The sequence below is a fragment of the Hibiscus syriacus genome, unplaced genomic scaffold (genome assembly GCF_006381635.1).
Source record: "Hibiscus syriacus cultivar Baekdansim isolate YM2019G1 unplaced genomic scaffold, ASM638163v2 tig00008386_pilon, whole genome shotgun sequence".
Lineage (NCBI taxonomy): Eukaryota > Viridiplantae > Streptophyta > Magnoliopsida > Malvales > Malvaceae > Hibiscus > Hibiscus syriacus.
The window spans coordinates 324,804-396,227 of NW_024062163.1; the positions used below are offsets into that span (position 1 = coordinate 324,804).

A 71,424-nucleotide genomic window follows, 5' to 3' on the forward strand; every position below is an offset into this window, starting at 1 on the left:
TTCCTTGTTTATATTTTAGTCCTACTAATGTATATTATGTCATTTTTGTGGATACTTGACTTTGGTCCCAATGTTTATAATAGTTTCATTTTAGTCATTGATTTTATATGTTAGGTATTTTTGTTAATGTTCGAATTTATCCCTGACATTTGTGAATATTTTATTTTATTCATTTATGTATGATTTTATTGTACTTGTTATTCGGTTATTTGTATTATGTAAATAATGTTTTTAGTAATGTGAATATTTATTTTGTATTTCCAATTACATTTATTTTCATTATATTTTATCTATGTATGAAATATTCGATTATATTTTCAAGAACACGTATGCGTAGAATGGGCGTGGAAAGTACCACTTGATCGAAGTGGTGTGATCCGGTACGGCATTTTAACGACATAGAAACTTGAAATAAATCGAGTATATTTTGCTAATTAATTTGTTCAAACGATGCAATGTGTGTTATTTTAAGTGACAATTTATTTTATTTTATGTGAATGTAAATTTCAAATTTTTTAATTTGTATTCAATTCACGTTTTTAGTTAATCAATTTACTCGTATGTAAACATCGTTTTTAGTTATATTTGATTCGCAATTTTTTACATAATCAATGGTAGAATATTCTTTTACAAAAGAGAAATAGTTGAAATAGCTTTCCCGACGGAGGATTGCAAATTTCAAGATTTCTTATCGAGTTAAAGGATTTTCTTTAAATAGTTAACTCGAAGTAAATTAATTAAATTTCAATAAATGGATCGTAATTTAACTTTATATTCGATTTGTAATTTCCATCATCACGACGATATGTAAGCGATACAGTACCAATTTTGGGCGCTGTGGGGTGCTAATCCTTCCCCACGCGTAACCGACTCCCGAACCCGTCAAATCGATTTTCTGGTAAACGTAGACCCCTTTTGTCTTTAAAAATGATTTTTCTTAAAATTATTTTGAAAGACGTTTTTAGGTATTCGACCTGCCTAATCTAAAGGTCGATGGCGACTCCTTTTCCAATTTAATTCAGATTAATTTCAAATCACCAATTTTCTAAATTAAAGTCGTAATCGTTTTTAAAATAATATTTAATTGTTTTACAAAAAAAATGGTTATGACAGCTTGGCGACTCTGCTGGGGACCTTTTTTTAGAGAGTCAAGCTGTAGGTCGCTTACACATTGTCGTCTTAGTGGAAATTATAAGTTTGAGTACATAGTTAACTTATGATCCGTTTATTGAAATTTTTAATTGCTTCGTTTTTTGTCATACTAACATTTTATTTTTGGCTTTCAGCTTTATCAAGATTTTATCATTTTTTTCCTTGTTTTGTTTTCCTTTTGGGTCGAAGGTAGGTATGTTCCTCCTCACACACATCACTCGCATTAGCATAACATAAGCTCTAGAGACGAGCTTCGATCCAAATTAGTCGGGGTGAATGCTTTACTCTCGTAAGAATTTATTCTTCGTATGAGTTTTAGCAAATAACCCATGGGATACATACCTTATACCTTCGTAGGGATTTATTCCTCGTACGGGTATAAGGCAATGAATCCCCTCGAATTGAACTCGTTCCGTTTGAAACCTGTAATGGGTGAGGATCGAGGGTCTGGCAGCCCAAGGGGGCACCGACATCAAGGACAATTCGAGTCCCTTTTTTCCGTTAGAGCCGAAACCAAGCATATAGTGAACCGTCGAACGATCACCCTAGGTATAGTCATACCTAACCTTTGTCCGTCAGTAGGTACCCAAAATAGGTGTACACGAAAGAGGAACGATTCTAAACCTTAACCTTTTAAATTTGTAGAATATATTTTTTTTTTCCGAATAAAGCATGCGAACTAGATACCATGCGGTTAGGACCAATTTCTTGAAAATAGATCATTTTGGGTAGATAGCATGTCCGGGTAGGATTGTTATTTAATTGAAAGCATGTTTGGGTAGATATCATGACGGGGTAGGTGTTATATCCATCTCTGAATTACATTTTTATTTGTATCAATTATTTTACATGTACTAACTTATTTTTCTCTTTTGTTTGTGTATACTAACTTATTTCTTCTCTTTTGTTTGTGTCATTTTGTCATTTGCATTGCATTGCATCATCATAATGCAAAAGTGTTGATCCGTAAGGGGATATTCGAGAGAAAATTTTCACAAGAAGAGATAAAAGTTTTCAATCAAGCGATCGCATACACAGACATGCATCGAGGGCTAAAAAGAAGTCCAGAGTACAAGAATGAGATTTTCTCGAAGATCGTGCATCATTCGAGACTGATATGATAATCCACTGATCTAAGGAGTAATCCAGCAGTAGATTCTCACCCACAATTATTCCATCGTTAACCATCAGGGAGTGAAGCACAAACTTTAGCGTAGCCGAGGTATTAATGGAGTTAGTTTACAGAGCATAGAGGGGCATCGGTTCCAAGTACAAAGATCCGAGACGAAGCAGTGAGCTCGAAGATCGTGCATCATTCAATACTGAGATGATGATCCACTGATTCAAGGAGTAATCTAGCAGTGGAGTCTTATCTACAATCATTTCATCGCTAGTTATCAAAGAGCGACACACCGACCTCACTACCACCGAGGCATTAACAGAGTCAGATTACAGAGCGCTTGAGGGGCATCATTATTGAGGACGAGGATCTGATATGAAGCAGTGATCCATTCCAGGCTCACCATCTAAGCGAAGACATGTTTGTAAATTGGATTGTCTTGTAATGTGAAAACTTTTTATTTCTGGTGAAGACTATTCTATGATATTCATCGTTGGGGTCAACATTTTTCCATCTGCATTTGCATCTTTTATGTTGCATATATATTTTATTTTTAAGCATTTTCATATGTATCATTCATAAAAACATGAGATCAATTTGTGGAGAAGTCAGTGGAAGTAATCCTGATCACGTGACCATATTGAGAATATAAACACAAGAAGCTGAAATCAACACGATAGAAGCTTGTTCGATTGAGTCTTCCATGATGGTTCAAGAAAAGAGTCATCGTTCCCTGAGGACTACGATGTTGATCCAGTGCACAATTTCCACCTAAGGAGCTCCAGACATTCCACCGAGAACTGCAAGACACTAAAGCACAAAATCCATAATATGATTTATTCAGGGGTATCCTAATACTAAGCCAGAGAAGTCATTGCATCAACCACTTGCATCCATAGAGATTGTTTTGTTTGAACTCGTTTTTGTTCTTTCTTCAATATTTGCTTAAATATTTTTAATCTTTGATGACTGAAATGATGCTACCTTCTAAGGTTAAATAATTGAACAAATTTTAATCTTTAGTTCTTTGAATATCGAATGAATTACATATTCTTTTAATTCTTCAAGAATTATAGATTTTTGACATATGGCAAGATTAGACCTATTTTATCCTGTCTAAAACCCTAAAATAAAATCTCGATTTTTACCCGAAATAATTCCTGGTCACTACCAAGGAACCAAATTTTGACATTCTATCTCTTTGAGACCTTGAAATATTCTTTTCGACCTTGAAACATTCCCTCTCTTTGAGACCTTGAAATATTCTTTCCACCTTGAAACACTGTATTTATTTTTTTGAGACACAAAAGTCATACCCATACCTTTCTTTGAGCCAATAAAGTCACCATCGTCTTCTTAGACGTAAAACCAACATTTTCTACCAATAAAACCTACAGACATTGAGTACAAGATGTTCACTTGAACATAAACCTTCCTACAAAGAAGACACAGTGTGGGGCATCTCGCATCAATTTTCTGAAGACGAGCATGAGCAATTGAGACATGTTGAGAGCAAGAAGCGAAGAGAAAAATAGAATTCATTCAAAATAATTCTATCATGCATTAATTACTGTTTTCATTTAAATAAAAATTAATCCTGAAAATCTATCCCCTGGGGATACCTCTTCTGCAAGGACTTCTGTGTATGAGATGATGAACGGCTTTCTTTCTTTATCCCTTCAAAAGGAGAAAATATATCCCTTGTGTCCCCATTTGAGCCTGAATGATATTTTCTTCTGATTCAACCATAATCAAGGATCACCCTCCATATTGGGGGGCAAGTTAGAGGAAATCTGCTCGTATGAGTGAAGACCATTGATCCAGATAAGATACCGAAAGGTGAACCAAATACACAGTGCAAAGATCATATTAAAGCGAAAAAAAAACAAAGAACAAAAGAGGACAAAGAACACAGACAAAGAGTCTCCTGACTTAAATGACGCATTGAGCTTCAAACCGTGAGATTAATCAAACACAATCACTCTAGAATCACTTGACTCGAAGATCATAAAACATCAAGAGAAGGACATGCGAGTAGATTCAAATTGAGCAAAACAAGATCGAAGACATCAGAGTTAATTGATCCTTGGTTCAAATACCCTTAAAACACATGTTTGGGCCTTTTATCCCTTTCTTTCATAACCCTGAACCATGACCTACATTACGTGCCTTACAAGTCCCTTCTAATTATACATGGATTTCTAAGCGGAAGAGACTATCCTCATATTTCATCCCGCCTATCAGGATTAATATTTTACTTATAAAGATTTTCTAAAATCTTTAATGCATGATAGAGAAAAATAACAAAGGGGGGTTAAAGACGTAAAATTCTGAGTAACGTCTTGAAACCAAAGGAGGATTCGAGTTGAAAACCTGAAAGGGCGGCTCGAATATGAAGATTATTACATAGGAGACGATTGCTCAAATCCCTTGATGAGGCATCACACAACATGAATGAGAACATGAGAGTTGGGAGTCAGAGAACACTTCCAATAACTGAGTACAGAAGCTGCTCCATCAGATCAGAGAACATCAAATAAATGAGAACACTATACTTTTGACCAAAATTAACCACTTGAGACTTTTTATCCTTCCTTACTTAACCATCTCTCAAAGATAGCATTGATCTTGACACTTGTCAAATAGCTATAATTTATTGAAGGATTAAAAGAGTAATTAATTCTTTGATATCCAATGAACTCTTGTTTTATGATTTGTCAATTGTGAAACCTTGAAAGGAGCAATATTTTCAAAACTTTTGATTAAATATTTTTCAAAACTATTGATATTTTCAGACTTTTGAAAATAAAAGAAGAAGAAAAACATTTTCAAACAAGATAATCTCTCTGGATGCGTATCTTGGAATTCAAAAAAAAAATATCTATCTGAAGCTCAAGATCGAAGCTGGGGCAAGAGAAAGCCAAATTGTTGGGGCAAAATTTGATGGGCAAGGAAAACAAATTGTCTCAGGTCTAAGTTTGCAAGAGTACACCCTAGTGGAAATGCAGACAAGCTGAATCAATGATAGAGTGAAGAATACTCTCGCAACTATTCTCCTTCCAGATCGAGAAAACATACATACATACATACATATATACACATACATACATACATAATACATAAAATTTGCATCAAACATTTATCATCATATATATTAAAGACATGTTTCTCCTCACTTGGGGACAAATTGGACAAAAAATCAAATAAATTTCATCTTGACATCCATCATAACATCCAATATAGTCAGTCAAAAATGCATCATTTTGATCTCTCAGGAAATCAAAGCTCGGAAATGACCAGATGTCTAACTTGCAGAAACAATGATTTGGGCTTCCTGAAGTCAACAATCAAGACATTTCCTCAACGTGCATGAACAAACAGACTTTTTATCGCCTTTGAGGGTGTTTTTCTTAAAAACAAATTATGTCTCGCTTGAGACATTTTTCCACAAATTTTGAGAATTTTAAAACAAATTGCGTCTCACTTGAGACATTTTTCCTTTGAGATACAAATTTTGAATTTGATTCACTTAAAACAAAATTAATCTCACCTTAGATTGTTGTTTCTTTCAAAACAAATTTCGTCTCGCTTGAGACCTTTTCCCTTTGAGATCCAAATTTCGAATTTGTTTCACATTAAACAAAGTTGATCTCACTTGAGATCGTTTCCTCAAAAACAAACTTTGTCTCGCTTGAGACAATTTCTCTAAAAACAAATTTTGTCTCATTTGAGACTATATCTTAAAGCAAATTTCGTCTCGCTTGAGACATCATTTTCTCTCATAATACAAATTTCAAGGTTGTTGTACTTAAAGCAAAATTAATATCACTTGAGATTTTCAAAGCTGATTTGTCTCGCACGAGACATTTCCCCTCTTAACAAATCCTGAAATTGTTTCATTTGAAACAAAATAAACACTTTTGAAAACACCTTTGAGATTATTTCCATATAAACAAAATCGACAATATTTGAATCTTTTAAAACGATTTTTTATCTCTTAAAGACAATTTCTTTTGAAAAAATCTTTGAGTTTGTTCCTCTTGAAAAAATCTTTGAGTTTGTTCCTTTTGAATAAAAATCTTGGAGTTTGTTCCTTTTGAATAAAAATCTTTGAGTTGTTTCGTTTGAAAAAATCTTTGAGTCTATTTATTTTGAAACAAAGTTTTGTCTCTCTTGAGACAATTTTGTGAAAAAAATCTTTGAGATTGTTTCTTTTGAAACAAAAATCTTTGAGTCTATTTCTTTTGAAACAAAGTTTTGTCTCTCTTAAGACAATTTCGTGAAGAATATTTGAGTCTGAAACAAAGTTTTGTCTCCCTTGAGACAATTTTGTGAAAAAAAAATCTTTGAGATTGTTTCTTTTGAAACAAAAATCTTTGAGTCTGTTTCTTTGGAAACAAAATTTTGTCTCTCTTAAGATATTTTCTTTTAAAAAAAAAAATCTTTGGAATCTGTTTCTCTTAAAATGAATTATGTTATCTCTTGAGACAGTTTCTCTTGAAGTAAATCTTTGAATATGTTCATTTTGAAAATCTTTGAGTTTGTTTCTCTTAACAAAATCATCTTTGAGTCTATTTGTTTAAAAACATATGTTATATCTCTTGAGACAGTTTCTAATGAAAAACTAACTTTTGAGATTGTTTCATTTGAAACAAATTTGGTCTTACTTAAGATGTAATCCATCTTTGAGTCTGTTTCTTTTGAAATGAAATTTTATCTCTTAATGACAATTTCTTTTGAGAAAAAAATCTTTGAGTTTGTTTCCTTTGAAACAAACTTTTGTCTCTCGAGACAATTTCTTTTGAAAATACACACCTTCGAGATCGTTTCTATTAAAACAAATTTTGTCCCCCTTTAGGCAGTTTCTCTAAAAATACAAAGTCTTTAAGTTTGTTTATCTTGAAATAAAACTATCTTTGAGTCGTTTCCCTTGAAACAAATTTTGTCCCTTGAAACATTTTCCCTTAAAACAAGAACATCTGTGAGTTTGTTTCTCTGGAAACAAGGTTTTCTCCCTTAACATAATTTCTTTTGAAGAAAAATCTTTGAGCCTGTTTCTTTGGAAACAAAATTTTGTCTCACTAAGATACAATTTTCTGAAAAACAAAGTTTTGTCTCTTATGACAATGTCTTTTCAAAAAAATCTTTGAATTGAATCTCTTTCTTTGGAAACAAAATTTTGTTTCTCTCTAGACAGTTTATTTGAGAAAAATCTTTGAGTTTGTTTCTTTGGAAACAAAATTTACCATCTTTGAATCTGTTTCCCTTGAAACAAAACAAACATCTTTGAGATCGTTTCCCTTGAAATGAATTTTGTCTCATTTGAGACAATTTCCCATGAAACGCCGATCTTTGAGAACGTTTCCCTTAAAAACAAATTTTGTCTCGCTTGAGACAATTCCCTTTAAATGCCATCTTTGGGTTGTTTCCTTTGAAACGAATCTTGTCTCTTTCGAGATAGTTGCTTTGGAAAAACTTATCTTTGAGTTTATTTCACTTGAAACAAAGCAAATATCTTTGAGATCGTTTCTCTTGAAACGAATTTTGTCTCCCTTGAGACAATTTTTATCAAAATCCAATCTTTGAGTTTGTTTCTATTGAAACACATCTTTGAGTTGGTCTCCCTTGAAACCATTATCCCTAGAGATAACCAGCCGTCCTCATCACGTAGGAACCGTGTTATCACCTTTAGATGGCCATAACTCTTCATCACGTATGAGCCGTGTCATTCCCCGACCAGATCTCTTCATCACGTATGAGCCGTGTCACCCTAGATAACCAGCCGTCCTCATCACGTAGGAACCGTGTTATCACCTTTAGATGGCCAGAACTCTTCATCACGTATGAGCCGTGTCATTCCCGACCAGATCTCTTCATCACGTATGAATCGTGTCACCCTAGATAACCAGCCGTCCTCATCACGTAGGAGCCGTGTCACCCTTAGATGACCAGACCTCTTCATTGCGTATGAGCAGTGTCGTCCCCACCAACAAAACTATCCATTTTTTCAAACCAAAAGAGGAGAACCAGACAAAAACGTGTTTTCTTGTCGTCTTTGCCCTATTCTTGTTAACACAAGAATGTGCAAAGAGGGGCAGCTGTAGACACCCGTTTTTGTCCGGGTTTTTTTTTCGTTATTTTATTATTATTATTATTATTATTATTATTATCGTTATCTTATTATTTTATTATTATTACAAATTTTTGCAGGCTCAAACCCGAAGCCCATCAGATACCAAACCCGACCCAAAATTACAAGACTTGGAGCCCAGACCCTGTTCAGGCCCAATACCCGAACCAGGCCTGGATCTGGCCCAAGTAATTAGGGTTTTAAACCCTAAACATATCATCATCCAGCCGCCGCCGCCAGTAGCAAATGAGCAGCCGCGCCACCGTCACTGTTCCGGCCCGTCTCGCTCCACTCCGACTGCTCCCACCTGCACCAACAGTAACCCCATCAGTTCCAAATCAAACCAATCAAAGGAAATAGTAAACAAATCAAACCCTAAATTAAAAAAATACCTAAATCCCGATAAATCGAGAAATTTGTCCCTACCAAGATCAGAGACCCTTACCCCTACGCTAGCATCATCATCATCTCACCAAACGAAGCAAAATCAACCATAAATCAAGCAAAGATATCAGAGGAAAAGGGGGGACATTCGGTTGGGGATAAAAAAAAACAGAGAATAAAAAAAGAGAGATTCGAGACAGAAAAAAAAAAGAAAATCAGAGAGGAGAGAAAAAAAAAATAAAAACATAAAAAGAAAGGAAATAGAAAAAATACAGGGAGTGTAGAGGAACCAAGGAGAGAAACCCTTACCTCGTTCCCTCGTTGAAATCTAAGGTCACCGGAGTCGAAGAATCCTAAGGGTTCTTCATAGATTCACAGCGTTTGAGCCTATTTTCGGGGAAACTAACCCCGGATTCATGACCAGGGCGTTGAGGCGTTTCAGTTGGTGCCCTCCTTTCTCTTTTCTGGCGGCGGCGTACGGCGGTGATCGCCGACCAACGGCGGCCGGCACGGCGAAGCCTCCTCAGATTCTGGGCTTCGGTTGAAGCTCCAGAGAGCTTCCTCTCTTTCCCTCTTTCTATGAAATGGAAGGGGAGAGGAATGAAGAGAGACGAATTTTCAAACATATAAAGGGGGTATTTAAACGGGTTTCAAAATGACGCCGTTTCAAGGGTCTGGGCACCCGTGTTTTGCAAGCATGGGGTAACTACACTTTAGGTCCCTTCTCCTTTGTAATGCTTTATTTAAGTCATTTAATGAAATTATTATTGTTTTATTTCGAGCCTTTTAGTATTTAATGATTGCATTTCAGTCATTAATTTATATATTATGTTTGCTGATATTATAATTTGGTTGTGATATTTATATTTATTTCGTTTTAGTCACTGTTTCAGTTTATTGTGCATTTTCCTTTGATATTCGGATTTGGTCATGAAATTTGCAAATGTTATATATTAGTCACTGTTCATGTTTTATATCATATTTGTCTATATTTGATTCTGGATTTAATATTTTCAAATATTTCAATTTAATCACTGATCCCATGCATTTTATTATCTTTACTGTTATTTGAATTTGGTCACCATATTCGTATATATTCTATTTTAGTCATTGTTTGATGTTGGTTTAATTACTTTGTGATCTTTTATGTTTCTGTTTATTTCATTTTAGTCCTTACTCTTTATATTACTACTTTCGTGAATGTTGGAATCTGATCTCGTATTGTGTAATTATTTTATTTTAATCACTTAATATAACTTTGCATTTTTAATTTTTGGCTTCAAGTTCTAATTGCTTTTATTTTAGTCATTTTCTGTTTTTTAAATATATTGGTTTAATGTCTATTTTATTTTCTTTTGTTTTGGGCATCTATGTTTCCTTGTTTATATTTTAGTCCTACTAATGTATATTATGTCATTTTTGTGGATACTTGACTTTGGTCCCAATGTTTATAATAGTTTCATTTTAGTCATTGATTTTATATGTTAGGTATTTTTGTTAATGTTCGAATTTATCCCTGACATTTGTGAATATTTTATTTTATTCATTTATGTATGATTTTATTGTACTTGTTATTCGGTTATTTGTATTATGTAAATAATGTTTTTAGTAATGTGAATATTTTATTTTGTATTTCCAATTACATTTATTTTCATTATATTTTTATCTATGTATGAAATATTCGATTATATTTTCAAGAACACGTATGCGTAGAATGGGCGTGGAAAGTACCACTTGATCGAAGTGGTGTGATCCGGTACGGCATTTTAACGACATAGAAACTTGAAATAAGTCGAGTATATTTTGCTAATTAATTTGTTCAAACGATGCAATGTGTGTTATTTTAAGTGACAATTTATTTTATTTTATGTGAATGTAAATTTCAAATTTTTTAATTTGTATTCAATTCACGTTTTTAGTTAATCAATTTACTCGTATGTAAACATCGTTTTTAGTTATATTTGATTCGCAATTTTTTTACATAATCAATGGTAGAATATTCTTTTACAAAAGAGAAATAGTTGAAATAGATTTCCCGACGGAGGATTGCAAATTTCAAGATTTCTTATCGAGTTAAAGGATTTTCTTTAAATAGTTAACTCGAAGTAAATTAATTAAATTTCAATAAATGGATCGTAATTTAACTTTATATTCGATTTGTAATTTACATCATCACGACGATATGTAAGCGATACAGTACCAATTTTGGGCGCTGTGGGGGTGCTAATCCTTCCCCACGCGTAACCGACTCCCGAACCCGTCAAATCGATTTTCTGGTAAACGTAGACCCCTTTTGTCTTTAAAAATGATTTTTCTTAAAATTATTTTGAAAGACGTTTTTAGGTATTCGACCTGCCTAATCTAAAGGTTGATGGCGACTCCTTTTCCAATTTAATTCAGATTAATTTCAAATCACCAATTTTCTAAATTAAAGTCGTAATCGTTTTTAAAATAATATTTAATTGTTTTACAAAAAAAAAATGGTTATGACAAAACAGATTAACTAAAAAAAAAAGTGAAGCTATGTCATCCGACACTTGGAACCTATTCTAAGTTACCACATTTTGCACCAATCAATGGGTTGAGAAAATGAAATGAGACAGGAACTGCCACTTCCAATTTTAGATTTTCCCATGAGATCAACAATAGTCGTTGCACTAAGGGAGAAAATACAAACTTAACAATGATATTAACTGAATAAGTTGGAACTTATACACCAGCAAGGAAAAATATTCCACATTATCAAGGCAACAAATTTAACACATTGGGGCATCATAAGTAATTGAAACCCTGAAATTTTAAACATATAATTGTTAGCAGTACAGCCAAAAGGCAATAAGCCTTCTATCCATCAAAGTTCCACAAAATAATTTCAACAATGGTGTGGTTTATATCCCAAGGAGAAGTAAAAATAACTTCAACTATGTTAAAGGCTACAAAAATATGAAGAATTAGCTTGTTTTGCAAATAAAGCAAAAGTTAGCTAACCTGATTTCTCCAGTGAAAGCTCCACCTTTTCCAATCCAAGAATTCTGAGAAGATACCTCAATCCGATCAGTTAATGAAGAGATCACCATATCAAGATAGACAAAGGGCGTGACACAACAACATCTGTTAGACAAGCATGAATATCAGCGATCTTTATAACATTAAACATGATATCAGTTAACATAATGAATATAAAACTACATGGCATCTAAAATGCAACAAGCAAGACTGGTTAAAAGAATCACGAAACTGTACAAATTGCTTCCAATAAAGCTCAAGAAGTTGAATTGCCTTGTTGTCTAGGAGGCATGTGAAAAGTGAAAGCATCGACAGCAATATCACAAAAAACATTAGCAAATCTTTTAGACATCAGCCGATAAAAACCCCAAGCATAGTGCCATAAACATAATTGTTTTAAGTTTTAACATTTGTCGCAGATTGCAAAGTGAAAGGGCTGTAAATTACCAACATCACTATCCAACTTTGCACTGTTTCAAAGTCAGAAACAAGCTTCGCGATGGAGTCTTTTGTTCCATTAAAGTTTATTTTTTTGGTACATTTAAGTTTAGGTAAGGGTGGCTCCCCAATCCAGGGTCAGGACATATCTAAGACTCAATTGGGATTTATATAACTTTACAGATAGTCCACCAAGAATGACGGTGGTGGGATTCGAACTTGGGCTTACAATATCAAATTCCTGAATCTCAACCACTTGTGTCAATACTCGTGGGCAAATCTATTAATTTATGTTTGGTTTTTAATTATAAATGATTATTTATTTTATTTAAAAATTATATATATAACTATCTTTGCAATTAAGCCCGTAAATGAACCGAACGAACTCGAATGGTGGCATGTTCATATTCGTTTGTTTAACTTTAACCGAACAAATGAACGAACACGAACATAAACGAACGAAAAATTTCTTGTTCATGTTCGTTCGTTAAGGAATGTAGCTAGTTCGTGTTCGTTTATGTTCGTTCATTTAAATGATAAACGAATACAAATAAACGAACATAAATGGACAGATGTAAACGAACATAAACAAACACAATAAACGAAAGTAAACAAACATAAATGAACGACGTAAACGAAAACAATAAATGAACTTAAACGAACATAAATGAAAATAGATTTTTTTCTTTCCTAACAATTTTGGATTATATTATATTTAATTGTTTTGAGTTTTTTTATTTGTATTTTTAATTAATTGAATTTTAAAATATTTATGGGTATCTGATTTAAAATTTATTGGGCTTTAATATTTTAAATGGGTCTAGAGAGATTGAGCTAAACATAAATGAACACACATAAACGCACATAAGCGAACGAACATAGACGAACATTTTATCGAACGTTCACGAACGTAAATGAACAAACGAGCCCTCTGTTCATCTCGTTCGTTTAATTAAACGAACACAAAATATTGTTCAAATTCGTTCGTTTAATAAATAAATGAATATAAACGAACTTCCCGCAAAACGATTCACTGAATGTTCGGTTCATTTACATGGCTACTTGCAATGATATAAAAGAGGTTAAGTTGTTGTCGCGCAAATAAAAGAGGTTAAAATTTTTATTTAAATTTTTTAAAAATATTTTTTTTGTAAAATTCATTTGTCCGAACATATTTTTAGTAAAAGAAATTAGAAATTCGTTTGTCATAGTTAAAATATTTTTCAAACACAATTTTTTTAAAATATTTTTTTATAAAATTCATTTGTCATAGTTAAACATAATTTTTATTTATATACAACCGAAGGCAAATCAAAGGACTAGTAGGTCCTGACCCCTAGTTTTCGCAAAATCTTTTTAACCCTGTTGACCTTTTTTTAATTTTATTTTAATCCTTACAATTAATATTTAAAAGTATGATAATTACGTTTGACCCATTTTTTAAAAAATTTTTTATTTGACTTCTTTTTATAAAAGTAATTTTATGATAATTTTGATAGCATTTTTAATTCAATTTGTAAATCAATAAAATAAGTATTTAAATATTAATTTGATAATAAAATAAAATAAATAATTGCAGTATCTAAATAAAAATTACTATCCAAATATCATTTTTATAATAAATATTAACTTGGTCAAAAAATAAAGTTAATTAATTACAAAATCTAATAGAAATAGAGCATTTTACTTATTTTTTTCCTAAATGTTAATTCAAGCAGACAAGAGTATACCAAATTTGAAAATACCTTTTCAATGTATGAACCGTACTTTGGACATGTTTAATTTATATAAATACCCCTGGCATGCATGGTTTGAATTTTGAAACAAGAAAAAGAAAAAAAAACCTAATGACCCGAACCCGAAGTTACCGGAACTCCGACACGGTAGAATCCGAGAACCCGGCACCACTTTGATGAAATAAATAATTGCTGCAGGATGTTGATTACCAAGTTCCTCTATAATCTGTCATACTGTGGAAAGAATGAGCTTCATAACAATGACTATCGATCACTTCGCCGGTTTTTGAAGGCTCTCGATTGCGTCTTTCCATTGAAGCGCTCTTTGTTTCGAATCTTCAAACGACAGTACCTTTAGAGGCTGAAGTACCGGAAATACAGATCAGAAGATAAAACAGCAAAACAAGTAGAAAAGCATGCACTGGTACAAAGATGTCATAAACTTACTGTAATGATCTTGAAGTGCGACGGACTTGTGACCTGGACACTCAGGTCATTAGAATTGTCGGACCAAATAATGTTACCTTTCACAACCAATTGTGCAGGATTGACGTAGATTAATTTCGGCTTATCGGTGAGGATAAGCTGGACTTTCTTGCTCGATAACTTCTGTAATTTCTTCACCATGGAGATCAAAAGGACAGATTCACCCTGGTCCAAAAATTGTTGCCTGTTGATATGATGCATGTGTTAGACAACCAGTGTAGCTCAGTCTGCCCCAACCAGAGGTCATTTCTGTGTGAAAATGCACATACAAACAAACTAGTCATCATATAAACAATAAATGGATAGATCGAGGAAAAAAAAAAAGCTAAAACACAATTATCTACTTTTGCACTATCTCGGAACCCCATTGGTGGGATAAAAGGAGGCAGAGGTGGAAGAGGGGGCAAGGGGGAAACAAAAAATAAGGAGAAAAAGAATTCTACAATTACTAGTAGTAAGCTTAAGATTTTGTTTCGGATTTGACAATTTTAACTAGAATGAGACTAACTCAATAAGAAATTGAAGATCTCTTACCCAAAAGTTGCAGGAGAAGAATTTAGGACTTCGGGTGGAACATATGCGGCTGTACCAACGAACGTGCATGCCTTGTCATCTGGACAGGGCACCAGAGACAATCTTAACCTTCAACGATCTTCCGAACACATAGGAAACTTAAAAAATATATATGATTATACCTTTTTTGGACATATATCCATATCTAACATTCATAACCGAGCCCAAGTAATATAGTGAAAAAATGATGATTTTACCTGATGATGCATTTGGAAGGATTGTAATCCGGCTATCTTGCATGGTCTTTACACTTCCAAAGTCAGCAATCTTAACATGCCCATCGGCAGTAAGTAGCAAATTCTCTGGCTGCCGAGGAAGAAACATTTAGCATTTCTCAGATGTCGATATAACAGAAAATCAATGTTCAAAAAACCATACCGGAGATAGAATCAGTCACACCTCTGATTCTCGGTTCACCAGTTGAACCAGGAGGATTGACTTTTTAATGTTTAAATACTTTAAACACTTAACGTAAATATATATATATATATATATATGATATATACACACATAAATCCCAGTTTGTTCTTTGCAAAAGTTGCATGCTTGGGGAATAACTTAATATCTCTATGTATCAATCCCATGCTGTGTATGTATTCAAGAGCATCTACGACTTCTGCAGCATAGAAGCAAGCTTCATCCTCGAATAAATGACCTTTCTGCAGAAAATGAAACCAGAAGGTGAGTACTGAACCACAAACAAACCAGCAGAGATGCAATCAAGTGAAAAACCAGGTCTGTTTTTGTGTGAAATCTCCACAACTATGTAGTGTCATATGCTAAGAGTGACTTACCCTTGTAATTTGGTCGAAAAGTTCTCCACCTTCACAAGATTCAAGTGCCATGTCTTCACAACATAATCAAAGAAAACCTCATCAAACAGCAATGCAAATCGAAAGAGTTGGAAAGATATAACTAGCGGAAGAGCATCAAGAGATGAATACTATAAGTTAATACATCCAAGAATACCTACACAGTGAAAAAGTATCTTGGAATGTGAAATATAGGCGCACAACACCAGGATGGTCTAATTGATCCAGAACAATACGTTCCAACTTTACATAAGCTGTTTTATTTTCCTTGGTGATGAACTTTTTGTCCATGATCTTCAAAGCGTACATCATTCCTGTATCCTTCTTCTTTGCCCTCACAACCTGATGACAACGTTAATAGTCCGAACAAGGCAGATGCTCACACGAGAAAATGGTGAGCAAACAAACATATACTAAGCATAGTATTAAATTGCGGTTGCAACAATGTGTAATGGTCGTATCTTAACGTTTTTCAAGGTCACCATGATATTGCAAACCGCATCTGCAAAATAAAATCATGGTTACTTTTAGGAAATAAATCACGTTGTAACTGCTGCAACATCCTCAACCACAATTTAATCCTATGATACTAAGTTAACAATTCAATAACTATTTACTAGGAATAGTACACATTTCCTGGGAAACTAATGATGCTTTATGTTCTTTCCTGTGGATCAAATTTCTATTTCCTTCCATTCAAACATATAATATCACCGTTGAAAACCCACAAAGACGGCTAAAACTCATCAAAAAAAAAGCACACAATTTATCAGAAATAATCACTTCTTATCAAAATCTTAAGGCCATGGCATGCACATGTGAATAAATAATAAGACATTAAAAGAAACAAAAAGAAACCCAGAAATCACAGGCAGCAAAAATTAAAATACATTAAACTAACCTTTGAATAGGAACCAACGCCGTATATCTTGCCCAATTCAAAATCCTGGATACCGAAATTCTCTTGAGGAGCTCTAAATGAGAAGCTTTTAGATCTCTGGTGAGCACTGTTGGAAGTACCATCATTAGAAGATGAATGATTTGACTTCTCATTGGCTCCCCCAACATTATCAAGCTTTGAATCACAATCATTCTCCATTGCCAACATTTATCTCTCCAAAATTCCTCCACTTTCCCCTAACAATAATAATTAATTATAAATCTTGTACTGATAATTGTTTTCCATTGTGCTGGATTGGATTTCTTTCTGTTCTTAAAGAAAACAAAAACAAAAGGTGAAATGATTTTTTTGTATATCTTACATTTTTTTTCAAAACTTGTTTAATTTTGAAGAAATATCATTTTGTAAAAAATAAGAATTAATTCCAACAAATAATCTTATAATTTTTAAAGCGTAAATTACTCACGATCATTCAACTTTTTAGGAGCTATCATGTTGATCAGAATATTTTTAAATATGATAACAGCCAAAGTCTACGATCAGTCAAGAGACGATGGAGAGTTGGAGACTTTCTTAGAATTCCTTGGTCAAGAGAATCAGCCTGAATGTAGCTGCTCTTGTCCATTATGTAATTATATGATTCAACCGTGGTGGAATTGTGGTATACTGTAAAAATCAATTTAATTCAGATGCATCTGTAAACTCATAAATAAGATTGGTTTGAGACGTTGAGATTTTGAACAGATTAATCACGTGACGTAGTAGTTAAAAAGTGGTGAAACTGCATGTACTGAACGTGTCAAAGACACTTGACAATGGTTGAGACAGTGAGATCACTTTTTGTCTTACCTTTTTTCTTAAATTCTTTCCAACTTCACCCTTTGTCATGGTCTTCATATTGTTTGGTTCAAGCATTGGCAAAAGAAAAAGGCTTAACTCACAATTATCCCCTGATTTTCCTCGTTACTCCCTAAAGTTTTTTTGCCTAATAAATTATTGTTTGCCCCCTGGTTTATCCAAAATAAAAAAAGGCTGACACGTTATTGTTGGAAATTGATAATTTTTAGGACAAACTAGCCGAAAATGGTAGTTTAAGGGGCAAATTCGAAAAAAAATAGAAAGTAGAAGTACTCGAGGGGCTAAATTGTGGATTAATCCAAAAATAAGGAACCTGGTCTTTGGTCTAGGGATGGGCACCAGTCAGATTTCGGCCAACGGACTTGATCCTTCCACGTGACCTAAATCCGACCAAACTTTTTTGAGATAAAATCTGAACCCGATCCAAAATAATAAAAAATATTATTTTGTTTAATAAAAATATGAATTTAATTAGAAAAAATAATATATAGAGGGCTATTATTGTAATTATCTCTAAATATATAAAGTAAAATTATATTTTAGGGATCGGGTCGGATATTTTTCACTCTAAATCCGAATCTCAACCCAATTTTTTTTAAAAAAAGCCCAACCCGATCGGGTCAAGTCAGGTCGAAACCCGTGCCCATCCCTACTTTAGTCTCTATTAGGTTCAAACCACCACGATGAATGTTGTATGTCCATTACCAACGCAAGATTTTATATTAGGCGAACTTTTAAAATCTTAGAAATAGGTGAACTTATAGAATTATAAGGCACGGAAACAAATTATCAATAGAAAATTTAAAGAAAATATCAAAAATATACAATTATTTGAAATTTTTGAGAGTGACTACCATAACTCTCTCCTCCTTCCTCGGTCTAATAAAGTGAATGAATGAGATGAACATTTAAGACTTAGGGTGAACAAAGCTCGACTTGAAAAAAATGATTTTTTACTAGACTCGACTCAAGAAAACTCGACTCGAATTAATTTTTAGTTGTAATTTCATAAACTAAACTCGAATCGAAAAATTTCAAGTTCAAACCGACTTGTAAAATACAAGTCAAATAACTCGAATAACTCGATATTTTTAGTAATTAGTGGATTGATTTTCAAATTTGAATTGAGTCCCTCGACTCTGTATTATAAATGTATATCACATGAGAACAAATTATAAATAAATACACATTGTATATGATTATAAAAAAAATATTTAAATTAGAATCAAATAATATCGTAATATTATAAATATTTATAATTAAATTTAAATAGAAACTCAAAAAATTCAACTCTACTCAAATTTTATAAACTCGACTCGATGCAAAAAAGTTTCAAGTCAACTTCTGAGTTGTAAAATAAGACTCGTAAACTAGAAGTTTTTTTACTCAACTCGATCTAACGCTCAGCTAAGACCACTGGCATTCTTTCATAACAAATCTTTTGGTCCATTTTCCAAGGTTCCAAAACACGAACAGAGAGGAGCTTGCCTTTAACTAACTAGAAAACTTAGTAAAGGACTTGGCTGGAAATGCGACTTAATATTCAAAATAAGAGATTTTATTACTATAACCAAGGCACCAAGAGGCAAGGCCTTTCTGGGAAAATTCTCCATCTTCCATGTGCTTTCAGTTGGCAAGCAAAATCCACATAACCACCAAGATACTGCAAATCTTTACCACTCTGCCACTGGCATTAAACTCAAACATTCAAACATTTACAATTCAATATTGTAACAACCCAATTATTAAGGCCACGTGTATATTGGCTGGTAGTGATAATTATTTAGGTGTGTTAGGCCAAATGTCATTTACGGACACCTAAGGCGATAGCAATTATTATGGTTGAATTTAGCAGCTTATCAATCGATCTCATAAGCGGGTTTTGTTCTTTAAATTCTATATTATACAGCAAACGCACTGTTAGATTTGTCTAGAAATTAAGTTGACAAATTGGAAATTTTATCTTGGTTGGTGGCCAAACTTTGAACATGTGAATTTCATATTTGGTGGCTAACTTGTACACATTAGAAAATTCTTTGGTAGGTGGCCAAACTTTGAACATATTGTTCTTGAAACTCAACTATAAATAGGCCTAAGTATTTCCATTAGAAATCATCCCAAAAACAAGTTCTCTCTTCCTCTTGTATTCTTCATTCTCCCACTTTGGGAATTCCAAAGAATTCCATTTATTGTAATATTGGCGATATAGTGAAGTTATCATCCGGTGTGGTGCCCGAGGAGTAGACGATATTCTCGTCGAACCTCGTAAATTTGGTGTGTTCTCTCCTTTATTGTTTTTTATTCGGTTCTTTTCCATTGTGTTTCAATATTCAATAGTTTGACAGGTTTATCCGCTGTGCAACCTTTGGTAGTTTTAATCTTGACATTTTAGGTCAATTTTAAAACTACGTTCGTGTGGGAAATAACCCGTTTTCCCCAATAATTGGCATCAGAGCTTCGGTTGAGGTTATCCTGGTGGTTCCGTTGCTGAAAAGATACAGTTCGTGATATTGAATATTGTTCGTTAGAATTAAAATGCCAAAATACGGATCAGTTGAGACATCAAGCTCTTCATTTGGACCGGTGAGGAGGGTGATGTCAAATGCAAATTTCTCGGTGGAGTTGTTCGATGGATCCGGTCATTTTGGCATGTGGCAAGGCGAGGTGTTAGACGCTTTATTCCAACAAGGTCTAGACATCTCCATTGAGGAAGAAAAGCCCGAATAAAATGAGGAGAAAGAATGGGGAACAATCAATCGTTTGGCGTGCAGCACGATTCGATCTTGTCTTTCTAGGGAGCAGAAGTATGGCTACAAGAACGAGACTTCTGCAAGTAAGATGTGGAAAGCTTTGGAGGAAAAATTCCTGAAGAAAAACTCTCAGAATCGTCTCCACATGAAGAAAAGATTGTTCAGATTTGATTATCAACCAGGCACCAGTATGAATGAACACATCACTGCGTTCAATGAGCTAGTGGAAGACTTATTGGGCATGGATGAAACCTTCAAAGATAAAGATTTGGCTTTGATGTTGTTGTCATCTCTTCTAGATGAATTTGAGCACCTTGAGATAACGTTACTTCATGGTAAGGATAATGTTACCCTTAAAGATGTAACTGCTGCTTTGTATAGTTATGAACTCAGGAAGAAAACCAAGAAAGAGAGCAAGTACGAAGCAGCAGAGGCCATGGTGGCAAGAGGTCGCTCGAAAAGTCAAAAGCCAAAGTGGAGAGGGAGATCAAAGTCGAAGTCCAGACTGGGAAAAGATGAATGTGCCTTTTGTCATGAGAAAGGCCATTGGAAGAAAGATTGTCCGAAGCTGAAGAAGAAAGGAAAAGTTGCTCCAGATGCATGTGTTGCAGAGCATGATGCACATGACTCTGACATATCATTGGTTGCTTCATCAACAATATTCCATTCCGATGAGTGTATATTAGATTCGGGTTGCACCTATCATATGTCCCCTAATCAGGAGTGGTTCTCCGATTTAGTGGAACTAAATGCAGGATTTATTTATATGGGCAATGACAATGCCTGTAAAACTGTTGGGATAGGTTCAATTCGATTGAAGAATCAAGATGGATCAACCAGAGTTCTGACGGATGTCCGATACGTGCCCAGTTTGAAGAAAAATCTCATCTCGTTGGGAGCCTTAGAATCCAAAGGCTCAGTAGTCACTATGAGAGATGGAGTTTTAAAAGTCACATATGGCGTACTTGTAATGATGAAGGGAATCAGGAAAAATAATTTGTATTACTACCAAGGTAGTAAAATTATTGGAGTAGTTACAGCAGCTTCCGGAGGTGATGATTTGGACGCAACCCAGTTATGGCATATGCGGTTGGGACATGCTGGAGAGAAATCCTTGCAAATTCTGGCAAAGAAAGGATTGTTGAAATGTGCAAAGGCTTGCAAATTGAACTTTTGCGAGCATTGTGTTCTGGGAAAGCAAAAGAGAGTGAAGTTTGGCACCACTATACATAATACAAAAGGTATTGTAGATTATATTCACTCAGATGTATAGGGTCCTTCAAAGACATCGTCTTTGGGAGGAAACCATTATTTTGTAACTTTTGTAGATGACTTTTCCAGAAGAGTTTGAGTGTATCCGATGAAGTCTAAAGATGAAGTGCTTCAAATTTTCCTAAAATGAAAAAATATGATCGAGAACCAGACTGGTAGAAAGATCAAACGTCTTAGGACGGACAATGAAGGGGAATATAAAAGTGACTCATTCTTTGACGTTTGCTATGAGTATGGTATTGTTCGACACTTCACTGTTAGACATACACCACAACAGAATGGGGTGGCAGAGCGTATAAATCAAACACTATTGAATAAAGTTTGATGTATGTTATATAATGCTGGGTTAGGCAAGGCATTTTGGGCTGAGGCTGTGACATATGCTGGCCATCTCATTAATCGTCTGCCGTCATCAGTGATAGGAGGAAAAACACCATTGGAGGTATGGTCTGGAAAACCTTCTACTGATTATGATTCCTTACATGTATTTGGATCTACTGCTTATTATCATGTGAAGGAATCCAAGCTTGATCCGAGAGCAAAGAAGGCTCTCTTTATGGGAATCACCCATGGAGTGAAGGGATTCTGCCTTTGGTGTTTAGACACCAAGAAGGTAATTTGTAGCAGTGATGTTACCTTTGATGAATCTGCCCTAGTAAAGAAGGTAACAAGTGAAGCTGTCCAGACAAGTAGTACTCCGCAGCAGGTGGAGTTTCAGCAGATGATGATCCCAGAAGTTGATGCAGTTGATTCTTCAACTCCAATAGAAGAATCAGAAGATGAAGAGGTTCAAACCCAAGAACCATTGGAGACACCAGAAACACTTGCAGTTACAAGGCCAAGGAGAGAAATTCGTAGACCTGCTCGATTTGTTGATATGGTGGCATATGCTCTTCCAGTTGTTGATGATGATATCCCTATCACTTACCAAGAAGCAATACAAAGCTTGGAAAGTGATAAGTGGAAAAGTGCCATGGATGAAGAAATGCAATCTCTCCAAAAGAACGACACTTGGAAACTGGCACAATTACCGAAAGGTAAAAGAGTCATTGGATGCAAGTGGGTATTTGTAAAGAAAGATGGATCTCATAATAAGAAAGATGTTCGCTACAAGGCACAGTTGGTAGCTAAAGGCTACGCTCAAAAGAAGGGAATCGACTACAATGAAGTATTTTCCCCTGTTGTGAAGCATTCCTCCATTAGAATATTGTTGGCCTTGGTAGCACAATTGAATTTGGAGCTAGCTCAACTTGATGTAAAGACAGCTTTCTTGCACGGTGATTTAGAAGAGGAGATCTATATGACACATCTAGAAGGATACAAAGATGGTGGTTGTGAGAAATGGGTTTGTAAGCTGAAAAAATCGCTATATGGATTGAAGCAATCTCCGAGGCAGTGGAACAAGCGATTTGATAGCTTTATGAGGAGGAAAAAGTATACTAGAAGCAAATATAATCATTGTGTGTATTTGTAAAAGCTCAAAGATGGATCTTTCATTTATCTTCTCTTGTACTTTGACGATATGTTGATCGCTTCAAAGAGTCAAAAAGAGATAGACAAATTAAAGGCTCAGTTGAATCAAGAGTTTGAGATGAAAGATCTAGGTGAGGCCAAGAAGATTCTTGGTATGGAGATAAGCAGAGATAGACAGAGAGGGAAGCTTTGTTTAACACAGAAGCAGTATCTGAGAAAGGTATTACAATTTTTGGCATGAATGAAAATACCAAACATGTAAGTATCTCATTGGCTTCTCATTTGAAACTTAGTTCTCAATTATCTCCTAAAACTAACGAAGAACGAGTGTATATGGCAAAAGTTCCATATGTTAATGCAGTTGGGAGCTTGATGTATGCAATGGTGTGTACGCGTCCTGACATTTCACAAGCAGTTGGAGTTGTGAGCAGGTACATGCATGATCCTGGAGAAAGACATTGGCAAGCTGTGAAATGGATTCTACGGTATCTCCAACAAACCGTGGATGTTGGTTTAGTTTTTGAACAGAATGAAGCACTTGGTCAGTGTATGGTTGGATATGTTGATTCCGATTATGCTGGTGATTTGGATAAGCGTCGATCAACTACTGGGTATTTGTTTACTCTTGCTAAAGCCCCAGTAAGTTGGAAGTCTACATTGCAATCTATAGTGGCCTTGTCTACTACAGAGGCAAAATACATGGCAGTTTCAGAGGCTGTAAAGGAAGCAATTTGGCTTAACGGGTTGATGGAAGACTTGGGAGTTGTTCAAAGTCACATTAGTCTCTATTGTGATAGTCAGAGCGCTATTCACTTAGCGAAAAATCAAGTCTACCATTCAATGACTAAGCATATCGACGTGAGGTATCAATTTGTGCGGGAGATCTTTGAAGAAGGAAAGATTCTACTTCAGAAAATTACGACATCAGAAAATCATGCAGATATGATGACCAATGTGGTAACAGTAATCAAGTTCAATCATTGTTTGAACTTGATTAACATCCTGAAAGTATGAATACCTTCGGGTGTGTTGCGCTTGTGAGCGCAATTAGAGGCACTACAAATTTGGGGAGTTGAAGAAGTTGAGTAGGCTTGGTAATTTCAAGCCAAGGTGGAGATTTGTTAGATTTGTCTAGAAATTAAGTTGACAAGTTGGAAATTTCATCTTGATTGGTGGCCAACTTATTGGAAATTTCATCTTGGTTGGTGGCCAAACTTTGAACATGTGAATTTCATATTTGGTGGCTAACTAGTACACATTGGAAAATTCTTTGGTAGGTGGCCAAACTTTGAACATATTGTTCTTGAAACTCAACTATAAATAGGCCTAAGTATTTCCATTAGAAATCATCCCAAAAACAAGTTCTCTCTTCCTCTTGTATTCTTCATTCTCCCACTTTGGGAATTCCAAAGAATTCCATTTGTTGTAATATTGGTGATATAGTGAAGTTATCATCCGGTGTGGTGCCCGAGGAGTAGACGATATTCTCGTCGAACCTCGTAAATTTGGTGTGTTCTCTCCTTTATTGTTTTTTATTCGGTTCTTTTCCATTGTGTTTCAATATTCAATAGTTTGACAGGTTTATCCGCTGTGCAACCTTTGGTGGTTTTAATCTTGACATTTTAGGTCAATTTTAAAACTACGTTCGTGTGGGAAATAACCCGTTTTCCCTAACACGCACTCCATAGGAAACCCATATCTACACCGTTCCCATGTTCCACATATATGGATTCGGAGCTTTTGCCATCGAGAAGCTCGCGAACGGAACCAAGGTCGTGATTTTATTAAAGTTTAACATGAACGAAATGCTGTCGGCGGTTGAGAAGTACCGTGCCACTTGTCTTCCCCTTGTGCCACCTATGCTTTTGGCGTTGGTGAATGATGCTGACGAGATACGAAAGAGGTACAACAACGTAGGGTTGTTGCTGTCGCAACTCTGTTTCAGTTTTGTCGCCTTTTCTGGCCGTTTGAGGTCACGACTGGCCTAGAAGTGAGGTCGTCGGATCTATGTGGCTACTGCCCCCTAATTTTGACGTCGGCAGCTCCTAGTTCTTGAACTGGAAGATTATATTATGGCTCTGGTTAAGAATCACAAGGGTGTATGTTAGTGGAGGGCGGTGGGTGTCGACGGGAATGGAGGGGATGAGAAAAGTGGAGGAATGATGCATAAGGTCCATGGCTAACCTGCGTAGAAGAGGAGAGGTGAGAAATGTTTGAATTTGTGTAGCATAATTCGTAGATTAAAATCAATGGAGATTTTGAAAATAAATAAATTAATAAATAATTGTAAATTAGTTCAGAGTGCACATGATTTTGGAAAGTGAAAAGGGAGCAATGAAAGAATTCATGTGGGTTGCGGGGAATTGTTGATAACATGCAAAAAGGGGTAAATCACAAGGTATGTCATCCAAGTTTGGTGAGATCTTTACCTTGTCTCTTAGTTTCCAAGTGGTTATAATTATGACATAATAATTTTTACAAGATCAATTTAGTCCATGATGTTAGTAATTAAATATTACTGGCTCTTCAAGTTTTTAGTTATGCAAATTGGGTTTCCAAATTATTAATTAGATTCTAATAAGTTAATTTTTATGGCAAGAAAAATTATTGGAAGTCGTATTTGTACGATAAATTATCCGTGTTCGTTAGAAAAAGATTGGAAACTAGACATCAAGTTAGTGAGCTGAAATTTAAGACTAATATTTTGAGTTTTGTTGATGTTCCGATTTTGAGGTCCATTTCGCTAAATTCAAATCTGGAAAGTTGTTTTTCACTGATTAATCACCCGATTCGATCCGTTTTTTTAGAATTAAGCTCTGCTTTTTCTATAAAATTTCTGTTAATATGTATATGAGGAATTATTGGAAGTTGAATTAAAGATTGAGGGCGTTCGAATGGAATTTATATGGTCGATCAGTATGGCACGAAAATCAAGGTAATACTTTACTATCTCTTTATGCTTTATGGAACATGTTGATATTGGTAAATGCATGAATAAAAAATGTTTGGTCTCATTTGTGTAGTTAGTTAATTTCTACACTCGATCTGAATACAGTAAAAATGCGATAACTGAATATGGTTCATATGATTAATATAAGAAATTAGAGGACGGTTGGAATTAAACTACAAGCTTTGTGATTAAGTGATAAATGAATCAGTCTGGTTATGTAAATTATAATTCATTTCATCAAAGGTACTTGGATTGGAAATTATGAGAATACTCCGGTAGGGTAAAATTACGAAAATACCCTTATATTGAAAGATGACAAGAATTGTCCCTGGAAGTTGGTTAATAACTCTGAAAAGACATATTGATCCGATAAAATTACTAATGTGCATAAGAAATGCTAGTTTCCTTAGAAAATTTGGAGAACCGATTTTTAACCCCAAGAGTGTTTGTGCAAAATACTAGAAGTATGTTAAGGAATCATTTCAATATCAGAAAATGTTCGGGAAAGTAATTAATCATATGATCTCTAAATTATAATTATTTTCGTTAAGAGTTAATACCGAAATTATATGGTTAAGAAATTACGAAAATGACATTGAGAGGTAAAAATATTCTGAGTTAACCCTGAATGAGAAAGTACTTTGATGATTCGTACTTAACTCGATAAATTACGGATTTAATGGTTAAGATTCGTCTTTGTACAGAAAATTCCTGATAACATGTTTGTAACTCCTGAGAAGGCAATTAACCTGATCATCTCCGAGTTAAGAATAAATTATCGATGGTGCTCTTTTGTCAGAATTGTTCGAAAGGTTTGGAAAAGATTATACGTTTGAGTTAAATAATAAGATCATATGGAATGAAATGATTTAAATACCCTGGAATGGAAATGACCCAAGAATATCACCAAGCCCAATAATGATTGGATATCCGTAAGCTCTAAAATGACTGAATAACATTGAGTGCCAAATGACCAAAATACCCTTATGGTCTAGACTAAGTAAATATCTTGGATTAATTAAGGAATTCAAATAAACATAGATGTTGTACTACCCTTAAAAAGTAATGGAACACAATTTAAGTGAGTAGATCAACCCTAATGTTATGCCAATACTTGAATGGCATCAATATCACTTGAGTGCGTGTTTGTCATCTCAAGTTTGGATCGATGATAATTCTGGAAGTACTTAGCTCATCTTAACTCTAGATCGCATTTGATACTAAGAAGTGAATATTCGTGAGACAAATCAACCAGGAATACCAGAATGACGTTATTATATGACTAAATTGAACTGAAAGAAAGTACAATATGTATCCGAAATTCATAAACGTCTGAATTACTCTGGAAAACTCTGAAGTAATCGGGATAGACATGATTGCTAAATGAACTAAGTAACCTCAATGACTGAGGATTAAATAAGTGATTTGGATGAGTCTGGAAACATTGTTGAACTTACATGATGAGTTGTCCTTATGGGTCATGAACCATGAATCAAGTACGCTAGTATTTCCTGATATCGTTGAAGCGTGGAAATGAAATAAAGACCATTGGAAGATCTATTCAGAGATGATTACGAAGATGATTTATGGACAATAATTGTTAGTATTAAAGAGTGAATACCCTGGAAAGGTAACAAATTGACGGGTCGACATGCATTAGTTCTGAGAGTTGTTCAATTCGAACTGTTCGATAAACCGATCGATCAACATGAATTGTAAATGTCTGGAATCTCTGTTTCTCCTTTATTAGCTCAAATCACTTTGATCATTCCTAAACGTTTTCCTGATGCACATGAAAACATAGTGGGATTCTAAAGTATCAACCTTAAATGCCTGATTAGATATGTTAGTAATTGATTCTCTTCAATAGGGCCTTGTTCCTGGAATTCGATCAAATTGCACAAGTTTCATGTTATCCATACTGACAACTACAAAATACCTCTGAAAAATATTTGGATTTCTCTAGTGTGTTCCTTATATATTAATAAATTATTTTATTGTTTTTAACATGAGGTACACTGAAATCTATGGTTACTGTTTTATGGATACATCAACTTAATGGTGATGGCTTATGTAATTGTATCACGGTATAAATTGTATCTTGGAGATACTGATTTGTAAAGTACAGCTCTGATCAAGCTGGAAAATTTTTATGGACCTAATGTGACTCTTAGGTAGGCTCTACGACCCTGAGATCATTTTCGGGTAGGCACTGCGGCCCTAAGAAGTGTTCTTAGGTAGGCTCATGGCCCCGAACTTTCTTGTGTAGGCTCTCAGGCCCTAAGATGTTCCCTTAGGTTAACTCTTTATATGATAGTTTTAAACTACGAGTTTAAAAAGCTCCACTACAGTATGATTTATAAAATTTACTGAACCATCATTTGATTAGTGTACCTATTATGATTTTATCGTATTGTTGGAACACACTAGACATCCTATTCGATATCCTGAAAATGTCATACTATGAATGCTTCTTATGACCTAAAATCTTCATGAATTCTACTCGATGAACTATTAATGGAACCCCAGATTATCCCGAAAACCGGTATACGTCTGATTCAATAAGAAAATCATATGGCTTTCCATTTATCTGCATGTCCTATAGCATTACCTAGTAGTTCTGTATTACTTAGCTTTCTGAAGCTCACTCTATTACTCACCATTACAGGTTAAAAGAATTGTATCAGTGTAGCTATCGACATCAATAAGGAAGTACTTTCGGCGTTGCTTGCAGAGAATGGTACATATGATTAGGGGGCATGTAATTGTATTTTGATTTATATGCGAGTCTGAAAATCTGTTTTATTTCTACATACTGATAAATCATTTTATAAGTTATATTTTTTAATAAAAGTTTTAAATTTTCCACCATTTTTACAGTGGGTCGCTCCGATGGCCCTAATGTGACACTCCAGACTGGATCGGATTATCCGTATCGGCCTGAGGGGGTTACAAATATTCTCCATATGGGAACCTAAGCAAGATATGTTTAACCATGTACAATATTGCTCAAAACAAAGCTTGCATAAAGCGTCCAACACAACTAGATTATTCTTCGTAGCACGAAACAGATTAATTTTAACAGATATTATAGAACAATGGTCAACATTACACACCAGCAATCTAGGGGTTTCATCAATACTTTTCTACTAGGAATCTAGGATATCAGCATTGAGAAGAAAAAAAATACTTTTTCCAGTTTTGAAATATTTGAGAGACAATCAGAATGTTCAAAGTGCATACTTTACATAAATGGATTACATAAAAACCAACTATCAACCTTTACAACCATCAGTTCCAACATTGCTTTGTTAGTTCCACCGAAATTCTATTCCACCACAGAAGGCGCGGCGCAGAATATATTATCACCACCATCCTTTCCATGTCGAGAAAGTGAGATTCAGGACAAACTCAGCCTAGAATTCATAACAGTAATTCCAATTGATAAAGTTTGTGGGAAAATAATTAGATTGTCAAGTGGACGAGAAATTAGGAACTACTAGGGCATAGAATAAAAGGAAAACAGGATGTGCAGAAGTTGCAAACAACCTGGCTCGGGCATTTGTCAATTGTTTTACCCATCTACGTCATCAGGCTTTGTTCCACCCACTATGCTATTGGATGAGCTATCCCGTACACTATAAGATGAGGAGCACCTACTTGAATAACTCCCTTCTGTAGTACTGTCATCTTTCCTTAAAGATTTCTTCATCCTTTTTTGGCCTGATGATAAATCCTGCAGATGTACACCATTAAGTCAGCCATGCACTCTAACTAATATGTTAAATCATATAATGGAACAATACCCACTAGGACTGCCACAAAGCACAAACCAAGCAATAACACTCTAAACAAACCTGATCTGCCGTAGAACCTGGTGTTTTTAACTCGAGCTCAGTAGCGACATCATTTGAATCCACAGTTTTTCCAGTCTTGCTCTCCCATGAGGACTTGTTTTTTGAATCTTGTTTGCCTGAACCATGGGAATGGCTGCTTGGTTGTGCAGGTGGAGCAACAGGCTGTGCTGACTGCTGTTGAGCCATAATATTAGGAGTCATGTATGGGACAAAAGTGGAGCAGGGGCTATGAATGATCCCCGGATTTTGATTCCCATAGAAAGGAAATGGTTGCAAGGACGGATGCATAGGAATGGCTCCTGGAGGAGGCATTGCCATTGGTACTGGATATGGATAAGGAGGGGCCATGACAACTGAGCGATCCACAGTGGCCCATGGAAACACAGTCCCGACTCTCTGCTGGTATTGAATATTAAGATTATCGATATCAGATTTAAGAGATGCCTTCTCTTCTTTGAGATCATTCTTCTCCTGTGTCAACTGCTCCAAAAGAAAGAAAAGACCATGTAAAATCCCCATCAGAAGTTTTGCAGATCTAAGAACCATAGATAAAGCCAAATAGACAGGGATAACCTCACGAGATTCTTCAGTCAGTGTAACATACTCTTCTTTCAGCTTGGTGACCTGAGATGTAAGGTCCTTCAGCAATTGTATTGTATCAGTAAGGATGGTTGCTTTGTCATTTTTAGGCCTATCAGGATCTGGATTGTGCAAACAAATAAGCATCCCCCTTCAGAATTTTTATAGGGAAAGATAAAAATAAAACTATAACTGTATATCAAGTACTAATACAGTGAAAACTGTTTTTCACACAGATATGAACTAAGACTTTCACCAATAATACCAGGGGGGGAAAATTAATAGTGCAAAAAACCTGGAAGCATTTACTAGCAATTTTCCAATCAAATTTCATGGGCATTAGCATTCTGCACGATGAATTAAAGCTCAAGGACTCAAACCCAATACTAATAATCATATGCAAATAAAGACCATAGCTTCAAATCAAATTGTGGCGATCAAATTATGCAGGTGCCCAATTTCATAATTTAGTACCAATATTTTTCTTCTGGCGGGGATATAAAGTGATTGTTTTAAAGGAAAGTTAAAAATTAACCGAGTGCATTTCCCAACTCAAGGAAGTGTTCATTGAGACGGTCCCTTCTTAATTTCTCACGGTCAGCCTTTTGAAGTTTTCTCGCCGCGATACAATCTTTGGGTTCAACTTCAACCCTTTGGCTGCCAAAAAATAGCATGAAATCAATTTAATACAATCAAATAACTAAAACCCGCCAAAAAATTAATCGTTGTGGAAGTTAAAAAGAAATGAAAAACGAAAATTGGAGATAAGAAAAACCTAACCCGGATTTGGATAGGGTGTGGGCGGTAGAGTGAAGGAGTGGATCGATGGGGGCTTGACGGAACTCAATGACTGAAGGATTTGAGTTAGAAGATGGAATGGATTGAACAAAAGCAGAATCGCTCGTGAGTTGATCCATGATTTGAGATTGAACAGAACCTTCACAAATTCACATCTAATGTCTATTCTTGGCTCTTATTTTGCCTTTTGATGATTGGAAATCCACGCACGAGAGCATAAAGCCTTTCGTAAACCATATATTCCGTCGTTTTGTGACGCAAATGAAAATATATTGGAAATTTGACTCATTTTATATCGATGGTCTCTACACTGCACTAGAGTAAAGGATTAAATACGTCATTGCCCCCTAAAGTATGTTATTTGTATCAATCAAGTTGTCCCCTAAAATATTTTTTCTAGACATTTTACACTTTGAAGTTTAAATTATTACTTCATTTGTCATAGAGAGTGAATTCCATTAAAAACAACAAGGATAAATTATATATTTACCTACTCAACTATTTTCATGGTTCCATTTTGATCACAATTTTTTTTTCAAAATCATCACTAAATTTAAATTTTTTAAAACTTAAGTTTAATGATGATTTTGAAATATATATATAATTGAGTGACCAAAATATAACTGCATGATAGTTAAATGACCAAATATGTAATTTATCCATATATTTTTAATGGAGTTAAGAATTTAGGAAAAATGAGATAACGATTTAAATCTTAAGGGTAAAATGTTTCGAAAAAATATTTTAATTGGCAACTGTTGAACCATGTCTTATAATGTTTTGATATAAAAATTAAGGCAAAATATTTTTGGACTTGATTGAATTTGTTCAAAGTTTTCAAAAATAATTCAGAGTCCATTAAACTAGAATTTGAGAACAAAACAAGTCTTCTGGGTATGTAGTACCGATAATGATCTTACAGTATCGATATTATATGAACAATACCAATATTGTTCATGTGGTATTGATACCAAAGGTAAGAGAAGTATCGATACTCTCTAGGTAGTATCAATACTACCAGTTGTTTTCCAAATTGCTTAAATTCCAGAATGCAAAATAGGTATTGATACTCAATGGGGTACCGATATTACTTTACATAGTGATATTGATACCATGAAGCATAGTATCGATACTGGTCAAGCCCAACGGTCTTTAACAGCTAGTTTATTTAAATATTATAAAGGTAGTACCGATACTCCTGTCCTGGGCAGTTTTATTTTGCAGAAAAATAATCCCCAACGGCTCCAAAACATCCCAACGGCTATAAACGACCACAAACGCATTCCAACGTATAAAAACAAGTTGATGACACTTGAAGAAGATTTGAACACCTATCCAAGCAATCAAACACAAGAGAAAAGCTTTTAATTCTTTTTTTCATTTATCTTGTAAATATTAGTATTTTTTAAGCTTATTGCAAACCTTTCAATTGTTTTTTAGTGAGCTTAAATTTTTTTTGTAAACACCTTCCTTTTGAGAGGTTTACATTTCTTGTTCCTTTTGTAAAGGGGATTGGTTCTAGCTTAGCCTTTGAAAAGCTAGGGAGTTGTAAAGGTTATCTCTTTGCCTGGAAAAATAAAGAATAAATTAGTGAATTTGTTAGAAAATCTTAAGTGATGAGCTTAGGTAGTGGATGTAGACTTGGTTGAGAAGTCGAACCACTATAAATCCTTGTGCAAATTGTTTCATCTTTTTACTCCTTACTTCCTAAACTCAAAAATCCAACTCACCCCCTCTTGGAAAATTATTCGGTTGTTCAATTGAGCTTCATTGGAATCCCAACAATTGGTATCAGAGCTTGACTCATTCCTTGAGACGATCCTTGAAGAAGCTCTATCCATTTTCGAGACAACCAATAAGATGACTTCCACCTCCTGCTCGTTCCACATGGAAGACTCCCAACAGATCGACAAGCCTCCATACTTTAATGGAGCCAACTATCGTTATTGGAAGAAATTAATGAAGCTATTCATCCAATCCAATGATATTGATGCATGTGAGATGATGAGAACGGCTACTCTTCTCCAAAGAAGAAGATGAAGGAGTGGAGTGCCCAAGAACTGAAGAAATGTCAACAAAATGCTAAGACCATGCGCATGTTGTTTTGTGCATTTGGTCCCGATGTTTATGAAGGAGTTTCTTCTTGTTCAAATGCCAATGAGCTTTGGAATAAGCTTAGAGGAATTTCATGGTGACAAGAAAGAAAAACCACCAAAGGTAGTGTGCTTAATGGCTCTTGGAGAGCCCAATGTATCTTCTAACTTTAATGAACCTGATTCATATTCTTTTGATGAGTTACAAGATGCATTTGATGAATTATTTTTGGAGTTTGAGACCATGAACTCCAAATATAACAAAATGATTTCAAAACTTAAAGTTGAAAACGATTTTCTTTTTAGAGCAAAAGTTGATTTTGAAAAACAAAATGAAATTTTGAAAAAGGATTTAGAGCTTTAAAAAATAAAAATTGAAAATTTTGAAAAAGAAAGTTTTGATTTAAAGGTTAAGCTTGAATGCTTAACAAAAGAAAATAAAATCATTTTAAATAATTCATCTAATTTCATAATGACAAAATGCTTACATTGTCATTATCATGGTCACAAGGAACATACTTGTCCTTTAAAGAAAAGAAAACATTTTAAAATTAAACAAGTATGAATTCCTAAAGGAACAATGGGCATTGAAACTAACGTTCAAAGATCTAAAGCAAGTTGGATATCAAAATCCACATAAATGTCTCTTGTAGGTGTATGAAAGCGATGGTGATGAAAGTGAAGATATTCAAATGTTCTACCCACACTTGAAAAGGAATGGGTAACCTCTAAGCTCAATGTTTTTGTTTTGATTAATTGGTTGCCTATTTGTTGTATGTATGCATGAATTTTGATTTTAAATAATTTTATGTTTTTATCTCATGTATGTTAAAAAGTGTATTATGATGGACATTTTAAAGTTTTAATGATTTTTCATAATTTTTAGTTCATCATAATGATTTTTGGTCAAAATTGGTTTTAATGTTTGTTTTACAAATTTTAATTTTTGACCTTAATTTAAATGTTTATGTATGTGATTTACTGCAAATGATATCTCTCTAACAATTTATATCAAGTTTTCAAATGAATAACATTTTTGGATAGCTTTATGCACATGCACTTAAATACAAAAATTGATATTGCATAAAATATATTAGACTTGGATATATTGAATTTCATGTGCTACTAACATGTTGTTCATCTTTGTTGAAATTCAATGTCTTTAAGTGTCAAGCTTTTAAAGTCAAATTTTTGTTTGGAATGCTTTTATTGAGGGGGAGCTTTGATTTTTCAAATGATTTTATGCTAAAATTTATCACTTACTCTCCATTGTTATTTTTGAACTTTAAAGTTGAATTATTTTTTATAACAAAAAGGAGAGAAATATGTTTGAAAAATTCAATTTCTCAATGAATAAAGGGGGAGCTTTAATATTTTCCAAAAATTTATCTTTTTCATTAAATATTTTATTAAGGGAGAGTTTTGCCAAAACAATTTTTTCAAATGTTTTGTTATATTAAAAAGGGGAAGATTGTTGAACCGTGTTTTATAATGTTTTGATATAACAAATTAAGGAAAATATTTTGGACTTGATTGAATTTGTTCAAAGTTTTAAAAAATAATTCAAAGTCCATTAAACTAGAATTTAATTACCAAACAAGTCTTCTGGGTACATAGTACTAATATTGTTCTTACAGTATCGATAATCTATGAACAATATCAATATTGTTCATGTGGTACCGATATCAAAAGTAAGAGAAGTATCAATACTCTATATGTAGTATTGATACTACCAGTTGTTTTCCAAATTGCTCAAATTTCATAATGCAAAATAGGTACTGATACTCAAGGAGGCACTGATACTACTTTACATAGTAGTATCGATACCATGAAGCATAGTATCGATACTGGTTAAGCCCAACAGTCCTTAACGACTAGTTTATTTAAATATTACAAATGTAGTACCGATACTCGTTAAAGGAGTACCGATACTCCCTGTCCTGGGCAATTTTATTTTACAGAAAATTAATCCCCAATGGCTCCAAAACATCCCAAATGTCTAGAAACGACAAAAAATTCATTCCAACGTATAAAAACAAGTTGAGGACACTTGAAGAATATTGGAACACCAATCCAAGCAATCAAACACAAGAGAAAATCTTTTAATTCTTGTTTTTCTTTCTCTTGTAAATATTAGTTTTTTTGAGCTCACTGCAAATCTTTCAATTGTTTTTTAGTGAGCTTAATTTTTTTTTTGTAAACACTTTCTTTTTTAGAGGTTTTTTTTGTTTACATTTCTTATTCTTTTTGGAAAGGGGATTGGTTATAGCTTAGCCTTTGAAAAGCTAGGGAGCTGTAAATGTTATCTCTTTGTCTTGGAAAAAAAAAGAACAAATTAGTGAATTTGTTAGAAAATCCTAAGTGGGGAGCTTAGGTAGTGGATGTAGACTTGATTGAGAAGTCGAACCATTATAAATCATTATGCAAATTGTTTCATCATTTTACTCCTTACTCCCTAAACTCAAAAAGTCAATTCACCCCTCTTAGCAAATTATTCGGTTGTTCAATTGAGCTTCACCGGAATCCCAACAACAACTCAGTAAAAAGTGTATAGTTTAGGGGTCAATGGTGCATTTAAGCTAAGATGAAAATGTTTTGTTACTTATTTAGTTAGGTTAAACTACATATTTATGAACTAAACTATTACTTTTATTTTGTTTTGGCACTCAAACTTTATTATTTTTTCAAAATCATACTTAATGTTTAATTAGGTTTCAATTTGGTACCTCACCATTAAAAATTTAACTAAATTATTGGTGTGATATTTTTTTATTGGCAAAAAGACACTCAAGGTCCTTGAACTTTCCAAAAAAGATCAGTGTGACCCTTTGACTAACGATTTCCGTCAATGGCCACATTAGGCTCTTTTTTCAAGTTGGAGGGTCACATTTATCCAAAAAATAGGATAAAGGCCACATTGGTTTTTTTTTTTTAAAGTTTAGTGACCTCTAGTGCCTTTTTGCCTTTTTATTTTTTAATGATAAAATTGTATTATCTTATAGTGACACATCAATATTACCTTAAATTTTTAATGTTAGGTATCAAAATGAAACCTAAATTAAACTTTATGTATGATTTAAAAAGAATAATATTTAAATACCAAAGTGGAATCAAAATAATAATTTATACACTAAAAATATAGTTTACATATTTGTTTGTGGTAAACTTTTAACATATAAGATCTTATCTAGTTAATATTACGGATAATGTGCTACTTGTAAGTTGTAACAAATAAATAATTAATTAACTAAAATTTTAAATTTAGAAAGAATAATATATCTTTTAATCGAACTCATAATTAAATTATATAATTCTATTTTACCTTTCATTTTTGGGTAAACTACACAATTTTAGTGCTTTAAATATAATTTTTGTTTTTACTTTTATTTCATTTTAATCATATAATTATTTTCTGAAAATCATGTATAACATTTAATTTTAATATTATTTTGATCACCAACCATTAAAAATATTAATGGTGATGACGTAACATCATAAGATAATCTCACATCATCATTGAGAAAATAAAAAAATTCACGTAAATAGTTATGTTAATTTTTTAACAATATTGACCAAATATGAACCGAAACATAACATTAGGTATAATTTTGAAAAAAATAGTTAAATGATCAAAATGAAATAAAAGTGATAGTTGAAATACTAAATATGTAGTTTACCACTTATTTTTTCTCTGCATATCGATTGAACAAAAAGCCAAATAGGGAGTAAAAGCGCTCGAGAGAGGGGGTCAATAAACCCAAAGAAAAGAAGAAAATCTAAAGAAGCCGAAGATGTCGGGTATGGGAGACGGGTACGTGGGCACGGCCCAAGATGCGGTGAGGATCCGACGATTGCAGAAGCAGAGAGAGGCCGAGCGCCGCAAAATCCAAGAGCTTAAAACCAAGTCCGCCTCCGGTAAGGACCAATCCGGTCTCCTCCAATTCGGCTCAAGTACTTCCGAGGTCCGCCTCCTCTCACAACCCTAGGGTTTTATTTTTCCATCCCTTGCTAGTCCTAATACTTCCATTTGATCCATATTTCTTTCGTTCTTATTTGTTTCTCTAGATTCTCGACACTGCTTTTAAAAAAGAAACGGTTGGTTTGGTCACGAGAGAGCAATATGTCGAGAAGGTAATTTTGTTTCTGAATTTGGTTAATTCTTCAAGGCTTCATTCCGTTTGTATTATTCATTTGTTCTTTTCAAAAATAAGGTGCATTAACTCGAATTTCTTTTGCTACTTTGATAGAGAGTTAACATCCGAAACAAGATCGAAGAGGAAGAGAAGGAGAAACTCCAGAAGCTTAAACAAGAGTGAGTCTCATGTATAATATATATTTTTTAATTTTTTCTACGAATTATGTTCCTCTATTTAGTTGATTCGTTATTGTCTTGATATTGCAGAGAGGAAGAGCTTCAGCTGCAAAAGCGTAAAAAGAGGAAGGTTAAAGGGAATTCTAGACTATCTTTTGCTGACGATTTGGAGAATGGAAGTGAAGAGGAAGATGCTGAAAACAGTGAGAAATGATTTTTTTCCCTTCTCTTAAAAATTTATGGCAATAGTTTTATGCTTATTGCATTATAATTTGTTCGTATCAAATGTACAAATATTGGTGGATGCAATTAGCTAAAGATGCATCAAAGGTAATGGTCTAATTGTTCTTTTGCAAAATCTACCCGCTCAAAACTCTTTTACATATGCTCTGTTCCGTTTATCGATTATGTTCAGAGATCTAGAATTGTTTTGTCTTAACATTTGTCTGGCTAAGTGATATCAAGTATTGCATGGACAGACCCAACCCAACGATATGAAAGAATGTTGTTTTTCAACTATTAACTGTAAATGGTAATAGTCATTTTACTAGTGACATTTCTCTGTGCAGAAAGTCCAGAACAAAAGAGTTTTAGTCTTGGGAAATTTGGCAAAGATCCCACAGTGGAAACAAGCTTTCTGCCTGACAGGTGACATTTCTCTCTCTATATGCTTGTCTGGTAGCGTGCCATGCATTTATATGCATGTAGTGTTGGACCCAACATTTGAGCTTAGACTTGATGAGGATAATCTGCAGTGAACGGGAAGCAGAGGAACGAGCTGAGCGTGAAATTCTGCGAAAACAGTGGATTGTTGAACAGGAGCTAATTAAGAGTATGCTTTGTCCTGAGATTTTCTTTTTGGACATGGATGCGTTAAATATGGTGTCTTGACCTCTCTCTCTCTCTTTTGTGTGTGTGTGTGTGTGTTTTTCAGATGAACCCCTTGAAGTAACTTACAGCTATTGGGATGGAGCTGGGCATAGACGAGTGATCAAGGCAAGTAAAACTACCTAAGCAAAATTTATCTATTTGAATGCGCTTTAATTTCTAGTTCCTTTTTTAACGGGAAAAAAGAAAAGAAAAAGATGACCATCATTTTAATTGTTTCTGTTTTTTTATTTTGTTATTTAGGCACGTAAGGGTGATACCATAGGAGAATTCCTTCGAGCAGTACAGCAGCAGCTTGCACCAGAGTTCAGAGAGATTCGGACAACTACAGTGGAAAACCTGCTTTATGTAAAAGAAGATCTTATCGTTCCTCATGTGAGTTGAACATAAAATTGGTTTTCAATTACTGCAATATGTTTAATGCGCTAAATGAATACTAACCCATTTAATTTCATTTCTTTTCATTTTTGTGAAAGTTCAGCAACATAGCTTCTATGAGCTGATTGTTAATAAGGCGAGGGGCAAAAGTGGACCGGTAATACTCTCTAAATTTTCCCGTGTATCAGTTGTCATATCTTAGGTCTGACGAGTAGTATATTTTACTGCACAAAATTGTTTTATTATTTACATCGAATCTGAGCCAAAAACGGAGAAGTTAACATCAGTAGTTTTCAGTTCAAATAATTTTACACCTTAGTCTTGATAGAGTTATCATCAATTGCTTATCAATGTTGTTTGTCCCTTTTTATTCAAAACAGCTTTTTCATTTTGACGTGCATGAAGATGTGAGAACAATAGCCGATGCTACAATTGAGAAAGATGAGGTATTTTTCCGACCTCTTATAGTTGCATGAAGAGTTTAAAACTATTTGTATAGCGTGATGCTTAATGAAACCCATTTCGTTCGATCATTGACAGTCGCACGCTGGTAAAGTAGTTGAGAGGCATTGGTATGAAAGGAACAAGCACATCTTCCCTGCATCAAGATGGGAGGTATATGTCTGTTTATCACCACTGATGCAATGGAAACTTGTTAGAATTGATGTGATATGTTAAAGGATGAAGACTAAATTTTAGTGGTTTTGTACAATGGCAGATATATGACCCAACTAAGAAATGGGAGCGCTACACCATCCACGGTGACTGATGATTGGTCTTATGCTTGTAACCGGGCGTTTGAGTGCATGGGAGGACCTCATTGTACTTATATTTTGATGGACTTTGTTTTGTTAACGTGGTACCTACTGCCTTACTTGTGCTTTAATCTTCATCTTGTATCTCACATTTTTATACTTTATAGATTAGATAAAATCTAAAGGTTTATGCAACGGCTTTTTTTTTTTTTTGAATTGTTCGATGGATATAAATCGAAATCACTCGGGAATAACACTTGTACCGGCAAGGCTCTTTTTCAAGTACATGCATGACCCATTCTAAATATTTTCTATTTCCCAAGACTGGGCAGTATATTATTTAGGCTAAACTACGTAAATGCTTCCTGAACTTTTAGATCAATTGTATTTTGGCTTCCAAACTTTTAAGACTTATAATTTAATCATTGAATTTTCAATTCGCTTTCACTTTTATCATTGTCGTTAATTATTGTCAAAAAAAAAAAAGTTTTAAGGGACAAGTTAAAGTCATCTTCTCCCTTCCAAAAATATTCACAAAATTGCATTATTCCAAATTGATAGTCGTTCCTCATTTTTCCATCATTTGTATTGTTGTTTAATTGTTTTTCCATTCAAAAAGATTATTGTATTATTTCTCTTCTTTCTCTCTCTTTCGATTCAAACTCGTCGGAAAAAATTTCAATCTCCTCAATTTTCTTTTTTGGATAAATCAGATTTTATTATCCAAAGAGCAATGTTCTGCTACAAAACCAATCAGCACCAAAAAAGACTATTAACAGCCTAATTACAAAATCAAAGATTGGTTAGACTATACCCCATGCATTACAAAGATTATAATTAATACTATCAAGTCTATTAATAAAATCAAACTATAAACTAAAACATTTTGATCTGTCACTGAAAATTGTTGGATCAACTTAGAATCAAACTATATTAATCTTTTGACTAATTGTAATCTTTTTATTGTTGAATTTTGATCAACGATCACTTTGTTCATTGAAAACTCGCTAAGATCGAAACGAATAATTTTCATTTCCTTTCTTTACTTCTTTGTTTGTTTTTCTCTGTGTTTAGCTTCCATTGTGGTTATTGTTGTGATATTGAAGGAGAGTAGTGGTGGCGACTTGAGTTTTGGTTGGTTTGATCGTAGTTGGTGGTTGTGACTTGTACTTGTGGTGTTCGAGACTTAGATGAAATGGCAGTGATAAATGATTCATCAATCGTGAAGAAATGATGAAATTCTGAAGTATGACAAATGTTCTGTTTAATGATACAATCAAACGATGATATCGTTGATGTTCCAAATGACGGTTGCAAGGAGAAAATTTTAACGTATCATGCTAGCTTTTATCTGCATAAACTACCGACGGTGATTGTAGTGAAAATTAATAACAAGTTTAGCGACTATATTGCACGTTTTATAAGTTAAGTAACCAAAATGAAATGTTACTATAAATTCAGGGACCATTTATGAGTTTACCCTATTATTTAAGCAGCCTTCGACACAAAACGTTTGGCTTTGATCATTCGTTCAGCTCTGTTATTCGGGTCTGATTTTATATTTGGCGCAGCCAGCCCTTATTCATTAACACACAGTTCTTACGGACCGATCATTTCTCTCTTTTAAAACTATTATTATTTCTTTTCGTTAACGACATATGAAACTCCCGAAGATGGCTACGAAAAGTTTCAGGGCTTTTTTCTTTGCGCTACTCCTCGCCGCCTCTCCTCTTCTCCAAGGTCTGTAAATTGTTTTCCAGATCTAAATCTATTATTTTCCATTTAACATTAATCTGCTATTTGTGCTTACATGTTCTAATGTCACTTTGGGATTTTCCTCTTGCATTCATACGTGCGATTGTTTTGATTTGTTGAAATGAGTTGCCGTTCTATTCGTTCTCTTTTAGTGTGTTTTTTTAATATATTTCCCTTTACATCCATGTGAATTGATTTTCTTCTCTCTCGATTTATGATTCGATAGTGTGAATTTGACGTGATTTCTTTGCGTTCTAACATGTTTGCATTGCATACCCCGACATTTCATTTTCCTTTCGATAATTCGATACCTTTTCCTCCGTGACTTCACCGGTTTTTATAGTTTAGTTTACCTTTCTTTTTCTGCTCTAAGAAATGCCAACAAAAAGCCCCTCTTGTCGAGTACTTTTTTTTTTTGTGAGAATGCTTGTCAACTACTTCTGTGTAACATTCTTGGAGTGGTATTTCCCGATTTACATTTTTTTGTTACATTATCTTTATTTACCTTTTGTTGAGAGATAAATAAACTATCAATGTTGTTTTAAATTATGTCGTGACATGGATTTTCATTTCTGTGATAGTCGCTAGGGGTCAATCAGAAGCAGATGTTGTTACAGAAGTTGTTGATGGAGGAGATCTTGGGATTGTTGGTGAGGATGTTCCAGATACTGATGGTGAGAGATTTGGCCCAGCTCCGGGAGTTGAAACTGTATGCCTTTTCCCCAAAAATAGTGCGAAATGTAAGAACATTTTTGATGTCATGATTTTGGAACTGATTTACATTTTTTTATTGGTAATGGTTAAACTCTCTTCATTCTTTTTTCTCTATTGGGCAGTGGTTGCTGCCGGAGCAGAGACTGAACTTTTAGTTGGGATGGAATATGTTGGTAATTAGTTTTTCTTGACAACTTTACTGACTCTTTTTACAATACATTTGATGTATTATGTATTGAAATAGATTGATTTATCCGTCCTTCATTAGCTAGGCTCAAATGCTAGCCACTTTTTCATTAGCCATGCCAGTCCTCTCTTATGCTTACCATACTTTTTAAAATTGCAGGGGAGTCACCTTTAAAAATCATTACAATCCAAGCCAGTGTTCATCTCCCTTATGATCATCGAATGCTTGTTCAAAATCTTACAGCTCATGTAAGCATAGGTTTTCATAATATTGCTCTTGTGATATTTTCAAATACTCATGCATCAGTAGCCAGCTCAGTTTCCATTTTGATTAATTTCTATAATTTCCTAACTTAAAAATTTTACATTATTGAATATTTTTTCCATTTAGTTTTTACAAGTTAAACTAACATCTCTTATTTTTACCCTTCTAGATCATTATATGCTTGCTTTTCCTATTTGTTGTCTACATGGTTAAAAGGCATTTACTAAATCAAGCATATTCTCTTGCTCGTGGTATCTTTATTGAACGTCTTATACTATTTTAGGTTCCCCGTGCTACTGCTTACCTACTTTAATGAGCTTTAACAGTGATAATGGAGTTGATTATTTTTGCTGATCCTAATTAATTTGAAGTATGTTACATGTATGTTGAACCTGCATTTAGATCAGTCTAAGAAACAATGGTAGTGTGTCACTATTGTTGATTTTTCTGTATCTTTAACTTTAGGTGTGGACCCTACATTTATTATACTGGGCATTTCAATACAGTTTAGATATCAAGCTCTACTTGGTCACCGTTGCAATTGTAATCTTGTGGTGTTTGTTTTGACTATTCTGTGGTTTATGTTTTGAGTTTTTGCTTTCTTTTGTATTTTACCCCAAACCCTATAAAATGGTTGTTGCATCATTTGAAAAGGATTTTAACCTTCTTTATTGCTATAAAGTTGATAAAACCTCTAATCTATAAGTTTTACGGTTTATGTTGTTGGATTGAAACTGCCTTCATACATGTGCTGTAGATTATGTAACTAAAAATGTGTTGTTAAATATAGGTCTTCAACAATGCGACTGTATCCTCGTCAGTGCAAGTTACTTTCCCATACATGTTTGCTGTTAGCAAGTACTTACAGGTAAATGATTCCTCCGGGGGTTGTATGCTTAAGAACTGTATACAAGGCTAAGGAAAGGAATGTTATAAACAACATAACAACCTAAAATGTTATGAAGAAGGTTTGAATCCGAAAACAAAGTAAGAAAAAAATTAACATTTTGTTTATAACATTTAGGTTGCGCCTTTCCTTAGCTTTATATTAAGCAGTTGTACCGTAGAAATTCCAGTTGTAGTTAAGCTCATATGTCTAAAACTTTGATGCAGCCTGGAACTTTTGATCTTGTGGGTACGATTGTCTATGAAATTGACCAGTACCCCTACCAGAATACATTCTACAATGGTACCATTGAAGTTGTTGAGGCTGGTGGATTTGTCAGTGTTGAGTCTGTCTTTCTTGTTACCCTTGGGATTGCACTTCTTGTTCTCCTTGGTTTATGGCTTCATGGTCAATTTCAGCGTATCACCAAGGTATCGTAATTGTGCCACCATCAGTTATATCGATTTATTCTAGTAAATATGTATTTTTGTGTGGAGTAAGTCTGATGTGTTTGCGTTAATTATGTCATTCTTAGAAAACTAATAAGGCTCCAAAGGTGGAAGTCGGGACTCGGAATACTGATGCATCGATGGATGAATGGCTTCAGGTTATGACTTAGCTTATGCACCGTCATTTACTTCCTATAATTCTCTATTGCAGTTAGTGTTTTTCTTTTCAGTCCATTCACCCTCGACTGCTCTTATTATGGACCTCTGTCTTACATATATAGGACATCATGAGTTTGTTGCATACTTCACTAATCTATAACAATCTTTTTACTCTCTTGTTGAATCCCCCCCACCCCCCGTTTTGTCTGTCTTAATTTTCAGGGAACCGCATACACTCAGTCAGCTGCCAAATCAAAGAAAAGAAGTAGATTGCCGATGCTTATGAAGTCCAGAGAAATTCGAAGTGAGGGCGCTAGTAGTTTGAGAATTAGGCCACAGGAGAAAGGACACACCTTGCAGTTGTAGCATGTGAAAAATTCTTCCCTTCTACCATTTTCTTTTTACCACATCTTGTTTTCACGAGGATGTTGAAATCAAGCCATTTTGAAAGTCTGGAGATCTGATTTTATCCATGAAACTTATCGCATCGGCTGCTATATTACTTTTGTGTACACGAGAATTACCGTATTTCGATTTATAAAAAAAAACTGATAATGTGCTTGGAAAGCAGTCAAATATGGCAAGAATAATCAACTTGTGAACATCCTAAAACCATCCTTTGGGTTTTGTATCCAAATTCTGCAGTGCTGGGTCTTTGTTAAACTCTGGTTTGTTTTTCTGTACAACCTAAATAAACTGCTAGTAGCGCATGAAATTTAATTCAATCGTGTTTTCAATTCTTATTACCTATCTCTGCACATAACATAAAACCACATATAGACAGGCCCACATCTTTGCATGTGAAGGATGGTCATCTTACGAATAAAAAAATGCCCTATGGTTATCCAATTAATGACCTGATATTTGACCTTGTCAAAAATATTGCTTTAACTGCCTCTACCCTACAAGTAATTTAGAATTCTTCATTATCATTTGCGGTTTGTAAATTTATATCATCCACAATCCATCGTATCATCGACGGATTTATGGTTATATGTTAAAGAAGTAAATTTATAATTTATTAGAGAAGACGAATTAATTAATAATTTATTAGAGAAGACGAATTAATTAATAATTTATTAGAGAAGACAAATTAATTAAATTTTATGGGACAAAAATAGATTATCAATAAAAAATACAACAGAAAATATCTAAAATATATGAAAATTTAATTTTTTTTCATAGATGACTGAGGCCTCAATCCACCATTGCTTCTCACCAAACATTAAGGTGCATAAATCGTAACAGTGTCTATTCTAATGAAGCGCTTTTATCAGTGGACTGGTAAAGTTCAGAAGGCCCATCAAAACTCCTGCCATTCTATTACTTTGAAGACCAACGGTGTCGTTTTGCTCCCCATCTGCCAATACCGATAAAAACCATATGCCTCCCACCTCCCTCGGATCCCAATGATTAACCCTAGTCGAATTGTAAACCTTACGCTGGTTAATCTTTCCGCGTCAGAGATTAATCCACGTGTCTATGTCTTAACGGTCGAGATCCTTCCTCTTCCTATATAAACTCCTCCGCTCTCTCTCAAAACCCAATCTAAACATCGCAGCAAAAAGATCCTACTCTTTTAAAAATATCTCAGTATAATGGCTCCTAATCCCAAGGTATTCTTCGACATGACGGTCGGTGGTCAGCCGGCCGGTCGAATTTTGATGGAGCTCTTCGCTGATGTCGTTCCTCGCACCGCCGAGAACTTCCGTGCCCTCTGCACCGGGGAGAAAGGCGTCGGGAAATCTGGCAAACCCCTCCACTACAAGGGTTCATCTTTCCACCGTGTGATCCCCAATTTCATGTGCCAAGGAGGTGACTTCACCGCTGGAAACGGCACCGGAGGCGAATCCATCTACGGATCCAAGTTCGCCGACGAGAATTTCATCAAGAAGCACACCGGTCCCGGTGTTCTCTCAATGGCTAATGCCGGACCCGGAACCAACGGATCTCAGTTCTTCATCTGCACGGCCAAGACCGAGTGGCTGGACGGAAAGCACGTGGTGTTTGGACAAGTGGTTGAAGGCATGGACGTTGTTAGAGCCATCGAGAAAGTTGGGTCCAGCGGTGGAAGGACATCGAAGCCTGTTGTGATCGCTGATTGTGGACAGCTTTGTTAGGAAAGAAAGCGTAAAACTTGGTTGTTTAAACTGTTGTTTGATGTCTAGAGTTTTTGATATCCGTCTTTTCATGCGTCTGTTTTGTTTCTTTCTGGGTTCGGTGGTTTCCGAGGAGTTGCAATATGTAGTTTTTATGATGAACTACCATTAAATAAGATACTCTTTCTCATCATCAGATATCTTTTGCTGCTTTCTTTTGAGCTTTTGTGATGATAAAGATGAAATCGGGTAGCCCTCTGGCGTAATCCGAGGTTTTGTATTCGGTCACCGTCGTGAAATATTCGAAGTCCCGGTCAACTGTGGAAAAAATGGATCTTTTAAGATGAAATCTAAAGACTGTCAGCAAAGTAGAAGTAGACAATAAATACAAGACAAAAATTGCATTAAAAATATCCAGTTTGTCCATGAACTTTTGGTTTTTGAAGGAGATATCTCATTATTCTTTTAAAAAAAATTTATAAAGTTTCACTGTGATTATTTTGGTAAATTGAATTAAAAATATCCAGTTTATCCGGTCAATTATGGTGAATTGATCAACTTTTAAAATTTATCAAATAAGTATTAAATATATTTTATTAAAAAAGCTTAAGGATCATTTTTATTCTTTTAGTAGTTTAAATTTATTATTTTTATATTTATGATATTTTTTTTAGAGAAAATAACCTCAGTGACCAAAAATCTCAGATAATATACGATTTTGATCAACTTTTTTTGGATTTACGAAAATGACCAACAAAATCGCAATGCGATCTCTAATTCGCATTGCGATCTCCACTATCGCAAATTCGCGTTACAATAATTGAAAATCGCGTTGCGATAGTTGAAAATCGCGTTGCGATTTTCCATTTCGCGTTGCGATAGTCTACAGTTGTCGTTACGATTTTTCAAATTCGTTGCGATAGTCTACAGTTGTCGTTGCGATTTTCCAAATTCGTTGCGAAAATCGCGTTGTGATTTTTCATTTCTCGTTGCGATTTTCCAGTTCGCGTTGCGATAGTTGAAAATCGTGTTGCGATAGTCTACAGTTGTCGTTGCGATTTTCCAAATTCGTTGTGATAGTTAAAAAAAAAGATTTTGTTTCTTAAGAATTTTCTCTAAAAAGATAGTATCCGCGCGGACGTGTCGAAGACACGTATTACTATGACCACGACCACGACCACGACCACGACCACGACCCGAGACGAGACGAGACGGACGGCGACGGCGGCACGCGAGAGTCCCCCTTGTTCTCTATCACTCAACAAGAAAGTGGGAAAGCCAAGCCTTAAATACCATTCTCAATAGTGTTTCCAATACTATGTGGGATTGAGCATTACCAACACTTGTTTCCAATACAATGTGATTATTCAGGAAACAATTAACAATCATGCACCTTAAAACAACTGAATCAGCAACCAATTGCATTAGTATTATACGATTAAATATGTCATAATTAAAAGTCAATCTACAATCAATCGCGATTATTGCAATTTTAAGCAAAACATTCAAAAATAATATCACTATTTAAGGCTCAACCCCACGTAGTATTGGGAACAAGTGTTGGTAATGCTCAAATCCCACATAGTATTGGAAACACTATTGGGAATGGTATTTAAGGCTTGCCTTTCCCACTTCCTTGTTGAGTGATAGAGAACAAGGGGGACTCTCGCGCACCGCCGTCGCCGTCCGTCTCGGGTCGGGTCGGGTCGGGTCGTGGTCGTGGTCGTGGTAATGGTAATGGTAATGGTAATGGTAATACGTGTCTTCGACACGTCCGCGCGGATACTATCTTTTTAGAGAAAATTCTTAAGAAACGAAATCTTTTTTTTTACTATCGCAACGAATTTGGAAAATCGCAACGACAACTGTAGACTTTCGCAACAACAACTGTAGACTATCGCAACGAATTTGGAAAATCGCAACGACATTGTAGACTATCGCAACGCAAAATGGAAAATCGCAACGCGAAATGGAAAATCGCAACGCGATTTTCAAATATAGCAACGCGAAATGAAAAATCGCAACGCGATTTTCAACTATCGCAACGCGAAATGCAACGCGAATTTGCGATAGTGGAGATCGCAATGCAAATTAGAGATCGCATTGCGATTTTGTTGGTCATTTTCGTAAATCCAAAAAAAATTGGTCAAAATCGTATATTATCTGGGATTTTTGGTCACTGAAGTTATTTTCTCTTTTTTTTTATCAATTTAGCTTTTTAAATTTGATTAATTGCATCAATATATAGGGTTATGATTTAGAGTTTAAGGGTTATGATTTAGAGTTTAAGGATTATGATTTAGGGATAGAGTTATAGAATGATGCAATTGAACAGTTTTGAGAGTTAAATTAATGTGAAAATATAATAAGGATCATACAATATAAAGTACAATTCATGAATCTCATTAAAAAAACTCTCTAAGCAACGAGAAAAGTAAATAGAGCAGCAAGAGAAGCATCATTTCAGAAGAAAAAAATATGAAGAACTTCAAAATCAAATTGAAGCTATGAAGCAGATGATGCAGCAGTATCAAACGAAGAATTCATTATCCTAGGTTTTTATAAGGTTAATGTTTTGTCTATGTTATTGAAAAATGTTGAACAACATTATATTTAACTGGGATGTTTGTAAACTTTGACTTATTTATGTTTTTATGTATTATTACTTAATTTGAATTGTAATTAAATTTAAGATGGTTAATGAATATTGTTATAGGTTAAATTTGGGTAATATAAAAATAATAAGAAGATATGTTGAAAATCAATTTCGATTAACGACGATTTATGGGCAAAACGCCACTAACGGAGTGCATATTTGGCGGCGTTTGTGCTTGAAACGTTGCTAATATCAAATTTGTTACGGCATTTCTGACTAAGAACGCCGCTAAATAACAAACATGTTGCGGAAAACGCCTATATATATCGAACTTGTTGCAGCGTTTGTGCCAAAAAAGCCGCTATATAGCATGACCTTTAGCAGCGTTTTATTATAGAAACACCGCTACATAACCTGACTTTTAGCAGCGTTTATTAGTGGAAAACGCCACTAAATGTTGCAATGTTTGTATTAACGTCGTTTTTTTACTCCGACAATATTTTTAGCGGCACTTTTAAATGCCACTATAGACCAATTATGCTAGTGAATCCATATATCTTTGCAATTGTTATTCGAGCTTTGAAAGATGGTTTTAGTTGTGACCCTAAGATCGAAACCGTGCTTATGGTAGCTTACAGTAAGTGCCATGAAAACGCTGGAGAAGAAGAGAGTGGGAAGAAGTATACAACTACAATTTAAGATATATATTATATTTGTTAAAAACATATCAAGTTATTAATTTAGCTTGATGGTTGGGTATTTAATATTTATTTTTGAATGATATAGGTTCTAATCCCATGGAAAACAATTTATTTTCAAATGATTTTAACAAAATGACGTCGTTTTGAGAGGGAACAACGTCACAACACTGAGATACCATGTCGTGCCGTTAAGCCATTAACGGCCGGGTGATATAATTGCAGTAAACATAAACGTCAGTGATAAAATTAAACATCAGTGATATTTTGAATCTGAGCTTAAAAGTAAGTGATATTTAAAGTAGTTAACCCTTTTTATAAATACCCAAAGCAATTTGTGAAGGAGAAGGTCCTCTATGTCCCGGGAGATTGATCCACAGCCTGAGGTTGCAAATCAAAGAATACGTGTTGGGAGACTGTCTAATATGTGGCATCCACCACCGCACATGCTTTTTTGGGGTTTTCCACAATTTATTGCTTTTTGCTGATATTTTACATAAAAAAAACAGTGAAAACACATAATAGTAATGGTTTGAAATATAATCGGTTTCTACCAAACTTCTAAAATGCACCCATTTTAGCAATAATGTCAATGATTACTTAATAAACTGTCAATTTTCACTCTCTTTTCCTCCCTGGAAACCCATAATTATCTGCTTAATTTCATGTTGAATGGTGGGTTCATCACTGTTGAGCACCACCGCAACTGTTATCTATATTCAGGTTAAAGTGTGAGCAGTATTGCTTCTGAGATATGTGGACTCATCTCTGTGACATGTTGTACTTCCCATAAGAAGAGAACAAGTACCACCTCCGTCTAGTAGGTATATTCAGGAACGAGAATATGATTTTTTAATTATGGAATAAACTACTATATTATAAATGGAATATAAAAAATATTTAAATTATATAATTTTTTTTTGAAGTGATCGTTCCGCCAACTCATCCGAGATATATCTATATGTTCATGTGTTGGCCCTCCTCCGCTCCTTTTACCGTTTAATCATTAAAGTTGGGACCAGAGAATAGATGGATATTCTGGGAACAATCACTTTACTACTACAAGTCTACAACCACCACTTTTCCGCTACATGGTTTTAGATCTTCGTTTTTGAGGTTAGTGTTTGTGAAAATCCACCATTATCTTCTGATACGTGCCTGTAAGTGCATTTAATGGTCTCCGAAACAGTAACTTAGATCTATCTGCTCTGCAATCAATGTGCTAGCCTTTCTGGTATGTACGTTCCTATACTTCAGAAAACAGAAATTTCAAAACAACTCATTAATGGAAGTAGTTGAGGGTTGAAAATGTGGGTTATTTACTTAACCTTGCTAGTGCAGATGTACATCCTTTGGTGTTGGTACAATTCCATCAGTTTTCACTTTTATCATCTTCCTGCTTTCAGGGATTTGGCACACAAGCTTCTGTTCACATCTTTGCTCATTTTTGCAGCAGCCATTGATGGGACACAGGCTGCTGCCATGGTCTCCGGTGCAGTCTTCTGCGACCAATGCAAAGACAGCGAGAGGTCCCTTTTCGATTATCCCCTTTCTGCTAACGTTCGATTCTATCTCTGCTCAGTTGTTATAGAATAGATAGCTATTTGTTGATTGCAACTAGTTTTATCGTCTTTGTTCTCAATTAATGTGCTACTATATAAGCAGATGGTACGAAGAACCGCATATCGATCGATTTCCGTCTCGAAGGAATGAAGGTCACAATTACCTGTACTGATGGTGATGGACAGGTGACAATGTCAAGGGAAGAGACTACAAATGTATTTGGAACTTATGTGATGGGATTCGATGGTACACCAGACTTAAGTAACTGCAATGCCCAGGTTTCGGGCAGTGGAGAAGGGTCGAATGACTGCGGTGCAGCTCCTGGTCCTGCCCAGAAACTTAAGATTTATGTTCAGGATGTTTGGCATGGAGATTTTTGGGGTGGATTCTTTGCTTTCTGAACCTGCTCAGCCCATGTCGTTCTGCCCAAGGTCATCCGACCCTGTGCCTGCACCTGTAGTAACACCTAAACCGCCTTCTGGACCAGCACCACCGACAGGGTCTCCTCCGACTTTCAGGCTGCCTTCATTGCCACCATTGCCACCATTGCCTCCAATGCCACCGTTGCCCTTCTCCGAAGCATCGGCTTGTTCACATCAGTAAGTACACTTAGATCTGAATATCAATAGGGCCAATTAGCACATAATGTAAATGGAGTTAAGACGTACCCGATCTACTTGTGCCATCGGGATTGATCCCGTGCTCCAACATACACATGCAAGCTTACATTTCATTGCTAGCAAGTAGCAATGCATATTTGCACTTTTTGTTAAAATTCATGTGAGCTGAAAACTTCAAAGCTGACAATGACAGATCAGACTTGAGAACTTTTTATCAAGCTATAGTTTCCCAATTCACAGGAATTTTAAGTCACAGTTAGTTGGCCGGGAGTAATTCATCGAACTCGGACAAAGTAATCAATGATTTTGTTGCGGATTTCTACTTTTTCAGGTACTGGACAATGCCGGAGTACAAATGGTACTGGAGGGTATTGAACCCCGAGTAGAAGGTTTCTGTTATTTTCTGGCCACTTGCTGCTAGTAGATATGGAATGGATATGAGCCTACGGGAAAGCCTGGAAGGGCGAGGAGACCCCTACAAGACTCTGCTAAGGGAAGCCACAACTGCCCTTCTCAACTCCTACAACAGTTCAGTTCCCATACAGTTCAGTTGGTGTTGTTACACATACGAATTGGGCCCTTATGAGTTCAACCCGAGGCGTCCTTATCACTGCTTTACGGTTCATAAGGGATAAGCCTGGCTCTGGCGGAATCACCTGCAAGTTAACTCCTTGCGAATGATCTTCCATTGTTTGCCAATGCCATTGCTTTCTTTATTAATAATCAATTAGTAGCTCTTAATTCGAGATTTATATTCAGTTATTTTGACTGTCATACGAGAGTGGTCTAAAGGATGTAAAAATTGTTGAAAAGTCAAGATAAGTGGCCAAATTGATGGTCAAACTATTTGGTGCAAATAATTGAAAAAAAATTGTTAGGCACCGAAAGTTTGGATTGAAAAACAATTCCACCTAAAATGTTGAAATATGGATGGTAAAACTATGCAATTTGTCATTGTACTTTAGGGTATTTACAATATTAGTCCTTAAGCTTCAACTATAAATACCTTAGCTCATTTAGCTTCAAAATCATCCCAAAACATTCTAGCTTTCTTCCAATACTAGAGAGAATTTAGAGAATTTCTTGAGAGTTGTTTTCTCCTTTTTATCAAGAGAGAATTATCATTGTTTTCTCCTTGGTAGATCGAGAGAAGTTGTAATTCTTATTTTCTCATAGTGAAATTCTTCTACCGTTGCCCGTGATTTTTATCCTATATTATTTAGGGGCTTTCCACGTCAATTTTGTGTCTCTTTTATCTTCATTTTTATTTTCTCAAATTATTAGTTGCGATTTTGCTCTATCCGATAGTCGTCTTCCGCAACAATTGGTATCAGAGTCAGATTAAAGTGTGTAATATCTACTTATTGTCTTTGTGGTTGCCACCAAAAGGTGGATCCTCCAACATAAGAAAGTAAGAAGGTATTACCCATTCTTTGAAGGTTCCAGAGAACTATTCACGATAGTGAAATAGTGGGAGCTATCCGTAATAGAAGCTATGGCAACAAAATTTGATATTGAAAAATTCAATGAGAGAAATTTCTCATTGTGGAAATTGAATATGAAGGTCATCCTGAGGAAAGACGGTTGTCTAGCAGCTATCAGTGAAATACCGATAGATTTCACAAATGACAACAAATGGATCGAAATGGATGAGAATGCTATGTAAAATTTTCATCTAGCATTAGCAGATGAAGTATTGTCAAGTATTGAGGTGAAGAAGACAACTAAGGAGATATGGGATCATCTCACCAAATTGTATGAGGTCACATCGCTATGTTGTCTTTGGTATGGATTTTCTGCATATCTACCGTCCCTTCTTCCACCTTTTCACGAATGAAATGGTACTGAACTCGTATGTGCTTTGTCCTTGAATGAAATGTTGGATTCCTTGCTAGATGCAAGGCGCTTTGACTATCACAAAACAAAGAGACATACTCTTGATTGTGTCCAAGCTCCTCCAATAGCATTTGCAACCAAATTGTTTCTTTACTGGCTTGTGTAGCTGCTACATATTCGGCCTCTGTTGTGGATGCAGCCACAACTGACTGCAATTTTGAAACCCAGCTTACAGCTCCACCAGCAACTTTGAACATATATCATGTAGTAGATTTGCTTTTATCCAAATCCCCTGCATAGTTAGAATCTACATACCCATTAATAAGTAAGTTTGATCCTTCGTAACATAATGAAATATTTGAGGTCCATTTGATGTATCTCAGGATCCTCTTTACTGTATTCCAATACTCTTTGCCTGGATTCGCCATGTACCGACTAACTACTCTCACTACTTGTGCAATGTCTGGTCTTGTGCATATCATAGCGAACATTAAACTTCCCACTGCTGATGCATATGGTACTCGAGATATCTCCATTCTCTCTTCTTCACTGCTAGGACTCATACTGGAAGATAATTTGAAGTTAATAGGAAGAGGGGTAGAAATTGGCTTACAATCTTGCATGCTGAATCGTGACAAGATCTTTTTCAAGTAATTATTTTGTGAAAGCCAAATCTTCATATTACTTCTGTCTCGGTGAATTTGCATCCCTAGAATCTTGTTTGCCTATCCCAAGTCCTTCATTTCAAATTCCCTAGCCAGTTGTGCCTTCAATTCTTCAATATGATCTTTGTTGGGTCTTGCAACCAACATGTCATCCACATACAACAGCAATATAACAAAATCGTTATCGCCATACCTCTTGAAATAAGCAAAAGGGTCTGCATTAAGTCTGTTGTATCCAATGCACGTAATGAAGGAATCAAATCTCTTATACCAACACCTCGGCGCCTACTTTAGACCGTACAGAGATTTGTTCAACCAACAAACCAAGTTCGTCTTTTCTTTTTCTTCAAAACCTTCAGGCTGGAGCATGTAAATTTCTTCTTCAAGATTTTCATGAAGAAAAAATGTTTTAACATCTAGTTGCTCTAGATGTAAGTTCAATGTAGCACACATTGCCAAAACTACTCGAACTGTTGTTAGTCGAACCACAGGAGAAAATATTTCATTGAAATCAATATATTCTTTTTGAGTATATCCTTTGACCACCAGTCTTGCACGATGCCTCTCCACTTGATCGCCACCATTTTACTTGATTTTGAAGACCCATTTGTTACTAATTGGCTTCCTTCCTTGTGGTAGTGGCACAAGGTCCCATGTATTATTTTTATGAAGGGCTTCGATTTCTTCTTGCATCGCCATCATCCATAGTGAAGCATCTAAGCTGTTTATTGCCTCCTGGTATGTTGATGGCTCACCGTTCTCTGTTAAAAGACAGTATGCAATATTACCTTCTATAACATAATCTAAGTGCAAATTAGGACGTCTTCTCACACGATCTGGTTGACGAGTTGTTGGAGCTTTAGAACTCTCTGGTTCTTGTTCATCATGTGTTGGTTCTGCTTCAGAAGAATTTCCTTGTTCAACCTCCTTGTCCACATGTATCTGTGTAGTCTCTGACTTTTCAACGCTATCATCTTCTTATTTTCTTTGTAGTTTATCTTCTACAAAGATAACATCTTTGTTGATGATCACTTTGCGGGCAGTGGGATTCCACAAGCGATACCCCTTTACACCATCAACATACCCCAAGAATTTGCATTTCTTGGATTTTGGATCCAACTTTGAAATTTCTTGGGAGTTGTACATCACATACACAATACTTCTAAATACATGGAGGTTTGAATAATCAGTTGGTTTACCAGTCCACATCTCCATTAGTGTCTTCAGCTCTATTGCAGTTGATGGAGCTCGATTCACCAAATAACAGGCGGTATTGACTGCTTCTGCCCAGAATGATTTTTCTAGGACTGCATCCCTCAACATTGCTCTTGTTCTTTCTAACAATGTTCTGTTCATCCGCTCTGCCACTCCATTTTGTTGAGGAGTATTCGCCACTCTGAACTGTCTTTTGATGCATTCTTTCCTGTAAAAGTCATCAAATTCTTTGCTTGTGTATTCTCCTCCATTATTTATTCGGAAACACTTGATCTTGTTTCCAGAATCAAGTTCCACCCGCACTTTGAAGTTTTTGAAAGTTGAAAACACATCTGACGTCTTCTTAATAGGGTACACCCAATATCTCCTAGAGTAGTCATCAATAAATGAGACAAAGTATTTTGCTCCGCCTAGGGATGTAACTGGTGCTTGCCATACGTCAGAGTGAACCAATTCTAGAACACTTTTGCCTCTAGAATTTGACGTGTTGAATTTCAACCGGTGCAGCTTACTTGTTATGCAATGTTCACACAAAGTAAGTGATACCTTTGTTAAGCCTGGAAGTAGCTTTTACTCCACAAGGACTTTTATTCCTTGTTCTGACATGTGTCCAAGTTTCTGATGCCATAGCATTGCAGAATCTGAACTACATGAGGCAACAGAGGCTTCTGCTTCTAGCAAAGTCCCTCCCTTCAGCATGTACAAGTTTGTTGCTATCTTTTTGCCTTTCATCACCGCGAGCGCTCCACAGAATACCTTCATGATTCCTTTCTGTGTTTCAATCTTGCTTGCATTATTATCCAACAATCTGTAGGATAATAAATTTTTCTTCAGGCCTTTCACGTGCCGCACATCTCGAACAACTTTAATAGTTCTATCATACATCTTCAATTTGATGGTTCGCACTCCAACGATCTCTAAGGAATTATCATTGCAACTATACACAGATCCTCCTGAGACAGGTTCATAATGATGGGACCATTCTCTTCTTGAGGTCATGTGATATGTTTCTCCCGAATCAATGAGCCATATATCTGCATATCTCTTTCTACCTTCCACGGTGGTTGACGCTTCACAGCATAGAGCATTTCCATCATCTGAAGTGTTTGTTGTATTGCCTTGTTGATTGGAGTTTTATTTAGACTCCAACAATCCTTCTTCAAGTGACCCTTCTTTCCACAGTTGTAGCACTTTAAATTCTTCTTGCTTCTCGACTTTGATCTACCATGTTTGTGACTGCTGCTTTGGCCACGTTCCGTTAATCTCCCTCTCATCGTTGTCAACGCTTCTGCTTGTTGAAGATTTACTTGTCTGTCTTCCTTGTTCTTGCGTCAATTTTCTTCTTGTAAAACAGCAGCTGCAACGTCATCGAAGACTAGACTGGTGACATTATTGTTTGTCAAGTTGATGATGAGTTGATCATATGAATCAGGTAGACTTTGAAGTAGAAGTTCAGCACGTTCTTGTTCTCCTATTGTACATCTTAGGGATGTAAGCTGAGAAAATAAAGTGTTCAGCGTGTTTAAGTGCTCCATCACTGAAGTAGATTCTGGCATACGGAGAGTGTACAATTTCCTCTTAAGAAAAATTTTATTGTGCAGCGATGTGGCCTTGTACAATTTGGTGAGATGATCACATATCTCCTTAGTTGCATTCTTCTCCTCAATGCTTGACAATACTTCATCTGCTAATGCTATATGAAAGTTTCTCATATCATTCCCATCCATTTCGATCCATTTGTTGTCATCTGTGAAATCTATCGGCCTTTCACTGATAGCTGCTAGACAACCGTCTTTCCTCAGGATGACCTTCATCTTCAATTTCCACAATGAGAAATTTCTCTCATTGAATTTTTCAATATCAAATTTTGTTGCCATAGCTTCTATTACGGATAGCTCCCACTATTTCACTATCGTTAATAGTTCTCTGGAACCTTCAAAGAATGGGTAATACCTTCTTACTTTCTTATGTTGGAGGATCCACCTTTTGGTGGCAACCACAAAGACAATAAGTAGATATTACATACTCTAATCTGGCTCGGATACCAATTGTTGCGGAAGACGGCTATCGGATAGAGCAAAAAAAGTACGACTATATCTCCATCTGCACATTCTTCAAATTCACAGGATTCTTGATTCAACTTACAAGAACTTATCATAAAAGCAATCCTGATTCAATTCTTTGTTGTACTCACTACAAGAACCCATCATTACAACGCTTTCAATAGTAAAATTCATTTTTTTCCATCAACTTTTTGCGTATTTTTATTAGGGATTGGATGAGATATGTACCGATTCGACCCAATTCTAGATTCGGATTTTTTTTTCAAATTTGGATCGAGTTTTTAAGGATAAGGTTGGATTGATCCAAATTTAAATTTAAGATGAAAATTTCTTGAATTGATCAGATCCAAATATTATAGTATAATTATATCTTATATATTTAAGAATAATTACAATAATCTCTCTATTTTTTTCTCAATTAAGTCCTTAATTATCTAATAAAAATGAATTATATATATATTTCTATTGGGTCAGGAAAGGTTTGAGTACGAGTTTTACCTAAAAACATAGGTTGAATTTCGGATCGAGTAGAACCTCTCTAAACTCAGATCAAGTAAGATGAGAGGAGGGGTATACAGGGACAAATCTGTTAAGGGGTTGGGAGGGATTGTTAGCCCTCCCAAATGTTTTGTATAATGACAATGTAGATCTTTTTTTAGTTATTAACTATTTAAATAATATTAGAGTCTTGTTCTTTTAATATAAAACAACCCTTCTCAGTTATGATCCTAACTCCGACCCTGGGGTATGGTACTCCAATCGAGTAAGATGACATGATGGAGGGGTATAATATCCGGATACCCAAGGCGAATGTTAAAAAGGATTTCATTAGTGTATGGATGTTTTGATTATAATGAGTAACTGGTATACACTGGCATGTGCGACATGGACTGTTAAGTTGCTTAGTTACGTGTTCAACATAGTCAAGTAAGAGAATAAATAATACAAGTAGCTTTGGCCTCCAATCCTAACTATCAGAAAACATGTAGGACCTTGGCATACAGAGTCATAGTTGCTAGTGAAGATGATGATTTCGATATTTTCTGGTCTCCACTCATAGCGTGTCATCAATATGTTCTTCTTGGTGCTAATTAAGTGATGTCGTCATCTTCTGGCCTAGATCCAATGATATTAGTATTTCAAAATTGGCCATTATTGTTGGATCCATTGAATGGTGAGCTCTAAGGTGCCAAACTTGTTAAAACGCTTTATTTATTGGGATGCAAAGCCATGTAATTCTCTCTTTATAAAAACAAATTCTGGTGGACAGCTTCACCCTGTCCCTCGCAGAGATTGACTGATATTTAGCTCAACTGAAACCTCCCAAAATTTATTGTTTATGAAGTGTGTAAGGTGAATTGCTTTCTGCATTCCCAAATTTACCTGAAAGGGTTCGCTGGAGCTTTTGTTTTGCACGAGCTAATCCCATTAGTTGAATTCCCATTTCACTGAAGAAAATAGATAGCAGAAGGAAGCAAGGTTTAGTGTTTTTGGAGGCTGAAGACTTGGTTTCTGAAAGAGGCATCTTTAAAAGCCTAACATATAGAGGGGACAAAAGCGATTTGCAAAGCTTAAAGAAACTGGATAGGATAGTGATATGTTATGGAAGAATATTTAGAAACATACCAAGTGAAGCAATTAGTTAAGTTTCACATGGTTCTGCTTTGTCTGGTGCTACGCATTTTGCCCTACCACCTTAAAAGAAAATGGTAACCAGGTGAAGCAATTAGTTAAGTTTCACATGGTTCTGCTTTGTCTGGTGCTACGCATTATGCCCTACCACCTTAAAAGAAAATGCAACTTGTGAAATTTTTATGTGAATATTAAGTTCCCTATGTTTTGAACTTAAAAACGCACCGCTTTCAACAAACACTCGTCTTGATCCTAGGCTATTGAAGATTCATTTCCAGTATTCACTAAAGCATTGAACTTAGACCCATAAGTATTGCATGACCAAATAATTCAAGGAGGGGCGCACTGCGGGGAGGGTCCTTTTAAGTAGATGACTCGTCGGGCCGTCGGAGCGGGACTTCTTTTGGAAAAGGAACTTGGGTTATTGCACGTCCTCTATATCCCCAAGACTTGTCTGAAGCGATGTTTCAAGACCATTTAAGGTCACCTAACTTGGTCAATTCACACTCAATTCAGCTAATGAACCCATAGTCAAACCAACACTTGAAGACGAAGACACAACACATGAATGCATGCACCAAAACCAGTAGCTTCATAGTTGACTTCATTAAGCTAGTTATAAGTTTTTGTTGCAGCACGTATTGTGTAGGACTGGCATAACAGGAGAAGAAGATTTTACTGTTGCCAACAGATCGAATCAGTGTGCGATACATCTTGTTGACATGCCAACTGCATACATTCACATTTTATTTGATCTTTGAATGTTCAATGTATGGTCTATGCCAAAGGAATAAACTGTTAATGGTGTATATCAAATGTCTTGAATATTTAATGTGAATGAATGGTCTATATCACATGTATGCTTCAAGGTGAAGTGTAAGCATCAATGTCCTTCCTACACTGTTATTGTTGAGAAATATAAAATGATTCCCACAACCACATGTTTTTCGGAAAGTTCGTACCTCTGCTTTTTCTTTACAATAGGGGAACATTTGATCTGCAAGTTGTATACAGCCTACAACAATTTTCCTTCAAACTTTCACTCACTGATATGTTGGACTTGCACATGCTTTATAACATAAACTCCATGGTAACTCCATGAGAATTTCTGTTGGACCACCATTTTTTTCCTTTTGATTGGTAGGCCATGATAATTCATGATTGTTAGAGTTTGACTCGAATTTAAAGTGACACAAATTAATTAATATATAAATATTGGGAAAATAGGAAACCCAGTTTGGTTAACAGTAGAAAACTTTATTAAAGTAGATTTCTAATTTATTTAGTTTTACTTTGTAATCAAATATATATCCCTATAAATAGATACTAAGGGTCGGGGTTAGAAATCAAGTTTTTCTTTCACCAAAATCCTCTTGTATTTTCTTCTTTCATATTAGTGAAATTCTTCTGCTCTGCCTGTTGTTTTTCCCTTTTGGGTTTTCCACGTAAATCTCAATGTTCTTTGTTTTTCTTTTTCGACCATGTTTATTTGTTTGACGATAATCATCGTTCCAATATTATAACAAATTGGTATTAGAGCTTCGGGTTCAAGGTTATGGCAACAATGAAGTATGATATTCACCGATTGGATCGAAACACCAAGTTCTCACTATGACAGATGAAGATTCGAGATGTTCTTGCACAGTTAGATTTCAACGATGCAATAGAAGGATTTGATGAAAAGTCACACAATGGACGAATGAGGAAGAGCGTAAGGATCGTAAAGCTATTTCTCAGGTTCGTTTACACTTATCAAATCAAATTTTACAGGATGTGTTGAAAGAAAAAACAACTGCATCTTTGTGGGAGAAATTGGAGCAACTTTGCATGCAGAAATCATTAACCAACAAGTTGAACCTAAAGCAACGTTTTTATTCGCTCAAGTTGATGGAAGGTTCGTCTCTTGAAGAGTACCTGACTGCATTCAAGGAAATTGTCTTTGATCTAGAGACTTTAGAAGTGAAGTATGATCAAGAAGTCTTAGGATTGATCCTCCTATGTTCGTTGCCTCCTTCCTACTCGTCTTTCAGAGATACAATTTTTGTACAGTCACAAAACACTCACTCTTGAAGAATTTACGATGGCATGCACTCATTTGACAAGATGAAATATCTTGTATCTGGTTCCGAGCCCTAAGCAGATGGTCCTGTGATGCATGAATTGACTAGCTCAAACAGTGGGAGAAAAAGCAAGCGTTCTTCTGATAATATTGGAAGGGTAGATCAAAATCTTCCAACCAAGATAAAACTTGTCACTATTGTAAAAAGGAAGGTCATGTTAAATCGGAGTGTTACAAGTTGCAAAATAAAATCAAAAGAGAAGCTGAAGAGCATAACTCTAGGAAATCTGGTGAGGTAGGTATAGTATAAGAGTACAATGACGAAGAACTCCTAGTTGCGACTGACTACAACTTTATAACAAGTGATGAGTGAATACTTGACTATGGTAGTAGTTTTCATATGAATCCTAATCGTGACTGGTTTGCGACGTATGAAGTTGTTTCTACAGGTATTGACACAATCAAGATTAAGATGTTCGATGAGATTGTTCAAACACTTGGTAATGTGAGACATATACCAGATTTGAGAGATTATCCAGTATCTCCAAATAATATCTGAAACCTCTAGTGTGTTCCCTTATCACCATGATGTTTTCTTTGATTTATATTATGATCTCTATTTTGATTTCTGATCTCTGTTATGATTTCTGATATCTGTTCTGATTTATGATATCTCTGATTATTGAATGAAAATGTTTTATTTGGGATACTCTGAGATCTGGTATGAAGACTCTGACAGGTTCAGCCGCTGCAGTTAATTCCTTTTATAGGTTCTGCACCGACTGGTAATTCCTTATGGACCTAAGGCGACTCTTGGGTGGGCTTCTTGGCCTAATGGGCCTAGTGGTAAGATCTTATGGACCCTAAGGCACTCCCTTAGGGTGGCTCCTCTGCTATGTGCATTGGGTAAGTCCTTATGGGCTTGAGGGCACTCTCCTTAGGTGGGCACCTATGCTTCGGCTAGGGTAAAACCTTATGGACCCAAGGTGCTCCCTTAGGTTGACACCTACGCTCTTTTGGGGCCTAGGGTAAGTCCTTATGGATGCAGTTCTGGGAACTGCATATTAGCGTTCAGTTGGAGGGACTACTATGGTTTTTTGAAAAATACGTTTTAAATTGTTACTGTTTTAAAAAGGATCTTGACATTTTCAATGGTTTTATGGGAACACACTAGACAACCTATTCTGATCTCCTAAACCCAGACATCCGAAATATTTCCATCCGAACTGAAAGCTTACTGTCTGTTACTACCTGAGATATCAGTGAGACCTCAGCTCAGCCTAAAAATCTGTAGATGTTTGAACCAATAAGGAAATATATGCTTATCTGTTATCTGCACGTTCTTCAACATCATCTGGTAGTTCTGTATTACTGAGTTTTCCAAAGCTCACTTTGTTACTCACCATTACAGGTTAAAAGAATCGTACCAGTGTAGCTTTCGACATCAGTAAGGGAGTTTCTCTGGCGTTATTTGCAGAATATGATACATGTGATTAGGAGGGGGCATGTAGGTTGTATTTTGTTTTTATATCTGAGTCTGGAAATCTATTTTAGAACATTGGTAAAATTTTACTTTAGTATTTATGAATGATTTTATGATTTTACATATTTTAATAAAAACATTATTTTTCCGCTATTTTTACGGTGGGTTTCTCTGGTGGCCCTAATGTGACACCTTAGATCGGATCGGGTCACCCGCATCGATTTGAGGGGGTTACATTTAGTGGTATCAAATTTTGTTAAGTACTCTAAATTCAAAAGGGTACAAATTCTCTAGTGAATGTGGAGCTATGAAAATTTGCAAGGACTCTCTTATTGTGTTGAAAGGGCAGAGAAAGACTACTAAGTTTTATGTTCTACAGGGTTCAACAAGTTTAGATAATGCAATTGGTGTTTCATCCACCGTGTCGAATATCGCTATTGAACAAAATAACCGTGGGCAGAACGATTATGTGAAGCAGAAAAGAGTTCAATTTCGTGAACATAATGAATTTGAAGATAGAACTATCATTGATGATTGGGATCGTGTTGTGCATGATATTGCTCGTGGTTAAATATTTGTGAGCAAAGTTGACACTTATGATAACTATGTCGATGTGAAGACTAAATCCAAGCCTAGAAAAAGCTTGGACTTGATCGATATCCATTACTAAAGATTATCCCTTTAAGGGGTGTTGTGAAAGAGGGGGAGAACTTGTTCGTTGAAGTGAAGAATTTTTTTTTGTTGAGTTTAGGTGTCACATCGAATTTGAATGTTCTGTCTTGAAACCTTTGCACTTTCAGAATTTGTATCAAGGTAGATATTTGTTAGAGTTTGACTCGAATTCAAAGTGACAAAATTAATTAATATATAAATATTGGGAAAATAAAAAATTCAGTTTGGTTAAAAGTAGAAAACTTTATTAAAGTATATTTCTATTTTATTTAGTTTTTCTTTGTAATCAAATATCTATCCCTATAAATAGATACTAAGGGTCGAATCAAGTTTTTCTTTCACCAAAATTCTCTTGTATTTTCTTCTTTCATATTAGTGAAATTCTTCTCATCTGTCAGTGATTTTTCCCTTTTGAGTTTTCCACGTAAATCCTGGTGTTCTTTGTTTTTCCTTTTCGATCGTGTTTATTTGTTTGCCGATAATCATCGTCCCGATATTATAACAATTATTGCAAAAGTTATATTAGCATTTAGCATATCCGTGGAATCTTACCAATATAGCTAGCGGAAGACATCCATGTGATTCATGATACATGTCGACCTTAAAAGTGAGACCCTATCTTGAACACTTAAATCACTGTCATTTACCGGTTAAAGAAACTTTAGAATATCAATACAACAATGCCAAGTATTGCTATACAGAAAATCTTTTTTACCTGTTATCCAAAGCTTTATACATACATCTCAAGATCCCCCATTAACTTCTAAACAGATGAAAATCAATTAAGTCAAGACTTACTACACTTACAGATATGATACAAACTCTGATATTTGTTTCGTGTGTACAGAATAATAGAATTCCATCATCTTTCGTTTTCTCTCGTCTCCTCATCCATGGTTTGTTGTGTCCAAGAAATCTTTTGGTTAGCTAGGAAACTATGAATATGCCATGTATCGAGACACTTCAGCACCAAATAGGGGTTTGCACGTTAGAATTACTTGATGGTTGACTTGTGCTTTGATTTCAGTTACCGATACTCATGGTGGTTCAAGAGCTAACTTTCACAGGATCAACTAATTGGCGTAACATCATCACAAGAATGTTTTAGTGTTTGTTTTCAACCTATCATCCCTTAAAATCCAAATTTCACCCACCAAAGTTTCCTCAGATCATCTAACTTGCATCATCTTGTGTTCAACAGATTCGTACAGAACAAACTGTACAAGCAGGTCTCAGCTTTGAATACCGACTCATAGTCGCTAGTGGATACGATTATTTTAACCCATGATATTCACCCATATAATCTGCCAAGTCATTATCATCTGGCAATGGATGAATGGTAAATAGTATCTAAAATGGGCCATTAATGTTGGTTACATTGAATGGTGAGCTATACAACAGGATAGACTAATGTACATACTTGTCAAAAGATGTTATTATTGTTGGGACACAAGGCCATATGATTCCTCACAATATAACTCTAGAGCACTCTCTCTTCAGTCCTCACCACTCAATTTGCCTGAGGTTGCTTACCAATGACCATAAATCATATGCTTCTCTATAAATACAAATTCTAATGGATAGCCAGCCACCTCTGCCAATTGCCTAAGCCATTCCTAGCCAGTCCAGTACTTGTAAGAAAAACAATCACAATTCAAAACAGTCATGGGTTTCCACTTGCTGAGAATTGCTAATGCAAAGAGGAGCCTAAAACGGACACTTTCATCTTCCGACACAACAATGTTGCCTAAGGCCACTTTGCTGTTTCTGTTGGAGAAGCTGAAAAGAAGAAGCATCTTTCATTTCTGAATTTGCTGAGTCAAGCCGAAGAAGAGTTTGGTTTCGATCACCCTATGGGTGCTTTGACAATCCCTTGTAGCAAAGAAACTTTCGTCCATCTCACTTGCAGTCTGCAAAACTCATGAGAAGAAATGACGTGAAAATTGGCTAACCAAATATAGATTGACTGATCTTTAGCTCAACTGACACTTCTCAAATTTATTGTTTAGGAAGCAAGTGTGTAAGGTGGATTGTTTTCTGCATCCCATGCCCTTGCCAACTCTATTAATTTTTGTAACTAATATATAAATGCCAAATTCTTTTCATGAATTTTGATGTATGGATTATCTCAGCCAAAATATATTTTTCCAAGTTCTGAAGCATTTTATTGCACTCCTGGCTAAAAAGGATTCCTTCTATTAACAAGATCTATTTTGCATGGGAATTCAATTAAAAGAAAAGTTTGTTTTGTCTAAATCTATGGATCTTTGTAGTCTATATTTTTCAACTATGGAGGATTAGCCTAATATTATTCATTACAAGATTGGTTAGGTTAGTGCTTAAAATATTGAGGCTTTCCTCACTTGTGGAAGCACAAATTAAACAATGTCACGAGGATTGGCAACTTGTTTCATTCTCTGTTCAACACAGTCATAGAACAAACAAGCAAGCAGCTCTGATTTATGAATCTTTGATTTTAATTACCAGCAAACATGGTAGGGCATTCCATAACGACTCATTTTGCTGGTCACCACTCAACTACAAGGCTTTTGATCTGCTAAGTCAACGTCATTAAGTTGCTAAAGGCAAATAAACATCATAAATTTATAACATGTCCAAGAGCCAAACATTGGCATGTGTTCCTTCGTTGTAGTAGCTCATAGGACAAGCCCTTGTGAAGAGTACCTGAAGTTTGTCCTACAGGCTTGAACTTATCAAAATGTTAATTATTGTTATTTTTTGTGATGCAAGACCATGTGATTCTTCCCAATTTATGTCTCCAAAGCAATCTGTCTTCACCACTCAATTAGCCTGAGTGAGACAGCTGACCGTATACAGCATTTGCTCTTTATAAATACAGATTCTAATGGATAGCTCCACCCTGTGCCAAACCTTTCCTATCTATTTTTCTAAGTTCCAATTCCACATTCTCATTTACTCATCTTAACAATCTTACAAAAACTATGGGTTTCCGCCTGCCAAGAATTGTTAATGCTAAGCCGAGTCTGAAATGGACTCTTTCATCTTCAGAGACGACAGTGGTGCCCAAAGGCCACTTTGCTCTTTATGTTGGAGAAGTTGAAAAGAAGAGATTCGTTGTCCCGATTTCAGTACTGAAGCATCCTTCATTTCAGAATTTGTTGAGTCGAGCCGAAGAAGAGTTTGGTTTCGGTCACCCTATGGGTGCTTTGACAATCCCTTGTGGAGAAGAAGCCTTCGTAGATCTCATTTGTAACTTGCAAAGCTCATGAGAAGAACTGATGTGAAAATTGGCCAACCAAGCAGAGATCGACTGATAATTAGCTCTACTGACACCTCCTAAATTTTTATTGTTTAGGAAGCGTGTAAGGTGGATGTTTTCTGCAATCCCCTGCCCTTGACAACCTTATTAATATTTGTAACCAAAGTATAAATGCGAAATTTATTTCAGAGAAACCTTTTTTTCTCATGAATTTTGCTTCTGATGTCATATATGGATAATTTCAGCCAAACTCTATTTTCTAAGTTCTGAAGCTTTTTATTTCAAATTCTACCGTCATCTATCACTTAACATACAATATATTAGTCCTGGTTAAATCGGGATCCTTCATTAACAGGGTCTATTTGCATGGAAATTTAACTTATTTCCTTACAAAAATAGTTTTCCAATATCTCAGTCCGATTAGAAACATCTCATTTTAGGAATATTGTTGTTGCTACCTATTTCTTTGCTGTCATAGACTTATACTCTGATGGCATGTTATTAGGCTAGACAGGAACATTCTATATGAGAAAGTACTTTAGACTATGGTTCCAATGAACTCGCCTATATAACATGGACTCGTTTGTAACTTTTCTTAGATTCCTATATACATTCTTCCATCACCACAGCAAAGCATTCTCACATCCTCTTCCCTAAAAGAAAATCTTATCATTCATTTTCTATTGTTTTCTCTGATCAAACTTTATGCTCCAAATTATTAACAGCAATGGCTATCCGTGTGCCTAGAATCATGCAATCTAAGCAGATTCTTCATACTTCTAAGGGTTAGTACTCATTACTCGTTGATGAATAAGTAATCCATGAATGTCCAACATTTGGGTTTTAATTTTCTTTTGCTTCCAAATTAGATTTAACATAAAAATAGTCGGAGCAAAAATACAATGACAGGAATATGTTTGGTAAAGAGATCTGTTGCTTTTCATTTAAAGAATGATTACAAAAAATAATTGTACTTCGCAAGTGCAAGGGGTTGCATAAAACAATCCACCAATTACACTCCCTTCCTGTGTAAAACAAAATGGTTTGTTTCTGCTTGGTTAGCTGTTACCAAATCTAACTTTCATGAGCTTTTGAAACAGCAAAAGAGATCAAGGAAGGCTTCTTCACTGCAGGGGATGGTTAGAACACCCATTGGATGATTAAATCCATACTCTTCTTCAGCTTCACTTAGCAACTTTTGGAAGGAAGAATGATTCAGAAATGAAATCGGGGCAACGAATCTCTTCTTTTCATCAGCCTCTCCGACATAAACAACAAAGTGGCCTTTGGGAACCGTTTTCGTCTCCCGAAAGGAAAGACTCTGTTTCAGACTCTTGGAGTTAACAATTCTCGGCAAGCGAAAACCCATGACTTTGTGATGAATGTGGATTCTTTTCACTTATGGTGGGTAGAAGAAATGTATGTAGCTTGGTTGGGAAGGCTTTGGCAGTGAGGGATTGTCCTTAGAATGTGTACTTATAAAGAGGGTTAGAAAATGGTTTATTGGTCAAGAAATCTGAGGCTGAATGTGTGGTCCAGAAGAAATTTCAATGCAGAAATCTTTAGAAGATATATGGTTTGGGGAATCACATGGTCTTGCTTCCCAACTGACCGTAACGTTTTGACAAGTTTGCTAACTAAGTTCAGTCTGTTGCAAATCTACCATAGCTGAACATTCAATGGAACCAATTTGAAATACTATTAATCAGATGATAATAACATTAGCTCAGCAGATCATATGGATGAAATGCCAATTAATAGTCGAGTGGTGACCAGCAAAACCTGTGGGTATGCAAAGCCCTACATGTTTCCTGATAATTAGAATAGAAGAGTTAAATAGATCAGAAACAAACTAATTGACAATCCATGTGACATTGTTTAATTCGTGCTCTCAACAATTGAGGAAAGCCTTTTAAGCAGTTGGTTGAACAGAAGCACCAACCACTCTTGTAATGTAGACTACAGAGATCCATATGAATTAGGTTAATCCAAAAACCCATACATTAAACCGAGGATAATTTATTTTCGAAATTCCACGCATTTATTTATTAAATTTGTATGGAAATAAGGTGAATTTCCATGCAAATAGGCATTCTTAATGCATGGAACAGTTTTCAACCAGGACTGAGAGAATTTTAATTTTAGTTTTTCTCTTACCATGTAAAGGTAAAATTAATAATTATAATATAAATATAAATATTTATAATTTATAAAACTTGAAAACTATTGGACTCCGTCTAATAGATTAAGTAATCAATAATGGCAGAATGTGAAATAAAATGCTTGGGGAATATATTTTGACTGAAATTATACACATACATCATAAACAAAATTCATGAAAAGAAAGAGTCCTTTGTTATAGTAGCCTCAGGACAGAGAGTACTTAACCAGAAATTTCAATGGTTTTGACGTCAGGCTTCTTCACTTCCACCTTGGGAACAGTAACCGTAAGAACCCCATTTTCCATGGAAGCTTTAACTTGATCCATTTTCACGTTCTCAGGCAGCCTGAATCTCCTCTTGAATTTCCCACTGCTACGTTCGACCCGGTGCCAAGTATCAGTCTTGTCTTCCTTCTCAACATTCCTCTCTCCGCTGATTTGAAGTACACCGTCTTCTTCAATCTCCACTTTCACTTGTTCTTTCTTAAGCCCAGGGAGATCAGCCTTGAAGACGTGAGCTTCTGGAGTCTCCTTCCAATCGATTCGGGCGTTGACGAATGCAGAGGCATCGGAGGTTTGGCTGCTGGTGAGTGAAGAATGTGAAGGAAATTCCTTGATTGGATCCCAAACATCAAACGAGAATGGATCGAAGATGCTGCTCCTTCGGTTGCCGAACAAACTCGGAATCATCGCCATTTCTCTTAAAAGCACGAAACAAAGACAACTTGAACACGAAAGATTATAGCTAATAGTGAATATTTGGTGATGCTTTCTTGATGCTAATCAGTGGAAGAGTTGGGTATTTATAAGAAGCTTAAGAGGAATCTGGTATTTTCTGGTACTTGTGTCAGTACAGGAAAGATCGAGAATTAACTAGAATCATCTGGGCTTCTTTATATTGGACCTTTCATATTTTTAGTTCAACTTATTGGGACGTCTTTAGGAAACATGCACAAGCCCACTAATTATTATTTAAAAAAAATAAAAATTTTAGTTACACAAGGTATTCAAAATACTGTAGTCTATATAGGGGGTGTAAATACTCGTTTATGTTCATTTATTAAGTTAAACAAATTAGTATGAATAAAATATTTATTTTCATTTAATAAACGAAAAACATGAACATATGCACGTTTGGATCGTTTATGTTCATGAACAAATTCGTTTATTGGCTTGCATATGAGTTCGTTTTTTGAATCGTTTATAACCAAAGACGGAGCCAGGATTCCAATTTGAGGGGACAAAGTATAATTATTCATAAAAAATGAGGGGTAAAATATAATTAACTATAGAAAATGATTGGGTAAAATCAAAATAAACTAAAATTTGGGTCTCTAATTTATTATTTTCCCATATATTTTTTAATAAAAAAATGGTGGGCAGTGACCCTGAGACAAAGGGTGGCTCCGTCCCTATTTATAAGCTCGTTTATTAGGTTATCTTTTTACTTTTGTTATTTATATTTTAAATATTGAAGGTAGAAACTAAATTACCATAGGGTGAGTTTTTAAAGTTTAAAATATGAAGCCTAGAGAAATCAAGAACTAGTTGTGTAATTTCACAATTTGTTTTGGCTTGCAAATAGAAGGATAAAAAATAAAGTGTTGGTTGACTAATACTTTGTTTATATATATATATATATATAATAAAGTAGGAATGTCGAAGATACGGCTACGGAAATGCATTACCGAAAATGTTAATATTTTTTAATATTTTTAGTAAAGTGTTATCTAAAATATTATTTTTTTCTACCGAAAATATTAATATTGGGAGCTAACTAAAATGTTTAACATTTCTGATAAAACGCTACCTAAAATATTATTTTTTCTACTGGAAATGTTAATATTGGACGCTACCTAAAATGTTTTTGTTCTACCGGAAATTAGATAGCGAAATTAACATTTCCGGTAAAAAATAATATTTTAAGTAGCGCTTTACTTAAATGTTAAAAAAATATTAACATTTCCAGTAGGGTCTATCCTTAACCGTATATGTAGGTTATCGTACAGCATAACTACCCAAGAAAGTAAGAGAACCAAAGCTAAAACATTGACGAGCCATCATTCGAACTTCTAAGCTAAAACATTGACGAGCCATCATTCAAACTTCTACCGTAGACAACTGCGTCTAAAGCTTCTTTATTATCCGTTTCAACAACATTAAACCTACGTTAAATGATTATGTTTACGAATGATACATGTTCATAAACATTAATCGAATAAATTCACAATCGCTAAACGAAAAAATACAAACACTTTCAAAAATAAATAAACGAGTTTAAGATTTAAGGTTTAGGGTGCACGAACACGATATTGAAAATTTAAATGAACATTATATGATCATGTTTATGAAAGTTAAACTAATATGTTCACGGACATTAAATTAACATGTTTTAGAATGCGAGACGAACAAACACTAACACCTTAAAAAATGAATAAATGAGTTTGAGATTTAGGGTTTAGAGAAAACAAACACCATGCTAAAAATTTGAACGAATACAAACCGAATATGAAACCGTTCAATTGGGTGGTGTTACAATTCCTTGCAGAGAAGAGGTCTTCTTTGATCTCACTTCAAGCCAGTGGCGGAGCCACGGCTTGGTCAGGGTAAAATCTGAATTTTGTTCGATTAGTTACTTATTTTACTGATGGTGTCCACGCTGAAATTTTTGTGTCCACCCTGAAATATGAGTTTTCTTCTATTAGT

At 35.2% G+C, this 71,424-nt stretch overlaps 7 protein-coding genes and 2 pseudogenes across 8 annotated transcripts; 5 read left to right on the top strand and 4 right to left on the bottom strand.

The window, feature by feature from the left end:
- Window positions 1-14,237: 14,237 nt before the first annotated feature.
- Window positions 14,238-16,945, bottom strand: LOC120202239 (annotated as a pseudogene).
- A 12,267-nt stretch (window positions 16,946-29,212) lies between these two features.
- LOC120202280 (transcription factor bHLH121-like) lies at window positions 29,213-31,539 on the bottom strand. The gene is made up of 6 exons (XM_039202720.1): window positions 31,258-31,539; window positions 31,013-31,134; window positions 30,472-30,599; window positions 29,899-30,378; window positions 29,591-29,777; window positions 29,213-29,457 (listed from the first exon to the last, which is right to left on the bottom strand). Exons 1-5 carry the CDS (start codon window positions 31,392-31,394, stop codon window positions 29,616-29,618), a joined length of 1,029 nt encoding a protein of 342 aa, XP_039058651.1. The 5' UTR covers window positions 31,395-31,539; the 3' UTR covers window positions 29,213-29,457; window positions 29,591-29,615.
- A 5,580-nt stretch (window positions 31,540-37,119) lies between these two features.
- Window positions 37,120-39,850, top strand: LOC120202281 (protein XAP5 CIRCADIAN TIMEKEEPER-like). 2 transcript variants are annotated; one of them, XM_039202721.1, is made up of 12 exons: window positions 37,120-37,330; window positions 37,434-37,499; window positions 37,616-37,680; window positions 37,771-37,883; window positions 38,250-38,328; window positions 38,436-38,512; window positions 38,615-38,676; window positions 38,812-38,943; window positions 39,050-39,103; window positions 39,327-39,392; window positions 39,487-39,561; window positions 39,665-39,850. In XM_039202721.1, the coding sequence occupies exons 1-12, from the start codon at window positions 37,160-37,162 to the stop codon at window positions 39,713-39,715; spliced, it is 1,011 nt and encodes a 336-aa protein (XP_039058652.1). In that variant the 5' UTR covers window positions 37,120-37,159; the 3' UTR covers window positions 39,716-39,850. The 2 variants fall into 2 exon arrangements, with proteins under 2 accessions (XP_039058652.1, XP_039058653.1); XM_039202722.1 differs by lacking the exon at window positions 39,050-39,103 and having other exon boundaries at window positions 39,665-39,849.
- A 1,450-nt stretch (window positions 39,851-41,300) lies between these two features.
- LOC120202282 (translocon-associated protein subunit alpha-like) lies at window positions 41,301-44,655 on the top strand. Its single transcript, XM_039202723.1, has 8 exons — window positions 41,301-41,441; window positions 42,038-42,196; window positions 42,293-42,343; window positions 42,517-42,605; window positions 43,412-43,489; window positions 43,735-43,938; window positions 44,043-44,114; window positions 44,338-44,655. Exons 1-8 carry the CDS (start codon window positions 41,360-41,362, stop codon window positions 44,479-44,481), a joined length of 879 nt encoding a protein of 292 aa, XP_039058654.1. The 5' UTR covers window positions 41,301-41,359; the 3' UTR covers window positions 44,482-44,655.
- A 1,027-nt stretch (window positions 44,656-45,682) lies between these two features.
- Window positions 45,683-46,413, top strand: LOC120202283 (peptidyl-prolyl cis-trans isomerase-like). Its single transcript, XM_039202724.1, has one exon. It carries the CDS (start codon window positions 45,714-45,716, stop codon window positions 46,233-46,235), a length of 522 nt encoding a protein of 173 aa, XP_039058655.1. The 5' UTR covers window positions 45,683-45,713; the 3' UTR covers window positions 46,236-46,413.
- Window positions 46,414-49,347: 2,934 nt separating this feature from the next.
- On the top strand, window positions 49,348-52,372 carry LOC120202240 (annotated as a pseudogene).
- Window positions 52,373-66,088: 13,716 nt separating this feature from the next.
- LOC120202286 (auxin-responsive protein SAUR21-like) lies at window positions 66,089-66,740 on the top strand. The gene has a single exon (XM_039202728.1). It carries the CDS (start codon window positions 66,280-66,282, stop codon window positions 66,565-66,567), a length of 288 nt encoding a protein of 95 aa, XP_039058659.1. The 5' UTR covers window positions 66,089-66,279; the 3' UTR covers window positions 66,568-66,740.
- Window positions 66,741-67,471: 731 nt separating this feature from the next.
- LOC120202287 (auxin-induced protein X15-like) lies at window positions 67,472-67,992 on the bottom strand. Its single transcript, XM_039202729.1, has one exon. The coding sequence runs from the start codon at window positions 67,924-67,926 to the stop codon at window positions 67,639-67,641; it is 288 nt and encodes a 95-aa protein (XP_039058660.1). The 5' UTR covers window positions 67,927-67,992; the 3' UTR covers window positions 67,472-67,638.
- An 835-nt stretch (window positions 67,993-68,827) lies between these two features.
- On the bottom strand, window positions 68,828-69,556 carry LOC120202284 (17.3 kDa class I heat shock protein-like). Its single transcript, XM_039202725.1, has one exon. It carries the CDS (start codon window positions 69,412-69,414, stop codon window positions 68,941-68,943), a length of 474 nt encoding a protein of 157 aa, XP_039058656.1. The 5' UTR covers window positions 69,415-69,556; the 3' UTR covers window positions 68,828-68,940.
- Window positions 69,557-71,424: the final 1,868 nt, after the last annotated feature.

Bases quoted from the DNA above. Each gene is read 5' to 3' on its own strand.
- LOC120202280 (XM_039202720.1), bottom strand. From the start codon at position 31,394: ATGGATCAACTCACGAGCGATTCTGCTTTTGTTCAATCCATTCCATCT. The intron at 30,600-31,012 runs GTTAATTTTTAA...TGCACAATCCAG, and splicing joins TGAGTTGGGAAATGCACTCG to ATCCTGATAGGCCTAAAAAT. The intron at 30,379-30,471 runs GTTATCCCTGTC...CTTTTGGAGCAG, and splicing joins TGACTGAAGAATCTCGTGAG to TTGACACAGGAGAAGAATGA.
- LOC120202281 (XM_039202721.1), top strand. From the start codon at position 37,160: ATGTCGGGTATGGGAGACGGGTACGTGGGCACGGCCCAAGATGCGGTG. The intron at 37,681-37,770 runs GTGAGTCTCATG...TTGATATTGCAG, and splicing joins CTCCAGAAGCTTAAACAAGA to AGAGGAAGAGCTTCAGCTGC. The intron at 38,513-38,614 runs GTATGCTTTGTC...TGTGTTTTTCAG, and splicing joins TGAACAGGAGCTAATTAAGA to ATGAACCCCTTGAAGTAACT.
- LOC120202282 (XM_039202723.1), top strand. From the start codon at position 41,360: ATGAAACTCCCGAAGATGGCTACGAAAAGTTTCAGGGCTTTTTTCTTT. The intron at 41,442-42,037 runs GTCTGTAAATTG...TTTCTGTGATAG, and splicing joins CGCCTCTCCTCTTCTCCAAG to TCGCTAGGGGTCAATCAGAA. The intron at 43,939-44,042 runs GTATCGTAATTG...TGTCATTCTTAG, and splicing joins AATTTCAGCGTATCACCAAG to AAAACTAATAAGGCTCCAAA.
- LOC120202283 (XM_039202724.1), top strand. From the start codon at position 45,714: ATGGCTCCTAATCCCAAGGTATTCTTCGACATGACGGTCGGTGGTCAG.
- LOC120202286 (XM_039202728.1), top strand. From the start codon at position 66,280: ATGGGTTTCCGCCTGCCAAGAATTGTTAATGCTAAGCCGAGTCTGAAA.
- LOC120202287 (XM_039202729.1), bottom strand. From the start codon at position 67,926: ATGGGTTTTCGCTTGCCGAGAATTGTTAACTCCAAGAGTCTGAAACAG.
- LOC120202284 (XM_039202725.1), bottom strand. From the start codon at position 69,414: ATGGCGATGATTCCGAGTTTGTTCGGCAACCGAAGGAGCAGCATCTTC.